This window comes from Rhodamnia argentea, chromosome 1 (genome assembly GCF_020921035.1).
Source record: "Rhodamnia argentea isolate NSW1041297 chromosome 1, ASM2092103v1, whole genome shotgun sequence".
Taxonomy (NCBI): Eukaryota; Viridiplantae; Streptophyta; class Magnoliopsida; order Myrtales; family Myrtaceae; genus Rhodamnia; species Rhodamnia argentea.
Window position 1 is genome coordinate 31452285 of NC_063150.1, and position 56689 is coordinate 31508973.

Consider the following 56689-nt stretch of genomic DNA (forward strand, 5'->3'; position numbering starts at 1 on the left):
ATTTTTATTAAAAAAATAATCCAGACCGAGTCGGATTGACTTGGCCCACACCTCGCGAGCGCCCAATAAAAGTGAAAGAAGACTATCATTGCTTTTTTTATTCTCAAAATTGTTCTTTTTATTGAAAAAGTAACTTTTTTTTTGTTTCTTATTTTTGGTCTAAAAGTGTTCCCGGAAGCAGAATTAGATTCAGAATTATTTGCGTTACCAAACATATTTCTAATCCTTTTTTTGTTCTGGAAAACATAAATAGAAAGACAGAAACGTTACCAAACATATCCTAAATTGCAATTTGACGAATTGGGCCAAATTCCACTTGCAACACGAAAATTACCAACTGTTAATGCTGGCAACTTCGAAAAAAAAAAAAAAACTAGTTTGTTTGAGAATTAATCAGATTGAAAGCGGCGTCGTTTGCTATGATTTGCAACATCATTTCTTTCTTTTGGAAAATTCCAAAAGAAGTTGAGCTGAAATCATTGCCATCTTCCTTTTGTTAGCATCATACACGGCCAGGCCAGGAATTTTGCACCCCCGAATCCAATTATAACATTCTTTGACTTGATCCAAAGAGATGAAATTTCGCCACGTGTCAACGACATAAGAGGAGATATTAGCGTTGCATATCTTAATTCCAGCCATTATGCGTATCCGATTCCGGCATCATCAATGTTATTTGAGGCTTTTATTTGTTTTGTAGAAAATAAATAATTTAAAAATATTTTTCTTAAAATTAATTGCGTGTATCACTTGAAATAGTTAGTCGATTTAAAATATTTTCACTATCGACAATAATATACGTCTAAGTATTTTCCTAGACGATAAAATATTTTTCGAAGTAATACAATTCGATCATTTTAAAAAAAATGCTTTTGAAATTGTTAATTGTTTGCCAAACAAATGCACCATAAGAGATTGGGAGTGTGAATAGTAATTGGATAGCCGATCCTTTTCAGTTTTTTTTTTCTTTATAGTAATTTTGGAATTTTTTTTTTTTTGGCCAAATGCACACCTTATGATATTTGTGCATAATACACGATCTTACTTTTCGCATAACCCGTAAGATCTATTTAAATAAAGCTGGAAATATTAAAATGCAAGTCCTAAAATTTGGCCTTATAAAGTTTATTTTGTGCATTTAAATCCTAAAACTTATTAACCCGTGCATTCTGGATGCGTTTGGTCGTTCGGATTTCTAGTCAATATAGAACTAGATAGGAGAGGATAAGAAATTCATGGATTTGATCATATCCTATTTATCATTTGATGAACAACGGATTTAAAGTCTGATATTTTTATATGCTATTCTATCAATTGTTTGATAGAAATTGAATATCAATATAATGATTCTTGACTTGTACCATCCGAATGCTCTTCTCTAGAGCCGACGCGGCAGATCTCCAGCCACTCGCCGGTCCCGTCAGGTCAGAGCTCAAGGGGACGACCACCGGGAGCCACCGCGACAGAGACGAGAGGCGGTAGCAGGCCGACGAGTCACTGAAATTAAGGTTTGGATTTTTTTTAAAGGAATTTGGCGAAATTATGGTATTTATCTTGCCTTGAATGTTCATCTACGAAAAGATTCGAATGGTTGAAGGGTCTTGTCGCTGATAATAGCAGCAGGATATCGTTACCTGCTATTATGGGTGAATTGCAAGTACATGTGTTTTTAGGCAGTGTTAGGTCCCCTTTGTTTTCTCGATTTTCGTTAGTCTTAGAGAAGAACATTTAAAGACGAGCTAGGTCACTTCGCAACATGTCATCACATTGGCCTTCTCGTAAATACGAAGTAAAGAATGCTTGGAGTTTCATTCTAAATCAGTTCGGTAGTACTGAGAAACTACAGAAAGCTTTCGAATAAACCTTAGTCGGCTATACCATGCCTAATTCCGAGAGATCGATGGTCGCTCGTTGCCAAAGTTATTGGCAATGGATGCCTCTAGAATAACTTTATTCAGCTTAAATCCGTCTCCATCGGAGAAGCTATCCGCCACCATTAGAGAAGCTGCTCGCCGCAACCGGAGAGGCATCCTGCTGCCAGAGGGACGGCTTGATGTGGCGGATGGGGCATGGGGGAGAGGGGTGGCTTAATTGTGCTGGTATTATGGATAAGAGAAATCCTATTTGCCTCTATCCCACCCTTCTCCTTAGGATAATTTTATCCTGTCCCGAGCAACTACCAAACACAGGACATGATTATCCTATCCCGAGTTCTATTCGGACGACCAAACACAACCTTTAAGTCCTTTCATCATCTTCGTGGATAGAAAATGATAGGTGGCTATTTTATTTCATTTGTTTTATCTTATATGGCACTCTTGCAACAAAACCAACGTTGTATCATGACACCACATTAGAAAACAGAAAAATATAAAAATTAAAGATAGAAAGATTTAGAAATAAGTTTAAACTACAAGGAAAAGTTATCTGAAATAAAAAAAGAAAGAAGATTGTAGGGGGCAAGAGCCGCCGGAGGCGGCAACTCCTCCCCCAGGCCCTTTATCGACACTTCCACTTTAGAAATCAACTTCTGTTTCTAAGCAGAAGTTGATTTTTCTACTTTTGGAGATAAGTAAATTTATTTTACTTCTTCAAGTGGCTCCAAAAGTACTTCTGAAAGTAAAAAAAAAAAAAAAAACTCAAGAAGTAGAAAAATGAAGTTGCGTGACCTAATGGATTTATACACCAGCAACTTATCAAATGAATTTTTGCTCCGGAAACACTTTTGAAGCAGAAATTTTACTCCCAAAGTGTTATCATGTGCGACCCTTAACTATTTTAAGATTTTTTATAAAAATTTTAGTTTTTTCTTTTGAATTTTTTGATGAGATTTTAGAAAGTTGCCGTTTCATGTGCAAGGATTGTAAAATTACTAAAAAGGACACGCGTTCAAAAAATAATACAAAAAGCCACGGGGCATTTTGTCCACTTAAAAATTGACGAAGGCAACAAAAGAACTCGATTGGATGAAACGTATTTTCCAGCACAAGGAAGAGGAATGAGAACTGGCATTCGAAGCTCTACTCCAACTCTTTTACCCTGCTTGAACAAACACCTTCAACTTCTACATGTAGAGAGCTTTTAGCAAAACCCAATTCGAAGGGTTCACGATCAAACATATCTGCGGGGGTTTGTGATGTTAGTGTCGACCAAAATGTCACACAAGCTTCATTCTCGTTTGCATCAAGCACGAACATTCTTCGGATCTACGATAACGTGACTCAAACGATCATTGACGCATCTACCACAACTAGTGGGCAATGTGTCCCTCTTGTCGTTTCGTGACTACACCCTACTTATGAGGGGAGATGAATGTTCTCAACACTATGGGTGAGACACGAGTATTTCAACCATAGTTTCAAAGCGCCGCGATTACGCAATTGTGCTTACCGGCGATACAAGGCTGCTACGATGTGCTTCGGATGCAAGTCGAACGCAATCCCAATGCGTTTGCCTATCGAGAAAACATGTGAAATAATCAATGAACTGATCAATCGCAAAGTCAATTCAAAACATGTAAAATTACTTGGCAACTCCATTCCACACACAAGCAATATCTCGTCAGCTCGTTTCCGAAAACTAGAAGATTAATAGAGTCAAAGCCCCAGGTATGACTCTGAGCAAATAAACAACGAGGATGCTATATCGAAATTGCTTGGTCTCACCATTGTCGCAACAAATTCTAAGCTCAATCCTGAATCTTCAATGATGTCTATTTCTGATTTGATGGGTGAAAAAGTATTTCCTTATTTTGATACGATCATTCCTAGTGTTCCAGGATTCTAGGGACTCTTGGTTGATTATTCTCTGATTGTTTAATTTCGTAAGGATGCTTAAGAGCACTTTGCAGCTCATTCTAAAGGCATTCTAAAGGCTAGTTGTACATATACGTGGCCGGTTCTTTGGAACCGGCGGTTCCGATTCCTACAAAAGGTGAAACCGGAGGTTCGGGGCCTGTTTCGGTTCCATTTTTTAATTAAAATAATAAATAAGAAATAAACATAATAAATTATAAATTATGAATTATAATCAAATTGTACATTGTAATAAATTTTGGAGAAAAAAGAGAGAGATGAGGAACGGGCTTGAACTTAATGAATTATCATTAAGCGCCTACATATCTTCTTGTGGAGAGAAGAAGCAAAGAACATGTAGTTCTTTTACCTTTGATAACCCAAACTTACCTCATCGTCAATCGTCGCTACCCATTGTGGTACCCATGCAGGTGGTATCTCCACAATCTTCACTAAAAAATTCGTGTTCTCGATCCAGCTCTTGGTGTCGAAATCTATCCTTCGTCCAATAGTCGACACAGGCTTGAGCTTCTACGGACTCCGGACTTAATCTTGAACAACAAGAGTTCAAAACTAATCCTCCAACACTAAATGTTTGTTCAATCGCAACTATTAAAAAAGGGGTTGCTAATATCCGGCAAACAATGATAACAAGAACTGGGTAATCGATTGAGTGACTCTTCCACCACTTCAAGATTTGGAAATCTGCATCGTGTTCGGCATCACGAAACTCAAATTGAGTGGTTAAATATTTTTCTAATTCAGAAATACTACCTGTTGCCTTTTTTTTTTAATATACTCTTGAGCATATTGTACTATCTACTAAGTGAACCATTAGCTTCGTTTCGTGAGGCAGTAGATTGTAAAAATTCACAATCACTTAAACTATATCTACTACAAAATTCTCTATATAATACTACTATAAATTCTTTAACCTCATTGTATATTTGAAAAATCTATTGTATCTTCTAAATGTGAACAATAGTGTATCCCGATAATCTAATAAACCATTTAATTTAATACGTGGATAAAAAATAATACCAACTAAATAGACAAGATGAATTTTGAAATAATAATGCAATCATTTTTCTCGCATTATTAAAATAGTCCAAGCTAATTCAATATCTTTTTCATATTCACTAAACATACCACCAATATTAACATACTCTATTAAAAATAAATGCGTAGTAAGATAATAAATACCAGATAAAGTATTAGTAGTATCATTAAAAAATTTCAAAAATTCTAAATTTTTTTTGCAAACGTCCCAATGTTGCGGAAATAAAATAATTTCGGGAATATTTTGCGAAATAAATATACATAATAAATCTTTGTAATTAAAAGTTTGACGAAACAACTTGTAGCTAGAATTCCAACGAATCGGAATATCTTTTGGAAACTTTTTTGCCCTTCTCCCATGTTGTTTACAAAATTTTTTCCATGTTTTCGTAAAATGGACACAACTCCATAAAAATTTAATTGCACCATTTATTGTGGCGAGAGAAGTCTCAAAAGTTCGTAAACCATCTTGTACACATAAATTTAAAACATGACAAGCACAACTAATGTGGAAAAATTATCCGCCAAAACAGAGTTTACAAATATTTTCTAAATTGGGAATGGAAACGGTATTTGCGACGGCATTATCAAAACCAATTGAAAATACTTTATTTATCAAATTATATTTTTCTAAAACTTACCTAATTATTTTATAAATATTATGAGCCGAATGCTTTTCATCAAAAACTCGAAATGCAATAAATCTTTTTTGAATGGTCCAGTTGTCACTTATGCAATGACATATGACACCCATATAAGAATGAATTTGTCAAGGATCACTCCAAATATCGCTGCCTAAATGCACACGCCCATTGAATTATGTAGAAAATTTTGCTTTTTTTTTTTATAAAGATGCAAAAGTTCATGTTTAAGAATAGTTTTCGGAAGAGTTAGTGCTTGCGGAACCAACGCAATATTTATCAAATATTTTAAATTAAAATTTTCACTAGTAAACGGAACATGATCAAGGGCAACATATTCAGTTAATGTTTATTTATAAAGTGCATCATTATAACGGAATAAAGGCTGAGTATTATGATTGGCGTACCCGAAAATTTGTTGTTGCCTAGTATCGATTTCCGCTTGCGTTGGATTTTTTTCGTCGGATGCCAACGGAATGTTCCATATCCGTCTCCTTTGGTAAATTTGTATGTTTGTTAACAATATTTACAATTGATATTATACTTACCTTTGTTTTCATCATATACCTTATCGAAGTGCAACCACAAGTTGGATATACTCTCTCAGCTCTTCCGTTATGGCTCATTTGCCGTCGACGTTTCTTCGATATCAATAGAAGGATGAAGACTTTCTTGTGTTGAGAAGAGGCTCGACGTTCGGAATGGGAACAACGTTGATATTATCGTCGTCGTTTTCCCAATATGTATACTCACAAGGATCATATCCAAGAATAGGATATTCGGAATATCTCATCGCCATATTGGCATTTTCAGTATTTCTACTTCTACTTGCCATTTTTTAGAAAATTGATCGAAAATCCGATTGAGAGAATTGAGGCGGGATTAAAAGAATTGAATAGATTGAGAGAATTGTTGAGATGATTTGTAAGAAAAATGAAAGAGGAAAGATAGATATTTATAGAGAATGAGAAGATTATTTAACTTTAAAAAAAAAATTTAGGGGGAGGGGGTTAAATTTAGCCATTGCAATTGCAACGGCCCAAAGAGCCGTTGGGGCCTTGGGGGGAAAGAGCCCAATGGCTCTTTCCTCACCCCCCCCCCCCCCCCCGCGGCCCTAGGACCCTTTTTATTTATTTATCTTTTTAACGGGTCGGAATAGGCCCTTGAGGGCCGGTTCTGGTTCTGGGTCTGAACCGTGGGCCCGATCAACGGGCCGATTTCGGGCCCCCAGTTCTAAATGGCCACGTCTAGCTGGACAAAGCATAACCGTCTTCAAATGTCACAGAAAAAATGACCTATTCAAGTCACGCATCTTTCAACCAAGAAGAAAAAAAAGTCATGTGCATCACTTTCCATCACCAACCATGACACAGATTAGAACCAAACTTCTCTGTATCTGCTCAAGGCACTCATGGTCACTGCTGGTTGTTCAGTATCACTACATACACTACTTAATTAAGGCATGAGAGCCGTGACACAAGCCGAGTCACAAAAGGCATAAAAGTTCCCTACAGTTGGCTTGGCATCACAATGGCCAGTTGCAACTTCCCGGAGCGACAGAGTTCAACTGGATTTGGAAACATTCTGATTTTGTTCCTACCGTGGCCTACCAAAATGACATGTGCTATGCTGAAATTTCGACCTTTCTGATCTGCAAATTGCCACTCATTGGTTGACAGGGAGAACCAATCTTTCTCCTCTGATTGAGTTGTTTTGACTTCTATGTATCGAAGTCCTTCCCCATCCTCCACGGTGATGTCATAGGGTAGACCAGTTTCGCCATCTTCATTGACCCACTTAACAGAACTCTGACTCAGTTTCTTGGCAAGATGTCGGAAAACGATGAGCTCTCCTAGTTTTCCCACTAACATTGCTTGTTCTGGATCAGGCATGCTGATGTTGAGCATTGTTCTCCCAATCAATTGAGGTAAATTCAAGTCAGGAAGATTAGACATTGTAGTCATATCAATTTGATCAGGCGAGATATCTACGCAAGAATCTGATTTGATGACATCCGTTGCTCTATCAGAAACGGAAAGTTCGATTGAAGAAGCTGTTGCTACATCTTCAGTGGTAAGATCAACACACACCTCATGGCCACCATCATTTTCTCCAATTAAGACACGACAATCATCCTCTATCACTCGCGAGCAAGTGCTCGTGGTTACAGTTACTGCCTGTGTCTTAACTTGGCTATAAGGAGAATATACTGATCCTGGTGCACTTTTCCAGTCTGAAGGAGGCCAACTTGAGGTAACTCCTCCCCTTCTCTTGGCCTTAAAGGACTTGAGCACTTTTCTTGTTGCTGAAAAGCTGCTGTTCTCTAGCGATCCATCATCTTCACATAAAGATATTGAGGAAAGAGCCCACACAGGTTCATTGCCTGGTAGGTTTGGCACCTTCTGGCTTTTTATGATGAAGGATTCCAACTGATCCTCTGAAGAACCTGACTCTGCCATCGTTGTGATCATATGAAGAAAATTTGCCAAGTGAGTGTTCGGAGTGCCATTAAAGAATGGACGAGAAATCTCCATGGACAAGGCATGAGAATCGGACTCTGGAGTGACAAATAAAGTATTGCCCTGTCAAAATCGAGGAAGTTATTATAATACTTAACAAGGAAGCTCATGCTTCTAGGTCATAGAATGTGTTCCTTTACCGATTAATAAAACAACATTGCCCCCTATTTGGTTCACAAAGAATCATATATCTACTCTAGACAATAACATCACCAGCATCAAAATGCTGAAAGTCCCAAGTATGTGACAGATTAAACATGTCCAAACTTAGATGACTCCAATAAGGTTAGAGTTGGATCAAATTCCAATCGGAAGTCTCAAAGGCAGCAAAGTGATATTCTTTTTCCATACAACAGACATATGCATAACGAAAAGAAAGACAAATGTCCTCCATCCGTACCATGCTCGTAGGTTGCTTTAGATTTTCTTTGGCTAAACAATGATAAGAGCAACATCTAGAACATTCCTGAATTCCTAGGACATACCTGAAGAATTGATTCGGTCTCCAATCGCTTTTCAGATGCAATGTTCAAATCCCTTATGATATTCCTATAGTATAACCTCTCCACAACAACAACATGCAAATGACTCAGATTAGAAAATCCAGACTGTTTAAGGTTGGCATATGTGTTGGGATGTTCATGGTAAATATAACGCTGAGCATAAGGAAGAATCCAATTTACAAAAGAAGCCTTGGAACTAGAATCCATTGGACCGTAATATATAGCTTCACGAGTTACAACCTGCATAAATACTGGGTGTGAGACAGTAAATAAGATGATGAGTAGTTTGCATGACAATCTCACGGTCCCAAACATATGATTTCTATAACGTGTTTGATAGACTCGCTAGTCAAGAATTTGATATTATAAATAACTAACAACTAAATGCTTGACATGAAATGTCCAATAAAAAGGAGGCAACTTAAATCGTTTTGCTTGGAATTAGTGTGTAAATCCCCAGACTAACCTAGACAACAGATTTTTTGTTTTGGCCAAAACCTAGAATAGATTGCAATAATACAAGTTCCACCAATTCAAGAATTATGTTCTTTTCACGGAACCTATTTAGTAAATAAAGAAGAATACTTCTGTAAAATTTTTAAGTAGTTTAGGATCTAATGACTTAGTTTTCATATATATGATTGTTCCTATATCCATTTCAGAAAACCAAATAGATCAATCCAGAATTCTACTCCAGATGCCAAACTTGATGTGGTCATTCAACAAAATCTGCATTGTGTCGTCACATATAAAACAATCAGCTACTGCAAAATCAAAATCCATGTCACTCTAGACGCGTAGTCTCTATTATGTATTTGATTATTATCATCTAAACATTGGTAAGTGCTCACTGAACAATTTGTCAAGCAGGGGAAAGGAAAAAAATAAAAACAAGGGGTCACTGATCATAATGTTAGCTTCTTGGTTCTTTTAGTTTTCACTCTGATAAATGGAAATACTGCAAGACCTACCACCCTTGTTTGTACCTGTTTGGCAGTGCTTTGGTAAGATGCTTTTGCTTAACAGAAGTTACAGATACTCTAGCATTGACGGGCTTTTAAAGGCCAAAACAGGGGAAAGTCTAGAAACCCAAAAGCTTATTTTTGTGAAGCAGCTCAACAAATCTTTTCCACTCTTTGTTGTTAGGTTTAATATTTAAGGTTTCTGTTGAATTTAATTGTTCTGTAAGAAAAAGTAAAGAGAGTTATTTCCACTCTACAATCATATAACATATGGAAAACATTTTAGATATCGCTCGCTAAAATCTTCTTGTAACTTGAGCTACAACCCAGCACCGCTTAGCAAAGCACCAAATCTTGCTAAGCACCAAATCTACACCCTCAGATGCTCATGTGCTAGACACTCATTTCAAAGTATCTTCTTTCAAAGTACTCCATCTCCTATATCCTGAACTTAAAATGACATTGCCTAGTCATTTTTATGCTAAAGAGTAATAATTTTGATTCTCTGAAAGGATTTAGTACTTAATCAGGAACGGTCATTTATACTAAAGGCCCACATAATAGTGGAAAGAAGCGTAATAGGCTACGTTGCTATATAATTGAAGATGGGGAAGTTAAGAACAAGGCCTACAGCAGAAGACTTATTGATCATAGCCTTGGACTCGGTGATCCTTCAATCGAGAAGTTGAAAAAACATTGTCTATTTCAGTCAATGTTTTGGCCCTGCGAGATGGTACCGCACCATCGAATCTTGAAACTTATTGCTGACACAACAAATTCACTAAGTTCACTTATATGAGTCATTTTATTATGTCAAGGTTCTTCCAATAATACCACAAAAGAAAGACATCCGGAACTTTGTACTTTTGGACCAGTGAAAAGAATTTCACAGATGGCATTGCATTGGAAAAACATTGTACATTCTTCCTTCCAAATAAGCTCTTCTTTTGACTTTTGAGTTCCTTTTCCGTGAGTTAGCTTACTGTTGGTTCTCTATAATGAACTTGGATAAAAACACAGATGAGGAACATTCTTCAACATTTTTTAGCACTCTGCAAAATTTGGGTCCAAAACATTACTCATCACATGGATATTCCTTTGTAGATTATTGTATACGATTTTGTTAACGAAGGCACTAAACATCCAAAAAGAGAAATTTTGTTATTCCTAAAGCACTGTTCTCCTCGTGCTATGCACAATTAATGTATTCAAAATGAAGATCATTTCTTCTATTAGGTGTCGTTAGCAAGTGCTAAGGCGGCACTCCTTAACAAGACCCTGTTGTGTACCACCGAGAGTAAAATTTTGGCCAAAAACACAAGTGGTTCAGATGATTCCAGTAAAGCTAGGCAAGCAACATCTGAAAAGCGATCCTCGTCAAAAACATATATGCCATGATAAAATCCCTCATGTGAGTACATCGCATACTTAGCACTGTGTGGATGCAAAATGGTGATGTGTGGATCTGGAATCTGTATTTCCCTAGTTCCTGAAGAGAATCTAGACACAACCTTCCATATTGCCAAATAGAGTTGCGAGTGCGCAAATTACCTCAGAAAATGCAGGAACCCCCAGCGTATGCATGAGAAGAGGCAGTTTGCCATAAATCATCTCTTTTTCATCATCAACGAGCTCCCCAAAATATAGAAGTTCAATTTTATCCAAGGTCCCGAATTCTTTCATTAGCTTCTCATCATCACACCAGCACACAAGTCCAAAGGAGGGGTGCAGAGAAACCCATCTATTATGAAGAGTGGGAAGCACAGTATATTCTGATTGTTTAAGATATCCGCTAACTTGTAAAGTATCTTCCAAACTAACCTTTCCACGTTTCAGTTCATCAACCAACTTCAGGAAAACCTTAAAAACCTGATCCATAAAGCCAAAAATTGGGCTACTTAATGACACCTCAATGAACAATAAATGAACAACTTGAAGTAGTACTTACATATTTTGCTGCTTGTGAAGGTAAAACAGTAGTTGATAAATGGAGCAAATTCTGAAAATGATTTCGGAAAGAAGGAACGTCGTAAACCCCACATATATTGACAAAAAAATCCCGTAAGCCTGGATATATATTGCACAATGTCCTGCTCAACAAGCTATGCTTTGCTCCGATTGCACCAGACTCAGAATCAATTTCTTCCATTTGGTTCAAAAGCTCAGGTGAATCATGCCAACAGACTTCTTTTGGCAACAAAAATGAGCCCAACACAACATCGTCAACCGCAGAGGCACAGAAAGAAGGAAAGAATATAAATGGCTCTGAGATTAGATCTTCAAGAATGTTCTTTTTTGAAGTATCAACTTCTTTCCACAGGAAAGTGTATAGCTTTGACATTTGTGCAACACTGGCATGAGAAGAAGAAAAAAAGTCAGCTATTTCGTGGAATAGCAATTTAACAGTGGAAACAAGGAAATAAAGCTTTCTTTCAATGAACCATATAGGAGGTTATTTCAGAATGCTAAAAAAATCAGGCAAAAGATTGGGAGGACAATTTATCTAGATATCTTCATAGAGCCAAAAGAAGGCACCTTGCAAGCAATCATAACAGCAGGAGAGACTAAATGTTGTAAAAGTTCCTAGAGTCGGAAAGAAAATTGGGTGAGGAAAGTTTTTACTGCTTTTGTTAAGCTACTTTCATGGTGACATCTTAAAATTTTAGGTTGGATATTCTGACAGTTTTAAACAAGAGCGACCTTTTCTTTTAACTGGAAGGATAGTTCTTTTATATCTATAACATGCTATCAATTGCCTTATTTGAGCAGAAGCTAAATATTATACTAGTCCAATAAAGAGGATGTACTTATAAATTCCAAATAAATGTGTCAGAAGCACGTTCATCATACAATCGGGAGGGTATAAGATGGTAGGGAAGATAATAACCTCATCAAAACCTGGCAATGACCTTGAGAGAGTTAAAGATAGAGCAGAAAGGGACAATTTAACGAATCATGTTATCTTAGAAAGTTTCCATTACCCAAGTTATTAAATACCAAACTCATGAAATTTTAATAGCAAAAGTACAGGTTTGCAAAATGAGAATCAGTATGGGCGAATCTTGACGTATTATAGTTTCCAAACTCTCCACACCAAGGGAAAAAAAACCCCTCTCAATGAGAGGGCTAAAATCTAGCATGACTTGACGGCCAAAATCAGTAGACATTTTCTTTTCCAAAAACCAAATAGTCAATATAGCATAGATAGTCACAAAATGATTAACAAAGAACAATGTATTTGGGAGTGCATGAAGTGAAACATTGAGTTTAGACCTCAGGACAGCAACTAATGCAGAATAATTTATGGAAGAGAGCAGCATTCATGCTGTAAATTATAGCAGGGTAAAGAGATAATTTCCTGTGTTATTTCTGCTTTATATTTTTGCAAATATCCTGTGTACTTGGCGTACCTTTTTATATTTAATAAACCTTCACTACTTGTCAAACAAGAAGATAAAAATAAAAAGAATTTCCTTGAATGTGATGTGGTACCTAGACTTGAAAGAGGTCTCAGATCTTCTCCAGACTCTCAGTAACTCCACAACATCTTCAATGGTAACTCTGGTCTTAAACTCAATATCATGTAAAAGAGCCACACTTCTCACCTGTTGAATAATCCCTTCATGGTCATTGACCAAAGTCCGTAACAGACAGGTTTATTTATAATCAAGAGAAGAAGGAAAAAAGAGAGCATTATCATTCAGATATATTAAGTGAATGAACCCACATCAAGTGGTGGCATTACACTAAAAAGTCTCACTGCATTATCATCAATATCAAGTCAAACATCTGCTGTAAGTCATGGCAAAAAAGTCCTCATTTAAATTCTTTCTTGGATGGAGTTATCTTTGCAGTTATTGCAGGTTACTAAGTCTATGGAGCCATAGATGCCCCGTGACTGCTGATATCCATGATACTATAAAATCATAATAGCCGTGTACGAGAAATCAAATCATATATAAATGATCGAATCCTCACACGCCCTGAAAATGCCATGAGGTGTTCGGAAATGGTTGAAGTAGTTGAATAGGAGGATCACTATGACTATATAGCCCTCGGAAATGGTTGAAGCAGTTGAATAGGAGGATCACTATGACTATAGCCCTTGGTAAATTTACCAAAGACGAAAATGATTTATTTGATATTATGGATGACTGGTTACGTAGAGACTGTTTCGTTTTTGTAGGTTGGTCTGGTCTATTGCTCTTTCCTTGTGCCTATTTCGCCTTAGGTGGTTGGTTCACAGGTACAACCTTTGTAACTTCATGGTATACCCATGGATTGGCCAATTCCTATTTGGAAGGATGCAACTTCTTAACCGCCGCAGTTTCTACTCTAAACTAATAGTTTAACACGTTTCTTGTTGTTACTATGGGGTCCTGAGGCACAAGGAGATTTTACTCGAATACACTTTCACTTACTTTGACAATAGAGGACATTAATTTTGCATAGATAAAGCATGTAAATTAACGAAAAGCTTAAACTATAGGTGAAGGGAGACCATATGAATATAAAGAACATATAAGACTCGTTGTCGGACGATGTGGGACACAACAACTTCAACACCCCCACGTGCAAGCCGGATTACGAGCGGCACGTGAAATTTGACTAATGGGGGGTGGGCCTTAAGCTATTAGGTGGAGGGAGAGACCACATGAATATAAAGAGCATATAAGACTTGTTGTCGGGCGATGTGGGACAACAATAACTTCAACACGGAGAAACAGTTGCTTCTCTCTTGCTCACTCTTGTGAATTCTCGTTTTCTTCAAGGATTACTTTTATCTGGTATGTGCCATTAATTGGTAAGGATTTCCAATCATTGGATATTACATTCCTACTCAAAGACCAGATAGTCAAATGATCCCACCCAAAAACCTTCGATGGTATATGAATAGGATTGTTTCACTTATTCCAAAAAGGACCAAGGAAAATGACCTGCAGAGAAGATGAATATAAAAACGTTACATATCAGTAATCGCCACAATCAATTGGATAAGTACCCCTATCTTGTATGTGGAGGGTCTATGCCTCTGCCCCTCACTCTTCCTTTGGAACTTGTCTCCTAAAACTCTATCGCTTTTCCAGGTTGAACTTTCAACTAGCATTTTCATATTTCTTCCAGTCCTTGTTTATCTAGAGTTCAGCATAGAGTACAAGCGTCCTTTCCTCTATGAACCCCCAGCCCCCCCCAAAAAAATAATAATGAAACCTTTAAAATGAACTATAGTATCTGGATTAGTTAGTAAAGTTATGTGGAACGTGCACAAAAATCAGATAGAGCATCAATATTCATAATTGAACAGATAAAGTAGATCCTAATAAGCCTAAACTATCTTTGCATCCACATTTATTTGCATATTATATCCCCTATCAAGAGTGTGAGGTCTTGAAAATGGATGACGAGAATATGAGCGAGAAAGAATCAATGGCCAAATTCTCAGACCTGAGTCTAACAGTGGACAGTCCTGATGCACCCAAAATAATCAGCAAAAAAACTGACCTTTGGAACAGCATAAGGAGCAAAAGAACCCAGAATAGAGTGCACAGCATCACAGTCATAGAATAAGTCCTTAGGATAGTGAAGCTTGTCATCCATGCACGAAACAACCCATGGAACACCACAGATGCTGTTTAAGAATGAAGATCTGAAGGTTGTCCTATTCCCATTGTACTCATTGTTGAAGTAACCTGTGGTCTTGTCACTAAAGCAATCATCCCACAATTTATCGAAAACCTCTAAGAGAAACTTACAATCAACACGATTTCCACTTGCTGACACCAAGGACAATAAATGGTCCAATTCAGTGGATTCCCAATCTTCAGCTACAAATTTTGAGGGCATGTGGTCTCTTTCCACTCCTGCCTTCCCAAAACATGAATCGGGCATATCAACCATTCTCCGATCGACTTTAACTACGTGCACAAACTCTGTGATGCCTATTTCTTCAAAAAATCTCTTCCACTTTTGCTTTCCATCAACAACGGATTTAGTTGAAGAATGCTTCAAGTAGATGGAGTCCACCTCATGCCATTCCATTTGAATGTTATTGAATAATTTACGGAGGTCAAAAGAGCTTCCAAATTCTTTACCATAATGGACTGGTACCTCAATCGGTCTTTTTTTGCCCTGATTTGTTAGAATGAAAGCTCGGTTTCTCAACTCCGATATCAGAAAATCTCTTTCAACATGGCAACTAGGGCAGCTAGATTGTAGATGGATAAACACAAAGCAGAGAAATTCTGTCATCAGAATGTTGTTCCAACTTGCACTTTTGTCATCACAAATGGAAGGCAGGACATGCACCTTCATTATTTCATGTGTAGATAGACGTTGCACACCCACAATAAGGAGTATCCTGATGATGTTGTCCTTCGAAGATTTGTCTGCACAATAGATATCATCATCCAATGCAGTTAAGAAGGTAGGGTTTACAATGCGGAGTTTTACATATAACATTGGGAAATCATCCATCCCCTGCTCACTGTCATTCCCAGATCCATCCAAGTGCAGCCAGATCATACCTTCATCCACTGAGCCAAATGTTCCATCAGAGAGAGGTATAAAAGGAAGCTTACGGAGGGCTTCTATGATATCTCTGCCCATTCCAAGGTCTCTTGATGCTTGCAGTGAATGCTCATACATCTTATAAACAGCATTCAGCCACGCAGACAACCAAGACAAACCCATTGATGGAAGGCTATCCTTTTTGTGGCATAAAGATGTTATAATCTGAAGTAGAAGTTTTGGGCCATACTCCTCGACGCCCAATGTCCTTGCCAAAGGATCAGATAGACTTATATCTTTCTTTAGAAATCCCAAGCCAAGATGCTCTTGAAGCAAAAGATCAGGTAAAAGAACTCGAGCCTCTTCATTCCAACCTCGGACAACCTTGCATGGAGGAGCCCATGTTGTATCATCCCCTTCCAGAATTAGACAGTTTGAGTGGCGTAACTTAGAGATGATCATTCGGGGAAGACAAGAAAAAAATCCATGCACTTCACCAACCAATGGAACATAGCTCATATACGCTGTTACAGCTTTTCCTAGATTGTCCCTGAAACAAGGAAGAGAACAGAAAGATCCCTCCGCCTTCACAAACAAATCAGGAAACTCTGACAGCAACCATTGGTTCCATGGGTTATCCCCATCAACTTCTTCTCTAGATGAGGGAAGAACAAAATCACCTTGCAGTATAAATTTCAGACCATAAGTTCTTAGAGGGAGAAATGCAAAAACAGGTTGCATATCAAGACACGGGATATAATTTCCATCTGTTGATTCTTTAAGTCCAAATGCCAAGGAGATCTCTGTTGTTTGGACATTGGAACGACCAATATTCCCATGTAACTTATTGCATGCAACGAACCAATTCATTTCCTCTTTACCATACGAAACCCTAATGATGCCATTACCACAAGTTTCCTTTCTCATGACAATAAGCGAATCATCGTGCATATTTCTGAATATAATACACCGAAGACGATGAAGAAACAGTAGCAAGGCTGGATGAATGTCCGAAAACATTGATATGACATTATTCCTTCCAGTTCCTTCTAACAAATCCAATCTGAAGGGAAGAACAATGCAAGTTTTCCAGCAGCTAGTATTGAACTGATCGGAATTAGCAGATGTTAACTTGCGCAGCACATTATGATCGAGAGGGGGTATAACAGTTGGCAAAACAAAACCAATTTGTCCCTCACTTATGTCAAACTTTACATGAAACCCATTAGAATGAATCTCTGGTGCATCGGTAACCTGCAGAAGAATTTTTTTTTTTTTTGTGAAGCTCTTTCAGGATGCAATAGGAGTAATTTAGAATGAACAACTGATAGCTGCATTTGCAAACTATTTAAGAGAATGGAGGCATGGAGAAGTTAGACTTGGCACTGACACCATGTTAGAAATTCTAACATAAAAGCTTAAGCAATTAGATGAAAGGAGACTACATTTATAAAGAGTGCAATCTCATTGCTGCCTTTCTGTAATTTTCTGTTCAAATCCATTTTACAGGCATATTGAATCCCCAACCAATGGTGGCGTCATGCATTAAAAAGGGTATGGGTTTTCCAAAAGAAAAGGATCTGATGGCATTGTATTAGGCTATCTTTACTCACACGGAATACTGATTTGAAACCAATGCCTTTTTTCCCTATATATCCAGCACTTCCTTTTTTCGTAGAATTGCCAACGTCACATAGTGCTCTGATGTCTTGAGCAGAAAAGCCCCGTTCATTATTCAGAATAGTGATGCCTGACTCCTGAAGAATGAATACAAGAGCTGGCTCAACATTTTCTAAATAGGTGTTATCATCGGCATTTTGAACCTGCAGCAAGAATAAGGACAACCAGTCCCATTAGAGCAATGAAATTTTAGCAGCTTTTTTTTTCTGGTTCTAAATATAACTCCCTGTCCAAAAACTTTTATTTAACTTCCAGAAATACATAAAAAAAAAATGTGGGGGTATTATTGGTTAGATTGAGTGTACTCTCAATCGTAATATTAGATGAATTACGCAAAAACAAAAAGTTCAGAGGGATGCAGATAAAAGAGGATGGTTTAAGACATCCAAATCACGGGAATCAAATGAAGCTTTGTCAAATTTTTAGAGTTTCAGTGTCAAAAATTTTCCGAATTTGGACTTATCAAATGGAAAATCACAGGATCTCCTGAAGAGCAGAAAGGGAAGTTTGTAGCATAAGCTTAATCATTCATGTTCATATTTCCTTTGTCTTACACTAGTTATCATGTTCCTGAGTAGAAGCATAAAAAGTTTGCCCCAACTAATTCTAGTCAATAGTTTCCTTAATATTTATGGCATGTGTTTGACTGATGAAACCACGACAAAGTCCATCAAGTTGCTCTTATACATACTTGCTTCATTGCCTAGTAAAGAAAAATGATATTCTCTTTTAATACATCACACCGTGGATAAGGCAGGCCACTTTCTCCCATTCAAATGATTAGGTTTTCGTTTGTTTATGTGTAAGGACAATTGGGCAAAATAATGTCATCAATTGCTCCACTAAGGTAGTCCATAGTTTTGACCCAAAAAAAGGTAGTCCATAGTCACTAGGCAGAAATGGCATTTCTTCCTTGATTTAGCTTTAAGGCTTCAGACATCCAAGCTTAGACATTCAGCTTAGGCTTTTGGAGAAACATTGATGGGCATTTAACTCAGTTTCCATTGTTGTCCGTGCATATATGTGCACATATTGATACCCCAAGGAACTTGACAAGAATGGATGTACAATATGACCACAAATCAAACAAACAACTAAAGCTGAAGCATAAGCGGGCAACAAATTGGCAAATAGATATTGTAAGCTCACAGTACTATCTTGCTAAATGATGACTCCTGCTGGAGAGGAAAAACACAATCAACGAAAAACAATAGTTAACTTACTAACTCAAGAAGAAAGTGAGAATCCTGTGAGTATAACTCCTGGGAAAGACAACGAAGTGCTCTCCCTAGACGAGCATGTTGCTTTTTTAACAAGCTACTTTCTGTACTAGAAAGATTAGGATCAAAACCAAATTCTTCTCGCCTGATAGATTCAACAATTGAGCAAGCATCCTCGTATTCAATGGGTTCATTTTGCGCCAGACTCTTATCCATGCAGACTTCTGGGCTATCGGAATTGCGACAAACTTCATTATTTATGTCACTCTGACCCTTCGAAACAAGAGAGAGCAGAGTCTTGTCTTCTTCTGCAGGAAATGATTTTTGTGGTTTATTAATAGGAGACAGCGAGTCTGTGATTGGCTTAGAGGTTTCAGCTTTGAATGATGGAGCTTCACTGGGCTTACACATCTCACCATCAGTATAGGAGCAGAAAACATGGTAGTCGTCAATCCACTCCACAACACAAAGATATAGTCCCACTTCATGAAGCATGATTCGTTCCTCCATAAGTCTGCATTCTGACAAAATGGCTAAAGGTGCATGTTTAATGACAGATCGCATACCAGATAGTAACACGTCAGCAGCAAAAGAACGAAACTCTGAAGGAATATAACTGAGGCATTCAAGAAAATAACGTGATGCAACAAGCACTGCATTACACATGCCAGTGGAATTCTTGTTCGCTCTACTAGTACAAACTTCATCCAACAGCTTTGACGTACAAGCAGCCTTTTCTGGCATATGAAAATTCCAACTGTCGGTCACTTCCTTATTTTCCAGATGATCATTCAAGATGACTTCAAATGCACGACGTGCATGGCATTTTAAAAGGGACAGAGGAACATGTTTTTGTCCCCCAAGTATCGAGAACAAAGAGAGCAACTGAACTGCTGTTTGGAAAGGTGATGATTGAAGGGCACATTGCAGAAATGAATCCACGCTAGCTGAACTATCAACCCGGATCACTTTACCATCTTTTGTCAACAAACACAACAAGTCTGTCCTATTGACTTCATTCAACAACCACCCTACAAGAGGGCCAAGACATGGAGCGAACTTAATGTCCCAATGTGACCAACGACTTAAATCTGACAGCATTGGCGCCCTTAGTAGGACTTCAATGGCATCTTTGGATGAGACTGATTCCAATTTTCCTATTTTCTGCAAGACATCAGTTCCTTTACCAATAGTTTCAAGGTCAACTGAATAATCATCATCAAGCGCCAGCACATCCTGACCATGGGTACCCATCAATGTCTGAGAGAAAAGGAGACATTTTGACGTTGCAATACCTCTATACTCCCCAACAATATTTAGAAAATCCTCCAATGAACCAACCTCCGTTTTGAAATTGAGCATGGGAAATTGCTTCAAAAGCAATGTCGAAATCATCTCTTTGGTCACTACTTCACCGTTCCACAAGCTACTTAATGCCTGTGATATTAGTACCATCAACTGATGCTGCAGTACGCAAACCTCAAAGTGGGACTTCTCATTGTCACCAATCAAGAACTGTTTCAGCCCAGCAGGCATAAGAGATATGTGCTCTGCTAAGAAACTGAAAAACTCTCCATGACCAAGTGACTCAAATTCATGAACGGAAAATTGCTTTGCCAGCCAAGAGTCACAATCAACAAGCTTTCTCAACAAATTAACTTTCATTTCCAGAACTGATTTGTTGTTGCTCATTTTTTCATGATCAAGCTGATAATAAGCACCAATTTCTCTGGCAATGTCCTCAACAATGACACCTACCAATTGGTAAATGAGTAGATGGTATCACAAGTCTATGAGAAAACACCTCAGCATCAGCAACTGCACAAGCGTGACATCTCGAAAAAAATATGGAGAATAAAGGTAAACAATGAACAAGCCACAGAATCATATAAGCCACCTGAGTAGAGTTTTTCGAGCACATTTCAAAAGATCATTCGGTCTGTTGTCCTTGAGAAGTTCAGGGAGATGATTGTACATGAACATATCTCAATCCAAAATCGAACAATCAGTACCTTGATGAATAGTATATATACCATGATAAAATTCAAAGATCACAGGGCAAAGCCTGATTAAAGATGCAGAGATGAATAAAATTTCATCCAAATGCCATATATCAAGATAAACCTCTATGAATTCAGTCCTACAACTTTGTTCTATTTATAGTTGATCCATAGCTTCCAGTCAACTCATGCACATTGTCTGTCAAACATTCTTCCATAATCATGCACGTACTTCTAACTCAAATTTATTTTCCTAATCGAAATTGATCACACCGCCGCCATCATTAGTAAATATTTGCCCGAAATGAATTTCTTATTCACATGCAGGGATGTCATGATTTTCGATATCGTTTATTCAAAAAAAATGTTTGGTCATTACGATTCTCCTATTGTCTAAATTTTATCTAAACCAGACATTTAGTCAAACAAGTACTTCAAATCCAACCCGTTCATTGATCACAAATTACAAAGTTCTGTCAAATTTTCAAATGATGATAAATGATTGATCTTTCCAAAAGCTTAAGCAATCAGCACAAGTCGTCTATTGTTTATATCAGGCATATCCTTAACCCTCCCTCTCGCGTGTCACATGAAACACAGCACGCAGATGTAACAACGTCAAACAAAGAATTGATAACAGGTATTCAATGATAGAAAAGTAGGAAAGGAAGAAAACTAACAATAGGATCACTGGGATTTGAAACTTTGGCCTGTGCCCTGTTACCATGTCAAGATGTTGTTTTGTCCTAAGAGATGAGGTTAATGGGCCCATTGTGTATCATCAAACGTATATTGTAAGAGGCGAGATTAATGAATGCCATTCCAGTCAAGTCAAAGCTTACACAAATAAACTAAATCAATTACATGTATCATCGGCTATCAGATGAAGTGACCAAGTGTTGAAGAATCAAGAGAGAATCTTGGGATATGATTATATTTTGTTTCCATTTATTTTATTTCCTTTATTTACGAATCCTCTAAGTTGGGAAGTAGATCATTAGATTTAGGAAGTAGGAAATCTTTTCCTTTTCTGTTTTCATTTTCTTTCTATTGTATAGCTGTCCTAGACTCTACTTATATATTATGTTTGATGTAAGAATATAAACAATAAGAAAAAGAAGAAACTACTTTTCTTCTTTGAAATCCACAGCAAGTAACCAATGGAGCCAAAATCTTGATTCAACTAAAAGTACTTCAAGCAACCCACTATTTCCGTTTACAAGTTGGATTGATGCAAGAATTAAGGAAAGAAGGAACAGTAAAAAAACACATGCTGTCATACAATTATTTGACTGTATACTCGCCAATTATGTAAATAAGACCGAACACTGCATAAATGACTCAGGCGTGCATGCTTTGAGATGATACCTGTTGTATGCTCTGCACTGTGCCTAGCATTGTCGGTTGCACTCTCTAAACTTGATTGTCTATCTTTGCTTTCAGGCAAGGGGATCGGCAGAGTGATTCCATTCAACATCTGTTTATCAATGGCATCATATACATCTTCCAACATTCCACATTTAATACAAGTTACCTGCAATCAGGATTAAGAAGTAACCTATTGGTAACATAATTATAAGAGCAGCCATGAGAACTGACTTCCATAAACTCATGATTTGTACCAAAAAAAAAGACTAACAGAGCTTTAGACTAAAAGTTGGATAAAAAGAATAGCCCTTCTAGAGAAAATTTACTTAGTGCAACGACATAAACCCACCAAAGGAGTACTCATGCCATTCGTCCCAAATTTGGCAGTTAAAGACAGTCTAAAAATACTCTCTTGCTTCACCAGAAGAGTTTAAATTGAGCGTGTTTGAAATGACTTTTACTTTTTTGCATTTGGTTTTCTCAAATCTTGCGGCATGCGCATGACTTTCATTTAACAAAAACCTGAAACCTTTCAAAATTTACAAACGCTAACCTATAAATTTGCATTTTCTAGTTCTTGTGACTTTGAAGTATTTTCTTCTTCAAATTTTGAAAGGGAAAAAATGACGAAAAGTTGGGATTTAAGCCAAACCAAACCTGTTTCTTGTCACGTATTCTGGGTCAAATGCTAAACTCTACGAAGAGTAATATAGTTGATTTAGTAACTCATATTGATACGATCAAAGAAGCGTGGGAGTATTTGGATGTATTGTATTTGGGCTAAAATAACCTCTCACAAGTATACGAGTTATCACAGGAATTTTACCGATCTGAGAGGAAGAGGCGTTCTATCACGCAGTATTTTGCTGATTTTAAGAGAATATATGAGCAGTTAAATGCTGTTCTCCCTATTTCAGCTAATGTTTAACGGATGCAACTTCGGAGAGAACAATTGGCCGTAATGGGATTTCTAGGAGGTCTTGGCCCTAAGTATGAAACTGTCATATCTCAAATTCTTGGAGGAAAGACTGTTGCATCACTCACAGATACGTTTGCTCGAGTCTTTCGAGTATCTTGTGAGTCTTCTCGGGATTCCACATCTGTGGTAGATAATTTAGCTCTTGTGTCAAGCTCTCGAACCGGTAGTGGGATTAGGAGTGATGGTGGAAATCATGGAGGATACAATGGACGTGGTGGCCGAGGGGGAGGTCGAAGCACAAGAACAGGGAGAAGTCAAGGCCAACCGCATCTTTATGGACAACCTCAACCGTCTATCGATAACTCGGGGGCAGCCCGAACTTGTCATTATTGTGGCAAACAAGGTCATACTCAGAAGTTTTGCTACAAGTTACATGGGAGACCAGGGCAGCAACAACAATTTGCAAATACAACATCCGGTGCTGATTCTTTTCCACGGTCTTCTGAGGGCAAGGTAGTGGTTATATCTGAAGAGGAGTTTGCACGGTGCAATCAATCTCAGAGTTCAGAGCCTACTTCTTCCATTGCTACTTTAGAACACACGGGTAAAGCTAAAACAGCTTCTCGTACTTGGATCATTGATTCGGGGGCTTCTAATCATATGTCGGGTCTTTCAGGTATATTTTCCTCTCTTACTCCATCTTCATCCACAATTACATTAGCCAATGGTTCATCTACTCATGTTAAAGGAGTTGGCACAATTCATCCAACTCCTTCATTGCCTTTGTACTCGGTGCTTTATCTTTCACAATTTCCATTTAATCTCATGTCCGTCAGTAAGTTAACTAAAAACCTTTCGGTGTTCATTAACATTTTATCCCAATTCTTGTATATTTCAGGATTTGGCTACAACAAAGACGATTGGCAAAGAACGTGAGGAAGGGGGACTGTATGTGCTTGAAGACTCAACTTCCTTTGCATGTTATGGTGTTACTTCTCTACATCGGATCCATTGTTGTCTTGGTCATCCTTCTCTACACGGTCTTCAGAGATTAGATTCCAGTTTTAAGTCTATTTCTAGTTTAGAGTGTGAGTCATGTCAACTTGGCAAATTACGTCGTGTTAGTTATCCGCCTCGAGTCATTAAACAAACAGTCTCCTTTTTTGCTAGTTCATTTAGATGTTTGGGGACCATGTCATGTGACTTCCAATTTGGGTTTCAGATATTTTGTCACTTTTGTTGATGACTACTCCAGAGTTACTTGGTTATATCTAATGAAAGATCGTTCAAAGTTGTTTTCTATATTTTGTGCATTTATATCTGAAATTTTTACTCACTTTGGTGTGCATGTTAAAGTTTTGCGTTCTGATAACACTAAGGAGTACTTTTATGCACCTTTTTCTGACTTTATGACATAGCATGGTATGGTTCATGAATCTTCTTGTCCCGATACACCACAGCAGAATGGTGTTGCTGAAAGGAAGAATAGACATTTTTTGGAAGTTACTAGATCTATGTTATTTGAGATGAAGATCCCTAAAACCTTTTGGTCCGATGTTGTCTTGATCGCATGTTACCTCAATAATTGTATGCCTTCTTCTGTTTTGCGAGATGATATTCCTTTTTCTACTCTGTTTCCAAATCGGACACTATTTGCCTCACCACCTCGTGTTTTTGGTTGTGTCTGTTTTGTTCGTGATCATCGACCCGGAGTATCAAAACTTGATCCAAGGGCTATCAAGTGTATGTTTTTAGATTATTCTCGTACTCAAAAAGGGTATCGTTGCTATTCTCCATCACTAACGAAATACTTCATAACTGCTAATGTCTCATTCTTTGAATCCACTCCCGATCATGATGTTCCAAGCATCGCGTATGAATTGGATGAAGAATTACATGTGACCACCATTCGGTCAATTGTTCCAGTTGTTTCACCCGCATCTATACGGGGATCACGTCCTCTACGGGTTTATGCTCGACATCCTCGGGGTCATACTTCCCCCCTTTCTCCTCTCACAACTACGTCATCTTCTGTTCCAGATCCGCCGTTAGTCGATCCTCCTCATGTATCTGACCTTCATCTTCCTATAGCTCATCGCAAAGGTACACGTGCTTGTACTCAGCATTCTATTGCAAATTTTATTTCATACTCTTCTCTGTCTCCTCCTTTTCGAGCCTTTTTATCTACTGTTGACCATTATCCTATACCCAAGTGTGTATCCGAGGCATTACAAATTCTTGGCTAAAGGACAGCTATGGAAGAAGAATTAAAGGCTCTACGGGTTAATGAAACTTGGGACTTGGTACCTCTTCCTTCAAGCAAAACTGCTATTGGTTGTAGATGGGTGTATCTTGTGAAAGTTAAATCTGATGGTTTCCTTGCTCGCTTAAAAGCAAGACTTGTTGCGAAAGGATATGCTCATGTGTATGGAGTTGACTATTTGGATACTTTCTCTCTTGTTGCCAAGCTTACTTCTGTTCGTATTTTGATCTCTTTTGCTGCCACCTATAATTGGTCTTTATTTCAACTTAATGTCAAGAATGCCTTTTTGCATGATACTCTACATGAAAAAGTTTATATGGAGCAACCTCCGGGGTTTATTGCTCAAGGGGAGTCTGGCGGAATGGTTTGCAAGCTAAAAAGATCTTTGTATGGTTTGAAGCGGTCTCCACAAGCATGGTTTGGAAGATTTTCTGAAGCTGTATTTTCTTTTGGATTGTCTAGATGTAGCAATGATCACCCTTTCTTTTATAGACAGTCAAGGGAAGGCAAATTATTCTTGATTGTGTATGTGGATGATATTATTATCACGGGAGATGACTTGGTTGGTGTAGCTAAACTAAAAATCTATCTTCAGAAACAATTTTAGACTAAATACCTAGGAAAATTGAAGTATTTCTTAGGAAATAAGGTGGCACTGTCACATAAAGGTATTGTTCCGTCACAATGAAAATATGTCTTGGATTTACTCACCGAGACACGTATATCGGGATCAAAGCCTCTTGATTCACCCATGGAACAAGGAGTTAAACTGGTTGCTGAGGGAGGAGAGCTATTCGATAATCCCGAGAGATATAGAAGATTGGTAGACAAACTAAATTATCTCACAGTTACTAGACCGGACATTACCTTCCCGGTTTATGTGGTAAGCCAATTTTTGTCTTCTCCTCGTACTTCTCATTGGGATGCAGTAATTCGAATTTTAAGGTACTTGAAGAAGACTCCAGGAAAAGGAATTGTTTACCAAAATCATGGTTATAACAGAGTTGAAGGATTTTCTGATGCTGATTGGGCGGGGTCTCCGGATGATAGGAGATCCACTACAGGCTATTGTACGTTTGTCGGAGGAAATCTGGTGTCGTGAAAGAGTAAGAAATAGTGTTGTTGCTCGCTCCAGTCTTGAGTTAGAATATAGAGCTATGTCACAAGCTACATGTGAATTAGTGTGGATTCAGCAGCTATTGATCGAGTTAGGCTTGAGAGCTTCAGTTCCTTTGTCTTTATGGTGTGATAATAAGGCTGCGGTGCATATAGCTTCCAACCTCGTGTTTCATGAGAGAACAAAACATATTGAAGTTGATTGTCATTTTATTCGAGAGGAGTTGCAAAGTGGAATGATTCTTCCTAGTCATGTTAGAACTAGTGAACAACTTGCAGATATTTTTACTAAACTTCCGGGTAACGAGAGGATAGAATATATTTGTAACAAGTTGAGCATAATTAATATCTATGTTCCAGCTTGAGGGGGAGTGTTGGGAGTATCAAGAGTAAAGTGATCTTTTGGGTTTATTTTGTTACCAATGTATAATTACAACTTTACTAAATAATATCATTAGCCACCTTTTTCCTCTAACAATCCAAAACTAGAGGAGAAGGGACGGACAGAGAACTGTGCGGTATGTGACATAGCAACAGAAGACTAATTAACAATACCACGGGGCTTTGACAAGTAACATTTCTTTCCCACCAAAGCTATTTTGAAGGTCAAAGCTCCCTCCAAAAGTCCTAGTTATTGTTTCCGGGGAGTCCAGAGACCATGGTTACGCAATATATTAATAGGTTACAATGTGACACTACCTCAAACTACTAGAGCATGTCTGTTGATTTCAAAGAATAAAAGTAGTCTCTCCTAGTTCTTATTGTCACCATATTAGAGAGAACATTACACATAAATAGAATCTAGAACAACTATGCTATAGAAAGGAAATAAAAGCAGAAAAAGAAAAGATTTCCTACTTCCTAATCTTGAGGATTCCGAAATAAAGGAAATAACATAAATGGAAACAAAAAAAATCATATCCCAAGATTTTCTCCCGATTTTTCGAGATCTTCTCCCGATTCTTCGACACCTACCCCAAGTTGGTGCGTAAATATCTATCGTGCCCAACTTGCTGATAAGAGACTCGAAGTTAGATCTAAACAGTCCCTTCGTAAGAATGTCAGCTATTTGTTGCGTTGTTGGCGCAAATGGCATACAAATGGCTCCTGCATCAATCTTCTCTTTGATAAAGTGTCTATTGATCTCAACATGCTTAGTTTTGTCATGTTGCACTGGATTATGTGCAATGTTGATTGCAACCTCATTGTCACAATACTGCTTCATAGGCATTTTCACTAGCACTCAAAGTTCTTCTAGTACTCGTGTTAGCCACAATATCTCACACACTCCATGGGCCATTGCTCGGTACTCTGCTTCCGCACCGCTTCGTGCCACCACATTTTGCTTCTTACTTCTCCAAATAACCAAGTTCCCCCAAACATATGTATAATATCCCAAAGTCGACCTTCGTCCAATAATTGACCCCGCCAAGTCCGGATCCGTGTATGCTTCAATTTCCTGTTGAGTAGACTTTTTGAATGGCGGACCTTTTCCAGGTGCGGTCTTTAGGTATCTCGGGATCCTATACATAGCTTCAAGATGTCTTTCATAGGGAGAATGCATAAATTGGCTTACCATACTCACAACAAAGGCAATATCTGGCTAAGTATGCGATAATAGATCGGTTTCCCTACGAGTTTATGGTATCTCGATGTATCAACAGGAACCCCATCTTTGTCATCTCCAAGTTTCCGATTTGGATCTATTGGAGTATCTACCGGTCTACAACCACTCATTCCAGTCTCCTTTAGAAGATCCAGGACATATTTCCTTTGTGAAACTACAATTCCCTTTTTTTACCGAGCCACCTCCATTCCAAGGAAATACAGAGTTCCCAAGTCCTTGATCTCAAATTCGGAAGCTAGACATTCTTTCGACCTGTTCATCTCGGCAATATCATTCCTAGTGAGAATGATGTCATCAACGTACACTATCAAAATTGCAACCTTCCCATCGGGAGAATGCTTTACAAACAAGGTATGATCAGCTTGTCCTTGAATATACCCTTGTTTCTTCACGGACTAAGTGAACTTCTCAAACTAGGCCCTCGGTGACTATTTCAGTCCATATAGTGACTTCTTCAATTTACAAACCTTCGATCCAAACCTTTTATCAAAGCTCGAGGGGAAATCCATGTATACTTCTTCCTCCAAATCTCTACTCAGAACTGCATTTTTCGCATCTAGTTGCTGCAGAGGCCAATCGAGGTTGGCTGCAAGTGACAGGAGTACTCTAATAGTGTTTGGCTTTGCTACTGGAGCAAAGGTCTCAAAGTAATCGATGCCATAAGTCAGCATGAATCCTTTGATAACCAACCGAGTTTTATACCTTTCAAGGAACCCATCAGCTCTGTGCATGGTTGTGAATATCCATTTGCATCCAACCGTGGACTTTCCCTTGGGTAGATCCACCATATACTATGTTCCATTTTTTTTTTCTAGAGCCTTCGTCTCCTCAAGAATTACTTCATTCCACTCAAGAACTTATACAGCATCCTACACAGATTTTGGAATCTCCACACAAGACAAGGTTGAGGTAAAGGCACGAAAATTGAGTGAGAGGTTTTCATAAGACACATAATGAACATAGGATGTTTGGTACAAGACCTAACTCCTTTTCGGATAGCAATAGGTATGTCAAGTTCATCAATAGACTCATTTTTTTTTACTATGATCGGGTTGGACAGATTGAGTTGGAACATTACCTAATAATTGTATGAAGTCCTGGTCAAGCCCTAGTTCGGACTCATGGCACCGTAAGGGAGCAGAAGACTCATTTCTTTGAGTTTTGTTTCTTCTCATGTAGACTTGAGCATAGGATGGGAGCTCGGCATTCTTGGTACTAGTTTCGCACCTGTTATACTCACAAGTAGGATGAGATGCCAAAATAGGTGGACCCGAATTTTCATTATTTGAAAAACATGGTTCAAAATCAAGTATAAGAATTGCGGGAAGAGGATTTTCAGGTTCCGCAAGATGAAAAGACTATGATGGCGTTGTGCGAATTTGCACTTTCTTTCCCCCCCTGAAGATGAGCTCCAAAAAAAAGTGTTAATTCGAAAAAGGTGACATCCATGGTGACAAAACAATTTTTTGGAAATCGGGGTCAAAGCATTTATACCCTTTTTGGTTAAGTGCATAACCAATAAACACACATCTTTTTTGTTCTGGGATCGAGTTTGCCCCGATTTCTATCATAGATGTGGACAAAGGAGGTATAGCCAAATAGTTTTAAGGGTAAGGTTGCAGCAAGTCTAGAGGCTAGATAGGTCTTCTAAAGGACTCTCGGGGGTGTTTGAAACTTTAACACTCTAGAAGGCATTCTATTGATAAGATAGGTGGATGTAAGAAGAGCTTCACCCCATAGGTATGTGGGAACTTTAGTTGTGAAGAATAGAGCTCTAGTTACTTCTAAAAGGTGCTTATTATTCCTCTCTGCCACCCCATTTTGTTGAGGGGTGTCGGGACAAGAACTTTGATGCACAATCTCCTTTTCCAAGAAAAACTGTCCCCAGATTTTATTGAAATATTCTCTCCCATTGTCACTCCTAAAAATCTAGATTTGCACTTGAAATTGTGTTTATATCATGGCGTAAAAAAATTTTAAAACAGACTCTACGTCATATTTCTCTTTTAACAAGTACACCCAACTCACCCTTGTATCATCATCAATAAATGTAACAAACCATTTCTTTCCCGAGGGCATAGGAATTCTAGATGGACCACAAACATCACTACGAATTAATGAGAGTGGTTTTGACAGCTTGTAGGTTTGAGAGGGAAAATTGGTTCGATGATGTTTGGCTAATTTACACAATTCGCACTGAAATGAAGATGGACTTTTATTCAAAAACAACTTTGGGAACAAGAACTTCAAATATTGAAAATTCAGATGACCTAGCCTATAATGCCATAACATAATATCATCATCCTTACAAATAGTAACAGATTCGAGATAGCTACTCTAAACTTATCTACTTGAGCTTGTTCCATCTTCAAAGAAATAGTCTTCCACTCTCTCTAGCACTACCAATCGTCCTCCCCGAGGTCAAGTCCTAAAACTCACAATGAGATGAGAAAAAATTAGCTCGACACTTTTGATCAAAGGTTATTTTACTAATGAATAGCAAGTTACAAGATAGCTTTGGGACATGAAGAACATTACGAAGCGTGAGGATGGGGAGAGCTTGATGGATCCTAATCTAGCTATAGCCGAAAGAGAACCACCTGCAATTGTGATTTTTTTATTTCCTGAACACGGATTATAGGTAGAAATGTGTTTTGAATAGCCTATCATATGATCAATTGCTCTTGAATCAAGAATCCATGGAGTATTTTGGTGTGGATTTTCTATGAGGAAAGCAGTAGAAAAATGATTACCTTGATGGGGTAAAGAACAAGAAGGATTTAAAGAAGGTTGTGGAGGTTGAAGGAGTTTGTACAGGTGCTCTAATTGTTCCTTTGTGAATGGAACCGAATTTGACTTGATTTGCTCTTCCTCATTTGTCGCTTGGAACGCACGACCATCACTACTGCTCCTTCTCTTCCAACCTTCTTTTTTCCAATTCTGTGGTTTGCCATGAATTTTCCAGCAGGTTTCTTTGGTATACCATGGTTTCTTGCAATGTTCACACCATGGTTTCTTCCTCCTCTCTTCTTCAGAATCAAGCCCCCAAGCTACAAGGGCAGAATTCTCGGATATAGAGTTCACATTTGTTTCCGAATCATGTAGCATGATTCGCCTCCGAGATTCCTCCCTTCTAACTTCAGAGAAAACCTCATGGATGGATGGCAGAGGTTTCTGACCAAGGATTCTGCCTCTCACCTCATCCAAGCTTCAATTAAGGCTTGCTAGAAACATGTATACTCTATCATTCTCTTCTCTCTTCATTTGTCTCTTGCAATTAGCCGGACTTTCCCATGTATCATCATAGCATTGATCTAATTCCTGCCATAAGATCACCATTTCATTGAAGTAAACAATGACCTCACGATCTCCTTGCCTTGATTGCCATAGCTTTGTCTTCAATTCAAAGATCTAGGAAGAGTTCTCCAAATCAAAATACGTTTCTCTCACAACGTCCTACACATCTTTAGCGGTCGGAAGGAATAGATGTGGTTTTCCAATTGCTGGCTCCATAGAATTAATCAACTAGGCAATCACTAAGGAGTTCTCCGATCTCCAAGCCTTCCACCTCGGATCGCTTTTTTCTGGTTCTTTTTCCTCGCCTGTCAAGTGGCCAAGCTTCCCTCTGCCATCGATTGCTAGTTTCACCGATTGAGCCCACTACAAATAATTTCGGCCCTTCAATCGGCGAACTGTTAATAGCAAGCTGGAGTTCTGGGAGAATTGCTCTCCACTATTGCTCGATTGTCCAGAGAGATCAGTTGAATTTCTCTCTGGCGCAACACCTGAATCGGCGTCCTTACGAGCTCCGCTCATCGCTGTTTTCACCATAGTAGGAGCTGGATTCAAAACGTCCGCTCTAGTACCATGTTGATTTCAAAGAAGAAAAGTAGTCTCTTCTAGTTCTTATTGTCACTATGTTACATAGAACATTACATATAAATAAAGTATAGGACGACTATGTTATAGAAAGGAAATAAAAGTAGAAAAGGAAAAGATTTCCTACTTCCTAATCTTGAGGATTCAGAAATAAAATAAATGGAAACAAAAAAATCATATCCCAAGATTTTCTCCTGATTTTCCGAGATCTTCTCCCGATTCTTCGACAATGTCGATGTTGGTTTTGCAGGAAAAGCAATAAATCATCCTGTGCTTCATTGTCCAGAAGCAACAGAAATTCGATCCAACTTCATATCACTATCAACAATTTCTTGGATTATTCCACAGTTTTTGAAAAGGTTCCACAAGTGCTGGGAGTGGTGCCAAGGAAATAAAGAGGAAGAGAGATGTGGATGGCTCCTCTTTCATGCATAAGGTGGAATATTCAGTACCAAAAAAAAAAAATTAAATCCTTGAGGAGCGACAACTGCAGTTCTCTACGCTAAAAGCGATCATTAATAAAGATCAGACAGAGCCATATTTTAGTTTTCTTTTCTTCTGTTTTCTTATTCCCTCTTTTATGTGTTCCTGTTGCACATCTAACTGTCATTCACTCTGACACTTTCTGAATACTTGAATGTACCAGGATTTATGAAAAAAAAATTCATTATCTAGCACAAAACAAGAAGCCTTTGATGGATAGTTAGCTGAAGATATTAAGTTTAAACATTTCTTTATCAGAAAATTAAACACAGACTAGCAATCCTTTGCCTTTGATCATTAAGAAACACAAAAGAAAAGATAAAAGAAAAAATAAATTCCTCCAGAAAAAGAACAACTTGCAATTCCTTTATGTCAGAGGAAGATTTATAACCATACAACAAGTTGCTTGGTGAGAAGGGTACTTTTAGGTAGACCAACTTGCTAACACTGGTTTATTTGTTCCTATCAATAAGATGGTTTGAATATTAGGAGCAGTTAAGAGTAAGTTTCTTGGTTTAAAATGATGGAAGCTGTTAAAAATCTAGATGTTCAGACCAGAAACAGTCTCTCTGATTCTTCATCCTACTTCCCTCATAACTTCACATCCCACCTTTATTGGCTCCTCTACAGACATAGCTTTGCATAGAAAAACAAAATAAGTATCAGAAACAGGTAGTACCTAGAAGTCAAGCACGGAAATGGGAGATCTGATTTTACTGTCAACTTGAAAGTTAAAACTCTGAAAGGTAAAAGATATACTGTCTAAAGGAAAAATAAGGAGGATCATGGTCAACTCACAGCAACATTCGACAACCCGACCAGGGGGTATTCTGCAAGCAAGGTGCGCATCTTGCGTTGCTTTTTCTGGGATACGTTCATTTGCAGCATTACCTCGATGACCTAAAAAGATGTAGAACTTGTTTAAGAAGCTGTGCATGCAGAAGTCTAATTAACCACCCAATCTGCTGCCTTAATTAACCACCCAATCTGCTGCCTTAAAACCCTTCGCGACATTATATACATAGTACGAAATTCAAAGTATACTTCATGCATTTTGTATGTAGCGAGTCGTGATGGTGAAAGCTCGAAGTTTCGTACGCAGGAGAGACTGCAGATCAACCTCTTCCTATTTCCTGTAGCTGATATTAGTTCTACGAGAGAGGATAAAACATTAGATCAACCTATGACTAGATCCAGGTGGTGACAGCCAAGGAAATGCATATAGGCCTCTAATTGAAAATTCAAGAACATATGTGGAGTTGAGGTGACAAGTATCCTAAAGGATGAATGCTGAGGCACTCAAGTAGCAATGATATGACCAAACAGGTACAAAGCGTTCAGGCACAGTATTGGCTATTATATTACAAGCAGCGTATATTGTACTGTTTGCTTGTAGTAATAGTGATTGCAACAGAATTATTACCGCCATAACAGTTATGCCATAAGTGCCCTGCTCTCTTTTCTCTCACTTTACTCATATTGTACTTTTAACATACAAAACGATTAGATTCGTAGGTTGGAGATGCATCATAATCGCAAACAAATCTTCCGTAGGATTTGGTACAGACTATATATTTTTTATTGTTGGGCCCCAAAAGTTTTGGCATCATGCTTTATAACATAAATATCAGAATCGTATGACACTCAATTCAATCGTATGATTCGATTCGATTAGAGGCCCTAGTGATACATATCATTTAGATAAATCGCTAATCACTTCAATCATAAGCGAGTCTATCAATTCACAAACGAATACACAATTCCACACGTATCTATCGATTCAGTTTCAAGAAGAAGCAACTTTGTTATGTTTTCCCATATATATATATATATATATATATATATATATATATAATTTTTATAGTTAGCAAATAATTACTAATAAATTTTTCACTAGATGAGGCAATGACAAATGAAATGACTATCAAGATTTGTGATTTATATTTGATTTAGTTATCATTTTCATCATCACATGCACTCGAAATTAAGATTTCTTTTTCCAAGATCATAATTCTAACTCGGAGTTCAATAGTTTACAACATTGTTTATTTCATTTATAAATGTCTATGCCACGTGATACTACATTTAGGTGCTTTACCGAATCTTACAATTTGATTCGATCTCGATGCATGATTCATAAAATCTATGGTTTCGATTCACAATTCGTATCTCGATTTAATATTTCAGATGTTTACATATTGCAATTTTATAGACAGAGGCGTTTGAATTTCTTACATCAATCATTTGGGTTCTGACACAATTGCGTGATATTTCTTCTAAATTAAGTTTTTATATGTCTTATTACACTTGTTCTTTCTATATTTTTGGCAACTAATAGGTAGCTTCAGTAAGATATCCTTCTTTTTAAGTTATTCTGAAAGTTTTTATTAATAATTAGATTGATAATAATGCTACTATATATTAAGTATTATCATGCATGAATTAGGAGTAATTATGATATCTTGTACCATCATACATAAATTCAATTAAGCTACTACAAATCGTGTTATAGGTAATGTCATCCAATAAAGATTCGAATTGTAATCATAAAGCTCGCTTTCAAATAGTGAATTGAATCGAATAAGGTATTATCCATAATATAAAGACTTTTTTTTTTGGGTCAGAACATAATACAAAGAGTTTAGGTATTATTTTATTGCAGAGTAAGGCATTTCAGATCTTTTTTCTCTATTCCTTCGCTGCCATTGTGTCAAACAAAACAAAATAATAACCACTTCGTTACCAAAAACAACGTAATAACTATTACAGTAGTATTACAGGCTAGCTGTTGAGGTAATCAAACATATAAATTTTGAACTATTACCAGACATCAAAAAAGCAAAAGACCCTACTATCCAGAAAGATTGACAGCTAATCCCATTTGTAACCCCATGGTATTGGCAAGTTGAGCATTATAGAGTACAACCAAGCCAAACTCGGAGTTCAAGAGATGCTAAATAGTCAAAACCCAAAAAGCTAGGGATGGATTTTAGATGGAACTTCGTTAGTTAATGGCATAGATGTCAAGGAAAGAAAACCATGAACTTACCTCAGAAAGAGAACATGTTCGACATGCTTCCTTCCAACCTTCCATGAAACTTCTCATAGTACTAGTCTCCAAAACCAGTCTAGCAGCTTTAACTCTTCTACCCCTTTTGCTGTAATTCGCTCTGTTTGCCAGAATTATGTGCCGCTCTTCCATGTCTCTTTTAAGCCATTCTGCGTGAGTGAGATTTTTGGCCTCAATAACGTGCGGACTTGGAGATGCATCAATGATGTTTTGGCCAGAATTTTCATCTCGATTACAACCATCGCCATGCTTCTTGTCTTCATTTAATAAGTTATCACCATCCTCATCATCAAAAGAAACGAAATTGAAAACCTTTCCAACAAAATCTTCCTCCAATGGCATAGATATATTATCCAGCTGCTGCTCATTAGCTTGTTGTTTAAGCCCCTTCAAATATCTCTTCAAGCATGTCACTTCCGATCTCTTTGCATCTAAGATGAAGGATATGTGAAGCCTACATATGTAAAAGGAAAAGAAAAAAGCCTTCATTCTTAAACCACAAGTCAGTACATGTAACAAATGTAATGTATCAAATCTAGTTGATACAACAGATAAAAAATGTCCAATACGCCCAAATGCATTGGAACCACACAAATGTCATCATCAAAAAGATTTAACCATTCATGGTTGAACTCTCATTACGATCTACTATATGACCATATTACATTGTCACTGATCCCTCATTTCCACTTACCATCTGATCTGACATAATTCAAGGAGCCATGACCTCATGTGCCATCTCTAGGAAGGAATCTTTGGACAACAGGAAAGATAAAAACGGCTTCGACACACTGAGAGAGTACAGAAATGGCTGACCACTCTCAATTAGAACAACATGTGAAGCTAAGTGGTCATATGAGAAATTCAAAACTCAGAATGGACCTACATCCAAAGCATATGTTGATCTAATGATTAGTCCCATGATGGAAGCCGACAGGTCCTGATACCTTAAAGTCTCTCTTTGCAGTACTCACAAACCCCCCCGCCTAGAGCCGCCAATAAAAGCATTCAAAGTCAATGCACAATACAGGCATAATTTCTTATCAAAAACGATGGCCGCATGCAGCAGGGTAAGTTAGAGATCACCTCCACTGTCTCTACCCCTGCCCCAACATTGAGAATTGTTCCCCAACCCATAACCATTTCGTTTCCAGCCCAGCATACCCCACCATGCTTTTCATGCATTAGTTGTGTATTGTTTTAACAAACAGGAGATAACACTTAAAGATGTACAGCATATTCACTAGGACGCATTAATTGACTTGAACTCATGGCAGACTAGTTGCATGTGCGATGAACAAAAAAGATCTGTTTTGTACAATTACTTCAACACCTCAAATAAGCAAGTGGAGTTGCTTGAATATTCTCAAGCAACTTGACCATGAGTTTCTTTCAAATCCATCTCTTGTTCATCCCATTGTCTCATAATTCACTGATCCTCATTATAAAAGGTTAATATGTTTGCCAATAGAACACCCTCAACTAGACAAGTTGAACTATACAAAGCCGCACCACATAAGCGCCTTTTGCAATCATCAAGTTTAACAGCTCGTCCTATGAGAATTTAGCACACAAAATCAGGAGAAGTGCATAATAGAGGGAAACTTTTACGTAGTTGAACCAAAATGGGAAAATTTTCACTTCGAAAAGGCTTCTTCCCATGTGCTAATAATGAAAAGTAGCTATCAAGCAGCACTAAGTAATGAGATGACTGAATTATACTAAAATGTGTTGTTTCTCTGAAGAATTGAACCCTTAAAATCCAGTGTCAACTTTGTTAAGCAAGTCAATTAGAATCTGGGAAACATTAGTGGAATCAACTTGCAGAAATAGGCACTCAAAGCTATTAACACTACCTCTAGTTAAGTTACATTCTCAAATACGTTAATAGCTTGGGAAATGTAATTGCTAATCTTTGTGTCCAAAAATCCAAATAAACTCTAACAAACAAAGAAAAAAAAGATTATCAACCACCATGCATAAAGGACATAGGGTGAAACATTTCCAATAGCCAATAGGAGTCAAATTCTTTTGCTACAGAAAACAATTCTCAAAAAGTTTGAAGATTCTTCTCTGAGCTTACAAAATGGTCGATGAAGCAATGAGAAAAAGAGTCAGATGAAAAGAATGGCAAAAAATGAATTCTGCATTAATCAGCTTTTCTGATCTTTTTCTTTTCCTATATAATTTTGTCAGCAGTTAAACAAATTTAAAAAAAGAAAGTACACACCCCAAGTTCCGAATTCGAACTCCAAGCTTTTCCACTCCTGAGACTGATTTCTCTTTGGCTATAAAGCTGAGCAGCTCCCCAATGTCAACTTGTCTTCTACTCTTGAGTTTGGCTAAGAATTCACCAAGGTGACATACAATCTCCTCACTAGTTATCTCGAACACTTCAGTCATATCGCTGTTCAGGGAAAAGTAATGCATAACAAGGGGATATCGCAAAAAAGGGCCCAATTCAAGCTCTTCAAATCGTTCAATTCCCTCATTTTTGCAGATTGCTCTTTCCAGATCATACAATGAGGTAATTCTCCAGGTTTCCACAAAGCAATGGATAAATGCATTTATCTGAAAAATGTTAAACAAATAGTAAGTCCACAGGAAGAAAGTGAATGTTTACAGGTAAGAAAATCTATCCCAAACCTTCGACATGTTTGGCTTCTTAAAAATGATGGAAGTGGGGCAAAAGACCTACTTAGACAACTAAACATTTCAAGCATTTTGTAAGAACTTAAACATCTAAAATGCCGGAACCAGCATTGATATGAGCCATAGGAAGACTTATATGTTTGATACTTACACGACAAAAAAGGTCAGAACTCTCACTCATCTTTGTCAGATACCCGAATGATATAACTTTTTATTCAGGCGCCTTTCCTAATCCCCGCAAAATTGAGCAGATGCTTTTTCCCCATTCTCACTTTTACTTAGAGTTGAGTTGCAATAACAATGTAAACATTCATATTACTTACATTGCACAGCTCTTATATTCTGTTATGCACTTCTACACCAGTAAGAACTGCAGCAGTCGTTAGCTGATAGAAGAAATCCAATTGACTTAGCATTTGGATAATCATTTCTGTGAATTCTCAATGGTTATATTAAACCCCACATTAAGAGAAACCACAAGCAGGTTGCAAACATATGTTAAGCAATCATGAAAAAAGCAAAAGAAAGAGAACAATGATGAATCGTGGTCCTTGTAGACTATCTGGAAAAAAAAATGTTAATTCAACAGGAAGACAAACAAAGTTTACTCCTTAACCCAATGGGTATGTCAATCAAATAAATAAAAGACTTGCGGAAATCTACTCAAATGCATCTCTTGTTTGTCTTTGCATAGGGTCCACTAAATTGACCCACAAATGTCCGCAACTAAATTAAACAATGGATGGAGGCCCTTAGCATTATGTTCCGTGAATGTGATGGTGGAATCCCCGAAGAATATATATTACATCAGTAAAAGCACAGTAAGCGCAATTATTAGGAAACATGAAGAAAAGCAAAAGCAAAAGGAAAAGGCAAAAGAACCAACGAGCTCATGGCCTACACTAACCATCACAGTACCCCGACCTTAAAGAAAGACATTGACGAAGAAGTCTGCCAAATTTTCAATTGACTAAAAGTCCTTTGGCGTGTCCTCAGTCCTACCAAGCATCTTCATCTCCTATATTTCCTCTCCCAAAAGGAACATCCAGGGAGGTGGGAAAAAAAAAACAACCAATCCAGATTGCAGAGTGAAAAAGCAATCACAGATCATCCAAGTAAATGCAACTCAACCTTAAAATCTGATGAAAAGCCTCTTACTTGAACGCTGAGTAAAACGTGAAGAGAGAGAGAGAGAGAGAGAATTTGTGCTAAGCCATTACTCATTCCGCATACTTTCAAGCAGTCTCAAGACGGAGGAGACGAAGCTTTAACAATGATAGTAAAAAAATAAAAATAAAAAACTTTACCTTTCCTTCGACAGCCATTAAGCTTCCAAGCGAGGGCACTTGCTGCATGCTAAACCCCAAGGAGCTCCACGAATCGACCTGCAGAGCCAAGACAGCGGCCTCCGAAACCTTCCAGGACGAGACGCTCTCTCCGGCAGCGAGGAGATCGCGCCGAGCCTTCGCAACGGCCCGGTCGATCCTCTCCAGCCGTTCTACGCTACTCGCAAGATGATGCTGATGCAGGTGAGGATGATGATGATGATGATCTCGCGGTCTCATGAGAAGAGCCGGAGTCGGAGTCGGAGTCCCGGCTCCAGAGTGAGGATTGCAAGGATTCTGGAGTTGCTGCAGAGGACGCGGCGGTCCACGGCCGCCTCCGCCGCCTCTTCCGCCGACGTGACGGCGAGGGCGAGGGCGTCTTGACGGTGACCGGTCCATCTTCTTCGTCGGAAGAAGCACGCAAAAGCACTGAGAAGCGCCACTGAGAGAGTGTACGTGAGAAAGATGGTTGACAACGGACAGTGGTCAAGCAAACGAAACCGAATAGGCAGAGGGGGTGTAGCTTCTCTGTTAAGTAGTTGGCCTCGTTGTTGTAATAATTTCCAAAAGTGCATCAAATCTTTGTCTTTCTTTCCTTTTGTCCCCTCCTATACTTTTCCATTTTTCAATTAAACCCCTATTGGCTACTGCCACATTTAGGGAAATGGAGGACAATGGGGGGCGAACGAAAGTTTCGCTGGAAAATGGGAGAACTTCCAAAAATTTCAAAAAGTTTGTGTACTTCCTTCTCAAAATCTGCCTAACTCCTCCTCACAGACATAGCGTGACTATCTATTTTGTCTCTATTTTATCTCATCCACGATGCATCCATAATATTTTCGCAAGTGAAGGTGATTGCCTCCCGCTAGTCCCGCGCACCTTTGGATTCTGATTATTTTGTAAAAAATAAATAATTAAAAAAATACTTTTTAAAAAATGGTTGTTTATTCGACTTACCATTATCAATCAATAAAAAATATTCTCATTATCAGCAATAATTTATTTGTTGGACTATAAAAATCATTCATTCATTTTCGTAGCATTTCAAGTGATTATGTCCTGAAGAATATTTTCTTGATCTTTCTTTTTTTGCGCGGAACAAACGCACCTTTATATTCTATGATGTCACATGGTCGGGCAATGTTGCAGGCCAGCCTCCAGCCCAACTGGGTTTCTTTGGCACCGCCACCATGAGTAGAGAGTTAAAAGACTATGGAACCGCATCGATGGGCTCACCAATCTCAGATCTTGGTGTCGCAGTGGTGTGGGCTATCTTTTTCTACGATGCGTAAGCCCACCTTAAATATATTAACATCAAACTCATAAATTATCCTATTAACTGTATGATCCAATTACATGTGAGTCAAAGCTGGAAGGGTAGCCCAATTATGAAATTATTTGCACTTGATCGGACGCGTGCCGGGCCCCCGTTGCACTTGTCTTGAGTAGTTATTCACTCAAACCGAATATGTTGTGACGGGTTCAAACTTCCATGGTCGGTCTAGGGGCATCAACATTACTCATTCTTCCGCGCCATTTAGATAGAAAAATAACACACAAGACGGAAAAGAATGAAAAATAAATTGAAGTAAATGATTTCTTTAGTCCTCGAACTTTGGCACTACATGCAATGTAGTCCATGAACTGTAAATTTATTTAATGTTGTCCATAAAATTTAGCTCGATGTATAATATCGTCCTTGAACTTTTAATGTATTCAATGTAGTCCTTAAACTTTTGGTACATGTTTCATTTAGTCTTTGAATTCAATGAAAATGTTCAATATTATCCCTGAACTTGAATCAATAAAAGAACATTAAGAATTTGCATACAGTCCAAAAACTAAATTGAAGATGCATCAAAAGTTTAGGAATCAAAAATAAATCAAAAGCGTTCATTTTCCGTGAACAAATGAAGTCTAAAAGTGTAAACTCGATTTTATTGAACTTTTACGGAGTTGTATATTTCCATGCATCACAGGGGTCTGTATTCTAGTTATTCATACTAATTGGGTTGACAAAAGGAAAATTTTGGCCTATATGAGCCACATGTAAACTAGCCGTAGTCCTTAAATCCTAATAAGTCTTAATCCCTGTATTAACTTAAATAAAGGGATTAAGTTAATTCCTTTTTTTTTTCAGTTCATTCAAATATGAAAAAAAAAATGCAACACACGAAAAAAAAACGTACGAAATAAATAAATAGCATAAAAAACACAAACTCATTTTCTTGATCAAATGTTTAGAAATTTTTAATTTATTGAAAGAAACTTATTTCAAAGTATTAGTGATGGTTTTGCCAGCCCACCCACCGGTCCGATATAAAAGATTGGGCCATTAGCAACTTCTCTTACTCTCTGCAGCAGCAAAACTTCTACTCTTCTCCTCCTCCTCTTCCTCCTCCGCCTCCCACCGCTAACATCTCCGCCGCCACCGTCACCGCCTCGACGTGGACTAAGACAAGGCCCAGACTCCTACGGGAGAGAATACATATTTCCTTTTTCTGCTATTGTGCTAATTGAACCCGTATTACAGTTCAACATGTCAATAAGACAGATGTTGTCATTTGAGATGTGCCTTGTCTTCTGCTATGGAGATCTTCCCGGGTTTTCTATCTCGATTTCAAATAAATGTAGTCAAAGACTTTTCCTTTTGTTGCGGACGACAATCTGAAATGGGATTGTGACATCCCGAAATTTCGACCTCTATAAGAAAATTATAAATTACAGCATGAAAAATAAATTTAGATTTTGAAAATTTAAAAAACAATAGTTAGTCGTTCCAAAATATACGTCGGAAAAAGTCAAGTTTGAATCGTCAAACTTTGGCTCGTAGAGCCGAGACATTTCATACGCAAATTTAGCCTTGTTCGAATCGTATATGGAGAATGCCATTTTTTCGTTCAGTCGATCGACCCAAATGACCATCCGATGTCCATTTGTTAAATTACCATTTTGCACCTATATTTTATTAGTGTAAAACAAAAACATTTATTTGTGAATTGAAATTTTAGTCGTGGGCCCCAATTTGATTTTTCTCAGCCCAAGAAACCCTTCCCCTCACGTTTTGCAGCCGCCCCATGTCAGCTGCTGACATCACCCATACTTTCCCTCTAAGTTTTCCCTAAAACCCACGTGGCCCACTTCTCTTTTTTCTTCTTTCTCTTCTGCCCAAGTAACAGAACCCCTTTGGACAAAAAAAAAAAAGTAACAGAACCCCTTCCCTAAGTTTGTTTGACTTTTCCGCACCTTCTTTTTCTCTCTCCCTCTGTTTCTTTCGCCCCGACCCACGTGCACGACAGCCCCCCACCTCCTGTACATCATCTTCTTCAACTTCGTTCTTCTTTGTCTTTTTTTTTTTTCTTTCATTTCTGCAACTCAAGCGACGCCACCCCGCTCGCATCCCCCGCCCGATTGCTCGCCACCACCACTCAGCCTCCGCCTTCGTCCGCCGTCGCACCACCCTGGCCAGCCGTCCATCGCGTTGTCACCTCGCCGGACCGCCGCTGCTGCCTTGAACCCCGCGAGACCGCCGGACCCGAGGGCCAACGCGGCTCGTGCCGCCGCGCCCGACGCCCGTCCGACCCAGATCCGGCTGCTGTCCGGCCCCGTGACTCGCTGACTCGAGCTGTGCCGATCGTCCCGACGCCGGCCTGCACCACCACCACGCCCAACCAACCGTCAGCCGCGCCACCACCAGTCCCCGGTAGGCCAGCCGAGCTCTGCCCGAAACCCTCTCGGCCCTCTGCGTATGGGCCCGAGACCCGACCCTAAGCTCTTGTTCATGCTTCGAAGCTGAAGCCGCGACCCGAACCCTGACGCCCGTAAGCTGTGCCTCGCCCGCCGCTGACCCGACCCGTAACAGTAACCCTGACCCAACCCGAAGGCAGTCGAATCTACCCGAACCGAACCGAACCAACCCGAACTGAACCTATTGAGCCTTGTGACCCGAAACCCGAACCGAACCTGAAACCCTGACCCCGTGAGTTTGAACTGACTTGGACCGACGCTTGAACCATAACGTTGCGCCGATTCGAGGACCCGATGTGCGAATATTGTCGATCGCCACGGACTTAGTCTTAAACTCGAGTCGCCGTCGTGCCCGACCCTACATCGGCCGCCGAAGTCATAAGTTAACCCCTAAACTCTGATTAGGGAAACGCAGCAGATTTAATATTATTAGCTGGCGATTGATTATTTAGCTGGGGCCAGATAATTTAATTGCATGCGATCGAATTATTTGCGTGAAGCCAAGTTAACTAAATATTTTGGTATTATTAATTAGAATCTGGATTAATTAATCGAGTCAGATTAATTAAATGTAATCGGAATAATTAACTACCTTAATTAATTATTACTGTACGATTATTAATATTGTGTGATTATTATATTATTGTTGGGTAATTGTATAATGATCGTTGCTTGTCTGGATTAATGTAATTGATCACCTTGTTTATGGTTGTAAAATCTTGTGGATGATATGTATATCTATATGACCATGGGTAGACTGAATTTTGAGCATAAAAATGGCCTCGAGTCAATTTTTGAGCACGATTGTTTGTGAGTGCATTGAATTAAATGCAAAGATAAGAACTAGTTTGATTGTCCGGTGTGCTTGTGTGGTCATATGATGAGATTATACTGTGCCGGTCGTATGGTTTACTAGTAAGTTCGTATCGTGCCGGTCGTACGAAATAACATGACTTATTAGACGCCGGTCGCAGCTTGTGAAGGACCGAAGCCCCTATAGAGATTCCTGGTAGTTCCGTGTCGTGCCGGTCGTACGAATCTTACGGTCAATTGGATGCCATCGCCGGAAGTAAGAGACGAAACCTGGTCATGTCAATAGACACTGTCAATCGTAGTGTTAAACATTGCCGGTTGTGTTAAGCCACACTAGTCGTGTGCGCTGAGCCTAATGGCATCTAATAACAGGAACACATCTAATACATCGTATATGAGACTATAATGAGTGTTCCGGTTGAGTGCCTTGATTTTTATGTTATTGGCTATTATGATATAATCTATTTGTCTTGTGGTCCAATGCGGGATAAGTTTACATGTGATTGTTGATTCATTGTGACATTATATTTGGTCGTGTGATAGCTAGAGCGTGGCGAGAGCCGCACGCTATTGATCCGCCATCGATATTGTTTTGCATGCTTAGGCTGCCTTGAGCGAGTCAATGTGCTACTCGAACTTAGGCGTTGACCCGCGGAGGTTTTATATCTCACCCGTTGTTATTAACCATTTTCGGGCCCTTAGCTATGAAGAGCTTGCTCTGTGGAGGATGTGGACGTTGGCTTCCCTTTTGAGTAGTTGGAGTAGTATTAACCCTAATCCCGATCGAGTACTTTTGTTGGGTGTCGATAGTGGCCTTGAGGTAGGGTTAGTTTGTATGTACGTACTTCATAGGGTTAACAATAAATAAATAAAAATGAACGTTGTGTTGTTAATTGATGTGATTGTTTATTTGACTTCCTACTATTCTATCCCTGCTTTTAATTTATTGTTTGGGAAAATTACACGTTCCGCATGTGCTTAATAATAATATAAAAATAATGGGTCGATGATGTGTCCGTGGCGTCGTCCTTTTGACCCGAGGCGATCCGGTAGGGTTGTTGCAGATCCGGGGATCGGGGCGTGACAGGGATTTTCATTTTTTTAGTCTCTTTCTCATATCATGGATACTTCCATGGAAGATTTAGCTCGATGTCCTGCTATAGGGGAGCGCCAGGTGCTTTTATCCTGAACCTACTGCAGTACTCATTTTAAGATTCTATTGAAGAATTCTATTTCAATTTGTCCATTTTTATGCTTTTGAAGTAGGCAAGGCGCTTGTGTGATACTTTTCACGACGAACCTGTCAAGCAAGTGGTTCCGAACATTGCTGCTGCAGCTCGAGAAGCTCCTGGTGCGGAGAAATGCCGGACCCGATTCAATAAGTGAAGACCAGGAAATTGTAGATGACGCTGCACAGACGTAGCAAGGGCCAGGAAATTGTAAATGAACCTGGTTCATTTCCTAGCTATTTTCATGTTGTATTAGTTACCGGAACATCTCATCCTGATGTTTCATTTGTGTAAAGATTGTGCTGATTATGTTGCCGCTCTGAACGGATTGTAGAAGCTGATCGAGTTGATGTCAGAATTTGTAGGACCTTCTGTTGAAACCGTATCCCGAAATGTAATGAAAGAATTGATCTTTTGCGAGTTTTTCACTCCTCAAAGGTAGGAGAGTAGGGGGCAAAATGAGACTCCTGCAATATTCCACGTGGCATTGGGTTGTTTCTCGTCATTTCGAGTCGGTATGTTTTGAGTTGGCCGGATCTTATATTTGGCGTGTTACAACAATCGGCAAGTTGCACGCTGAAAACAGGCGAGCAAACCCTAGAACCTCATGTCTCCGATCACGCCTCCACCGCCGCCGACATGGTGGGAGCTCGTCTACTACGGATTGTGGAGGATAACCGCCACCTTGGTCCTCTACAACGCCTTCCTATACACGGTCTTCATCTTCCTCTTCCTTGGTGTCCTTCTCAGCGTCATCGATCTCTTCCTCCTCGTCTTCCGTTGGATCGTTTTCCAAAACCCTTTTCCTTTCGATGACGACGATGCCACGCTGGTCGACATGTTCGGCCCCGTCGGGGCCCCCATCTTCATCGCCTTGGGAGGCAGCTTCGTGATCCTCTGGGTTATCATGGTCCTCCTTGCCATAGTACATCCTCCGCTCGACCCCGATGTCTTGGCCGGTCGGCCCCCTGCCCACCACCTCAGCATCTGCGCCGCGTGCCTGAGTGAAGTCAAGGAGGACCATACGCTGTGCCTAATAGCCAAGTGCGACCGCAAGTACCACCTGGGCTGCATCGGCAGGTGGCTCGCCTTCCACGTCACCTGCCCTGTCTGCCATGCTGACCTCGCATCGCAGCCGGGCCTTGACTCGGCAAGTCCACTCGCCAAGTCAGACATCGAGCCGCCGTGCATCTGGGTGAAGATCGAGGTGGCTCCGCCCGATGGTGGCACCCCAGGGTGGAGCCCACGAGAGCGGCTCCAGCCGCCAGATCTTTGGGACAAGAACGGGAGCGACAAGCAATTGATGGACCAGCCCGAGCCGGTCCTGCCCCTAGAAGGTTGCTCGAGGCAAGGATACCGATCTGTGTATCCTTGTCTCGAGCAGCCTCAGGAGGCACTTCTGGAGGCCGGACTTGCTCGACCAGGCGGCCAAGTCGGAGAGGCGGACTTTCATAGGTTCTCACCTAGAGTTGCTGTCGAGGGTGGCTGAGGGCTTTCCATTTAGCGGGTAATTTAAAAAAATAAAATAAATTAGAGTGTTATGGAATTCAAAGACGGTTGACCCAAAAATCCATGAAAATGTTAACTTTTAACAAAAAAATGATTGGATCCATTTTTTTCAATTTACCTTAATAAAATGGAAATGTAAATTTCTAACCGTGCATTGATGAAATTTATTAGTGCAAGCGTATACCAAGCATGAAGTTATATATGATTATTTGTATCCGTTTGCTTGTTCAAGTTTTGCTTATCTTTTTATTTTAAGTATTTCAAAACATATTTGTTCAGATCTCTTATATATCTTTTGTAAATTTTGAGATTTTAGACTATAAATGTCGGTATAATTAAATCTCTCGAGCAATAGGCAATAGACATCCCTTGCTCGCATTTGAAATTAATTTAAAAACTTCAAGCATATCGCATCATATTATCCTAATCTGTATCATGAATAATATGGAAGCTACTCAATGGCAAGATGATAAATTGGGCCAAAAATACCACTTGGAACAAAAAGAGTACCCACTTCCAATGCTAGCAACTTTAGGGGAAAAAAAACTAACTTGAGAATCAATCGATTTTTTTTTTTTTTTTTTGGGATCAAACGAATTAATCGAATTGAAAGGGTAGTTGTTTGCTGCAATTTGAGATAATCTTATTCTTTATTCCGAAAATTCCAAAAAAAGTTCCAGATGAATTCAATGCTCTCTTTCTTTCCTTCTATATCGGGCCAAAAGTCGAGGAAGAAGTTTGCGTCATATATTGCGTCACTTTAGTGCATCGCATAGCCGGTTTTTTTTTTTTTCGGTGGTCAAATACACCCCATATGATACTTATGTATTCATGATTTTACTTTTCACATAACCTAAAAGAACTAGTTGAAAGAAGTTGGAAAAATTGCAGCGCAAATCCTAGAATTTATCAATTTCGTGCAATTTGGTCTTAAAACTATCGTTTCGTACATAAATTACAAAACTCTTGATTTCTTGCACTTAGATTCTTTCACTATACTTATAAATAGGGAAAGTCACGTGACTTTTTCTTTGTTGGGTTTTGAAATTTTATATGGCTATTGATGTGATGGACGTATCGAATAAAATAAAGAATTTAAAATTTAAAAGATGAAATAGAAAAATTACCGATATAATTTACCTTATAAATTAGAATTAAGAGTAAAAGTTACTTGAAAATAAACAAAGACCGAAAATAAAAACGAAAGAAGATTGGAGAGGGCAGGAGGTTACTTTCGCATGACCATCGGCGAGGGCAACGGTTAAATGGCGAAGTGCCGGCTCCAAGCCCTACACCTCCCACCCTTGATCCTTCGTTTTTGTTTTTTAGTCAATTTTAAGATTATTAACAAGTTTGTATTAATTTTTTTTAACTTTTTATCCGACATAACCATGACTTTTCGTGTACGATGATTGAAAAAAAAAACCTTCTAAACAAGTAATGCATGATTTTTTTTTCCTTTGGTCGAAAAGTAATGCATGATTAGGAAATAATAAAATAAATCATGTGGCATTTTCCTTCATTTTAAACTTGCAAAGGAAACGAAAGGACTCAAATGCACGAGATTAACAAATCTTAGGATTTTAATGCACAGAATTAACAAATTTTGAGACTTGTGCTGTAATTATCCTAAAAAGAGTTCCTTGGCCTTTTGAAAATTTCTATTGACTTTGTGTTCTTTCAACTTCAGACTTCCTTATATATATATATATATATATATTTCATAATATCTAAGTCCTTATTTCATTTCATCCGCCCGAAGAAAACATCGACCAGCAAATCTTATGAAAATGCTTACTTTTCTTTCAATAAAACAATCGAGGTCACATCATTTTTACGGGATTTTTACAGATCATTTCAAGCAATGCTTCGACATCCAACATTGATTTCTATTTGTCTCGCAACACAATTATACATACTCAATAAAATTATATAGTCTTTGCAACAAGATGCCCCGCTTCAGTAAAATAAAAGATAATATATCTTATTCGCGCAATTCATAGAAAAGGATCATTCATATGTTGTTAAATCTATAAAAAAAAACAGTGACAATCAAACTGGCTAGGAAATTTGTAGTATGGTCGATCAATGATCATATTTCTCGAGATCATTTTTCTTCCTTAAGAACAGAGTTGATAGATTACACATTGTGAAAAATATAATTTTGTTGACACCCAAACTATATGTTATAGCTCGACATATTGCCACCATAATCTATATCATTGAACATAAGAAAAATGACTTTTATTAAATGGTCAACCATATGAGTTGCATTGCACATTACCTGGATACAAGTGTGAAAACCAAATTTGGGCACAAAAAAATTTCTCTTCCCGAGAATAATGACAAATATGAACGTCTATTTACGTTCTTGCCAATGTTTGATCAACTCCATTACGTAATAGTAATTTGAAATCACAACCTTTATCTAAGAATGTGTTTGTTTCATGAAAAATGCATAATTTTTATAGTACGTTTTGCTAAAAACGACCTTTTGTAACGCTTGGAAAAATGAATGGGTAAGAAATATTTTCATCGTTCACGGACATATTTAGACATAAATTGTGGTTGACAATGAAAACATCTTCCATTAAGTCGCTATTTCAAGTGATTCAAGTTACTGTTTTAGGTTCTAGCAAAAAAAAAAAAAATACTGTTTTTAAAAAAAAAATTCAAATTGTTCATTACCCGCAAAACAAAAGAGGTCTGCAAGTATAAATTTGATTTTATCGAACTTTTAGGTGGTTGTATATTTCCATGCATCAAATGGGATTGAAATTTTAGGAGGTTATATATTCCCATGCAAGGCATGGGATTGAACTCTAGTTAAATCGATGCCTTTCTTTTTCAGTTTATTCAAATAGACATATAATTTTTCTTTTTTTAACTTCCAAAGTAAAAAAATAAATAATAAATAAATGCAACATATAAAACGAATAAGTACATACAAAAAAAAAAAATAAACAACATAAAAAATACAGATTCAGTTTACTGATCAAATTTTTCGAAATTTTATTTTATCGAAAGAGACATATTTCAAAGTTATTACTGACGTTTTTGCCCGCCCGCCCACTGGCATAAAAGGTTGGGCCACCTGCAACTTCTCTCTCGCTCTCTCCAGCAATTCTTTAGCTTGCACGCGCATGGCTGCAGTGCAGCAGCCACGATCTATGTTTGGCCTTATAGAAAGATGGTGAAGTTTGCCCGCTGGAAAACGGGCGAACGAACTCTGCATTCTTCCGTTTTTTTGGCTGTCTTCACTCTCATGCCTCCGACTCCGATCACGCCTCCACTGCCACCATGGTGGGAGCTTGTCTACTCCGGACGGTGGAGGTTAACCGCCACCGCCGTCCTCTTCAAAGCCCTCATGGTCATGTTTTCCATCCTTCCCTTCCTTCCTTTCTTTCTCCCAAACCCTCTTCTTTCTGACCCCACTTCGCTGAGCGACGACTACAGCCCCATCGACACCCAGGTCACCCTCGCCGCCTATATGGCGTCTTCCTCATCATCTTCTTCCTCTTCTTCCTCATATGAGAAAATTGTTTTTCTTGAATTAAAACAATACGATTACCCATATATGATTAAAGCAAAAATTGTTTTTTTTTTTTTACTTTTAACTTTGAAAAGATGGAAATGCAAAGGAAATTTACTGGTGTAAGCATATACATTGACGTTATATGAATACCCGCATCTATTTGCTCGTTCGAATTTTACTTATCTGTCTAAGTCAAGTATTTTAGAGCAAATATGATCAAATATCTTGTATCTTTCGTAAATTTTGAAATTTAGATAATAAATGTCATATATATAAATAAATGTCTTAGGCAATAACTCCAAGAGCATCCCAAAGCTTGTATTTAAAACAAATTTTGAAACTTCAAGCATACCACATCATGCAATCCTAATTCGTTCCATGGTTAACATGAAAGCTACTGAATTGTAAGTCGACAAATTGGGCCAAATTTCGCTTGGAACACAGAAGAGTACCAATTTTTAATGCTATCAAGTTTAGGGAAAAAAATTAATTTGTCAAGAATTAATCAGATTGAAAGCGTGTCGATTGCTGCAATTTGCAACAACATTTCTTCTTTCGAAAATTCGAAAAAAAAGTTCAGTTGAAATCAATGGTTTCTTCTCCGTTCCTTCTCTATCGGGCCGAAGCCGAAGAAAAAGCTTGCATCGTGCATTGCGTGACGTTGGTGCATTGCACCGCTGTTTTCTAAGCCCCAACACAGAGGCCAGGTTACGAGTTTAAGATCCACGAATAAAATTATGACAACCTTTGTGTTGATGGGAAGAGATGGAATTTCGCCAGAGCCAGCGAAGAGCTCACACCGTCGAATTTGGCGCCGGCAGCCGTAGTATGAGGTCGCCCAACCTCAAGCGGCCTTGATGACCCTCGCCTGAGTCGTGCGACTTCTCTGGCCTGTCGCCTGCCACTCTTATGCGAAAAAGATGAACAGTTATAACCAGGGGCAAAATAGAAAAACCAAAAAAATTGTCGAAGATAGTTTTGACAGAAAAAAAAAAAAAAATACTATCCATGGAGGCAAGCATGCTGAGAAAGCTGAAAGCGCAAGCACCTCAAGACCTGCCTTGAGTTTCAGCCTTATTTTTTCCCCAATACAGACATACGTAAATTAATAAAGTAAAACCGATAAAAATAATGACAACTAAACTGGCTAGGGAAATTGCAATATGATTGGTCATATGGATTATTTTTCCTCCTTAAGAACCGAGTAGATTGATTAGGACATTATGAAAAATATAATTTTGTTCTCACCCAGAATATATGTTATGGCTCAAAATATTGCCACTGTATTATATATCATTCAGCATAAGAAAAAGTCATGGTTTTTTAAAATGGTCGACCATATGAGTTACATAATCTTACCTATGTTTGATCAACTTCATTAAGTAATAGTTAGCGAGACCACAATTTTTATCTGAAAGTATAGATTTGATTTTATTGGACTTAAATCGAGTTGTATATATTCGCGCATCGCAGGGGTTTCAATTTTAGATATCCATACTAAGGGGATTAACAAAAGGAATTTTTTGGGCCGATACGAGCCACAAGTGAACTAGCCCTCGTCTTTAAACTCTAATAAGCCTCAATTCCTGTCTTAACTTAAACAAAGGATTTAAATGGATTCCTCTTTTTTCGGTCCATTCAAATAGGTATAAAATTTCTACTTTTTAATTTCCAAAATAAAATATAAATAATAAAAAATATTTTAAAAATTGTATGATATAAATAAACGACATAAAAAAGACAAATTCATTTCACCGATCAAATTTATAGAATGTTTAATTTGGTAAGAAAACTCTTTTTTTTTTTTTTTGGTCGAAAATTTGGCAAGAAACTTATTTCAAAGTTATTAGTGATGGTTTTGCCAGCCCGCCTAAGGTTCAGGCCCGCCCAATGCCAAAAAAGGTTGGGCCACCTGCAACTTCTCTTTCTCTCTGCAGCAGCAAACGTCTAATAATGAATGTTTTGACGCTGATTAAAGCGAAGCTAAGCTGAAAATGGAGAACCGGGAGGAACAAGAGGAAGAAGACGACCTTCAGCGTCAGCCAAACCGCAACAAAACAGTGATAAGAATCCCTTCATACCAAGAAGTTTTAGAGAGCTCTCAGTCGAAATCGACCCCACCTTCTCTCTTCACCCCTTCTGCTTCTTTCTCTCAAGCTTTCTCTTTCCTCAAATCCTCTGAATTCTACTCTCCTCCTCCTCCTCCTCCGTCTCTTCCGCCTCCAACCGCCAACGTCTCCGCTGCCGCCGCCACCGCCGCCACCTCGACGTGGAGGTACTAAATTAACAAATTTGAAGACTGCTGTCACTTCTGCTTGGAGGAAGTTCCTTTGTTTTTGGGTCGGAGCTGAAAAAGATTGATTTTTTTCCCGTGTTGACTTTATGGGTGTCTTCTTGTTTCGTTTTGTAGTGTTGCTGGCACATCCAGTGCTGTTGCTGGGTCATCGTCAAAATCCTCTTTTGCCGCGCAGAGCCGCAATGCGATCCTGGTTAGCCATAGACAAGTAAGGGTCTTCTTACTCAAAGATTGTGAGAGCTGAATCTTTGTTTTCAGATATAAACGCATGAAGCTTTGTTAAGTATGAATGTCAATTTTGTTACCAAGATCAAATATTGAGCATGCAATGACCGGAGCGGTTCAGATTATCAAATGACAGCAACTCTAGCAATTTATGGTTTGCGTAGTGTACTCATGGATTTTGAATCAGGGAGGAAGATGACATGACCATTCTAGAGTTTTAATTGTTTTGTTGTCACATGTTGGCGATTGTTCTAGAGCTGTTGTAATTAGAAGTTATGGTTTCAGGAAGTTATGGCATTATCCTTTTAATGGTGCAGAAGGAACCACAGATGAGTTGGGTCTGAGATTTTTGGTTATGCCTTTTGTGTTTAGATCTAGATTTTGGAAAATTGTCAAGAACTTGCTTTAGGACAGGCTCTAACCCTCAAAATAGTCGAATCTATTCGAGTATAAATATACAGTCTTATAGGATTACTATATTTTTCACACAGACCACCTCACAAAGGCAAAAGTAAGGGGAAACAGCTTCTTCCTGATAAAATTTTATAGCATATAGGGCTCTTTTGACTCATCTTTCTTCATCTAACCACCCCTTTTCCCTTATGTAGAAGGGTAATCCCTTGCTCAAACATATCAGGAATGTGAGGTGGGCTTTTGCCGACATTATTGGTGACTACTTACTTGGGCAGAACTCATGTGCTCTTTATTTGAGGTTTGAGTTTTTCCCCTTTTCTAAGTTGCCAAATTAGTTATTTCTTGTTCTTATGTGTTTGGTCACCCAGCTGCTACGAAGATCATCTCATTTGGTAAGCACGTACAAAAAGTTCACGGCGTATTTGAAAAAAAATGGATATCGTTGATCATTGTGAAACAGTCACTAGAGCCAATTCATTTATATGAATGTTCAATCTGGGTGTTGCGTAACTTTTATTTTCTAAAACGTGGATGTCCTATGGTGAAAAATTAAGTCTGCTATTTTCTTTCATTGATGAAATTATAGGTTGCAATGAAAATACTTTTTATAGTGAAAGCATAAGACTACTCCAATTGAGAATCATCCATGCAATTTGAGCTGGTTCGGTGAATGCACGTGGGTACTGGAGTTTTCGCTGGCACTTTTGGACCCACTGATCTTTATTTGGAATGAACCTAAAGGACAACTATAGTGTAGAGAACAGATAATTGTAAAAGCAATTGAGCCCGGTGTGTGGATGTCTGATGGTCCCGATGACTTCTGTTATTGCATGCAATCTGCTAATTGAACACGTACTGAAGTAAATATCACCACATAAGCCTTGAGTTTTGTATTTGAGGTTGTGTACCTGATAACCCATTGTTGCTTTTGTAGCCTTCGTTATCATCTGCTGCATCCAGATTACCTATACTATCGTATAAGGGAGTTACAGAAGAACTACAAGCTCCGTGTTGTTTTATGTCATGTTGATGTGGTGAGCTACCTTTTTTTTTTGTTGTTCTCTGAACCTGCTTTATCGGTCTTGGGAAACTTTAGAGCCATTGAATTGATTTTATACTTTTTAGTTTACCTGAAGCAAGAGGTTTTAAATTGTGAACTTTGTGCGTTTCAGGAGGATGTAGTTAAGCCTCTTCTTGAAGTGACAAAAACAGCTCTGCTCCATGACTGCACACTCTTGTGTGGTTGGAGGTACTTATTTATCTTGGACCCGTTTCTGGTGAATATAACAGCTCTGGGAGAAATATTTTTAGTAGAGCTGAAATTCTGCTGCAGCCAATTCTAGATTTTGTTTCATTATTCACAGCAAGGAATAGCTTCATTTGGTCTTTGAGAAGATCTTACCATTCTGTTTCTTCTTCTTTTTCTTTTTCTAAGCTTGGAAGAGTGTGGCCGCTACTTGGAGACTATAAAAGTCTATGAAAACAAGCCAGCAGACATCATTCAAGGGCAAATGGATACAGACTACCTATCAAGGGTATTCTATGTTATTTTGGATTTGTTCCTTCTAGAAACCAATTTCCATTTTGCCGTTATTAAGTCCATCCAATTCTTCAGAGATATTTGCTCTAGACATTTGGGAGAACCTATACTTTGTTTCTTAAGTTTGCATTTGGTGAAGCTGAAATCTTTCCTTTTCCTCCAGCTGAATCATGCTCTAACAACAGTTCGACATGTCAATAAGACAGATGTTGTCACCCTTGGTTCTACATTTGGGGTATGCCTTGTGTTCTGCTTTGAAAATCTTCCTAATTTTCTATTTAATTTCAAACAAATGTAGTTGGAGACTATCCTTTTGTTGAGGATTATAAACCTTTAATGGGATTCCCATTTTTTCAGTCTCTTTCTCATATCATGGATGCTTCAATGGAAGATTTAGCTCGATGTCCTGGTATAGGGGAGCGCAAGGTGCTTTTATCTTGAACCTACTGCAGTACTCATATTAAAATTCGATTGAAGACCTTTATTTCAATTTGTCTATTTATCTTTTGAAGTAGGTAAGGCGCTTGTATGATACTTTTCACGAACCATTCAAGCGAGTGGTTCCAAACATTGCTGCTGCAGCTCCAGAAGCTCCTGTGGAGAAAAATGCTGAAACTGGTTCAATAAGTGAAGAACAGGAATCTGTAGATGATTTTGCACAGACGAGCAAGCGCCAGAAAAAAGAGCCCGAATTGACTGTTAAGTCGGCCCTTTCTGCGGCTTTTTCGAAATATGCTGATAAAATTGGTAAAAGAAACACTAAACCACGAGATGGGAGGGGAGGCGAACCAAGTACAGGCCAAGACACAGATGCTGAGAAAAGCTGTTGAGAGATTTATGTTTTGGCAGAGTAAAGCCTTCAACATGAGGAACCATCTGTTCCAGGCATTTGGATCCCTGCTTCATGCTACTGGAAGTACATTGACATTCTTTTTGTTCCCTGACCAGATACTTGCATATTATCTATTACTCTACTTTTGCCCAAATTCTGTTAGATGTATTTGAGAGCAGCAGTCACGAAGAGAAGATTTTCATTTCCTAGCTATTTCTATGTTGTATTGGATACCGGAACTTCTCATCCTGATGTTTCATTTGTGTATAAGTTTCTTTGTAAAATATGTTGATTATGTTGTGGCTCTCGACATATTGTAGAAGCTGATCGAATTGATGTCAGAACTTGTAAGATGTGCTGTTAAACTGTATCCAGAAATGTAACGAAAGATTTGATCTTATGATAGTTTTGCCTTCCTCAAAGGCAGGGGATAAATGAGATATGCCGAGACTTGGGATTACTCCACATGGCCTAAGTTGTGTCTTGTCATTTCAAGTCGTCCTGGGTAATATTCTATCGGCAGAGAAATGAGGAAGGAAAAAGTTATGCCACCTGAGACTTCTGCATTATTCCACATGGCCTGGATTGTTTCTTGTCATTTCAAGTCTCCCAGGGTAATATTCTCTCACTTTTCTTTGACAGGACTGGAACTAAAGAATGACGTGGAGCACTCTTTCCTTTGCTCATGCTTTTCTTCATGACTCATACATAAAAGGAGACAATTTTTTGCTGCCAATTTTGGCGGGGCGGCACCTTGTATTTGCCCATCAACTTGCTTTAATTTCAGTTTTTTTTGGGTATTCTGTCTAGTTAGGGAAGAGAAACAATTCCGCCAGGGAAGGGCAAATTGTGGCATGTTTTAAGATTTTGCAACTTCTTGCAATTTTTTTCCCGGCACAGGTAGCATCGACGAGCCTTTTCATTGCCCCTTGTCAATTTGTCGCCTATCTTCATTAATCCCA

The 56689-nt window shown here is 38.5% G+C and overlaps 3 protein-coding genes across 4 annotated transcripts; 2 read left to right on the plus strand and 1 right to left on the minus strand.

The window, feature by feature from the left end:
• Window positions 1-6868: 6868 nt before the first annotated feature.
• LOC115743907 (protein NO VEIN-like) lies at window positions 6869-33387 on the minus strand. Its single transcript, XM_030678900.2, has 10 exons — window positions 33339-33387; window positions 22254-22419; window positions 18889-20639; window positions 17599-17808; window positions 14981-17239; window positions 12971-13083; window positions 11427-11829; window positions 11030-11347; window positions 8499-8756; window positions 6869-8076 (listed from the first exon to the last, which is right to left on the minus strand). The coding sequence occupies exons 2-10, from the start codon at window positions 22396-22398 to the stop codon at window positions 7003-7005; spliced, it is 6531 nt and encodes a 2176-aa protein (XP_030534760.2). The 5' UTR covers window positions 22399-22419; window positions 33339-33387; the 3' UTR covers window positions 6869-7002.
• Window positions 23010-24652, plus strand: LOC125313881. Of its 2 annotated transcripts, none has more exons than XM_048274835.1 (2): window positions 23010-23776; window positions 24071-24652. In XM_048274835.1, the coding sequence occupies exons 1-2, from the start codon at window positions 23185-23187 to the stop codon at window positions 24106-24108; spliced, it is 630 nt and encodes a 209-aa protein (XP_048130792.1). In that variant the 5' UTR covers window positions 23010-23184; the 3' UTR covers window positions 24109-24652. The 2 variants fall into 2 exon arrangements, 1 of the variants encoding a protein (XP_048130792.1); XR_007197568.1 differs by lacking the exon at window positions 23010-23776 and adding an exon at window positions 23787-23848.
• An 18949-nt stretch (window positions 33388-52336) lies between the features above and the next one.
• LOC115743988 (DNA excision repair protein ERCC-1) lies at window positions 52337-56132 on the plus strand. Its single transcript, XM_030679048.2, has 9 exons — window positions 52337-52695; window positions 52831-52924; window positions 53550-53653; window positions 54290-54389; window positions 54528-54604; window positions 54791-54890; window positions 55059-55130; window positions 55253-55321; window positions 55411-56132. The coding sequence occupies exons 1-9, from the start codon at window positions 52415-52417 to the stop codon at window positions 55723-55725; spliced, it is 1212 nt and encodes a 403-aa protein (XP_030534908.1). The 5' UTR covers window positions 52337-52414; the 3' UTR covers window positions 55726-56132.
• Window positions 56133-56689: the final 557 nt, after the last annotated feature.

Bases quoted from the DNA above. Each gene is read 5' to 3' on its own strand.
- LOC115743907 (XM_030678900.2), bottom strand. From the start codon at position 22,398: ATGTTGGAAGATGTATATGATGCCATTGATAAACAGATGTTGAATGGA. The intron at 17,240-17,598 runs GTGAGTAAAGAT...ATTCTTCTGCAG, and splicing joins GTTTCAAATCAGTATTCCGT to GTTACCGATGCACCAGAGAT. The intron at 11,348-11,426 runs GTAAGTACTACT...TTTATGGATCAG, and splicing joins CTTCACAAGCAGCAAAATAT to GTTTTTAAGGTTTTCCTGAA.
- LOC125313881 (XM_048274835.1), top strand. From the start codon at position 23,185: ATGCAACTTCGGAGAGAACAATTGGCCGTAATGGGATTTCTAGGAGGT. The intron at 23,777-24,070 runs GTAAAGCTAAAA...TGTATATTTCAG, and splicing joins TGCTACTTTAGAACACACGG to GATTTGGCTACAACAAAGAC.
- LOC115743988 (XM_030679048.2), top strand. From the start codon at position 52,415: ATGGAGAACCGGGAGGAACAAGAGGAAGAAGACGACCTTCAGCGTCAG. The intron at 54,605-54,790 runs GTACTTATTTAT...TCTTTTTCTAAG, and splicing joins ACACTCTTGTGTGGTTGGAG to CTTGGAAGAGTGTGGCCGCT. The intron at 55,131-55,252 runs GTATGCCTTGTG...CCATTTTTTCAG, and splicing joins CCCTTGGTTCTACATTTGGG to TCTCTTTCTCATATCATGGA.